Source organism: Crocodylus siamensis, chromosome 6 (genome assembly GCF_052110815.1).
Source record: "Crocodylus siamensis isolate JL-2025a chromosome 6, ASM5211081v1, whole genome shotgun sequence".
NCBI classification, from domain to species: domain Eukaryota; kingdom Metazoa; phylum Chordata; order Crocodylia; family Crocodylidae; genus Crocodylus; species Crocodylus siamensis.
The window spans coordinates 14262829-14323939 of NC_143400.1; the positions used below are offsets into that span (position 1 = coordinate 14262829).

The following is a 61111-nucleotide window of genomic DNA, read 5'->3' on the forward strand; positions in this document are numbered from 1 at the left end:
TGTGGCTACATGTCTGGCAGCCCCCTTGGGAGCTCCTCTCTGGCTTTTCTGGGAGCAGCTCTGCTTCCCCACCAAGCCAAAGGCCCCTCTACGGCCCTCCTTTGCAGCACAGGGCTCCTCTTCTTTCCATATTCACATCTAAGCAGAGCCAAACATATCCAGGGGAGAGAAACTGGGCTTGTGCAACTGGTCTGTGCCCAGCGCATGATTCTAACTGCCCTGCGTGAACTGGTGCTCACTATCACTGTGACCATTTTTCACTAGGGAGGGCAGGATTCGGCATGTTCCTGCCAACCGTTTGCAAACTGAAGAGCCGATCACTTCTCAGCTGCCCACAGGTGGATGCATCTTACAAGCGGTCTCTGCCGTCGCCTTCTGCCCTGGAAGTGGCTGCACAATATCTGCACAAAGCGCTTCCAGCTCCTACCTCGCACATGGCTGCATGGCAACTCTTGTGCCCAGCTGCATCCCAGCACCTGGGGAGCCACCCTTGTGGAAACCCACCCCAGAGCTGGCTGCATTTTAGCAGTGGGTATCCCACCCAGAGCTGGCTGCATTTTAGCAGAGGGTGGACCGATCCTTTTAGGCTGCAGTTTTAGGGTAATGTGGGCTGCTTTGCAGAACTGCAATACCTCTGGCACGTCAAAAAAAAAGCACTCCCATGAGAAAGCCACCTCCAAAATCTCCTTGCCTGCACCCAGCTGTGCCTCTTTCTGGCCCTGTGTGGACACAGCTGCCTGTTAATTCTCAGCTTCGCTGTGGGAGCAGAGGGGACCGCCTGGCGTTGAGCTCTGGAGAAAGGCAGCCTAGCGCTGCTCAACGACCTGTCTCAAATGGAAGCTGCGGTGTCCAATGCGAGTGACTCAGGTGATGGATTTGGGCTGATGGGAAGTGGCCGAGGGGCGGCGAAGGAGCAGGTGGGCTGCGCAAGCCCCCTCTGACTCACGGCTCCGGGGGTCACCGTGGGTTCACTTCTCCAGGGCTGAGGGTGCCATGCACTTTCACAGGAGGGGAGGACCATCTTCCAGAGCTGAAAGGGAAACCCAGGTGTCCTGGATTGCTTAACCCACTGCACCCTTCTTCCCTCCCGTAACTGGATGCGGATCCCAGGCGTCCAAGCTGCCTGCCCCTTCCAGGAACCACTACCCACCTCTCTTGCATAGCTCAGGGGTTGGCTTCAAGGGTGCTTTGGTCCCAATTGGGCCCATGGTGCTTGGCAAAACCCCCACACCTGCTGGACAACATGACAGTGGTTAATGGGGGGAGGTCATGGGCTGTGTCCACGCCTCCATGCTTTAATTCAGGGCATGACATACAGTAATTTATAAGCTGCCTGATGGAGTCGCTCATCTGCTAATGGAGCCCAGCCCCGGCTGATTCTTCCCTCCCCCATTAAAAGCCTATGCCAACGGGGTTGTGGATGGCAGACCACCCCATGCCCATCGTCCTGCCCCTTTCCAAAGAGCTGAGGCCAGCCCCCACCAAGACCTGAGCCTGGAGGGGGCTGAATTTGGAGGAGCTGTGGGAAAATATCAACTTAGAGCAGCTACAGGGCTGCTCTAACTTGCCTCAGCCTCCCTGGGCCCTGGGATCAGCACAGCCCAGGCTCTGGAGGTGGGGTGAAGTGGGGTTAGCCCCAGGAGAGGGGCTTCTCCTGCAGCCCCTCCAGTGCCACCCAGGTCCAGGGAGCCTTTGGACAACACTGGACTAAAGCAGCTGGCTGCTTTTGCGCTCCCTCCCCCAGTCACCCCCAGCAGGTAAAACCCTTTGCTCTGCCCAGCTCCAGCCGGAAGCTGGGGTCTTTGCTTCTCCCGTACAGGGCAATAAATCCTGGCCTCATATATAAGCCACCTGGTGCGCGGGTGCCACGTTCATCTGGTTCCTTAATGTCAGGCTTGTAAATTAGCTCCAGGCTGCTGGGCGACCTTGAAGGAGGCTCAGCGGGGAGCTCCAGTGCTAGCAGGGTGGTGGTGGTGGGGGGGGGGGGGGGGCGTGATTGGGTGAAGCAGGCAGGGGAGGGAGCACCTGGGCCCAGCTGGTCGCGGCCCCAAGGCGTGCCTCGGTTTCCCTCAGTGACGCCAGCCTGCTCTGCAATGAGCCTGTTGCTGTTTGAACCCCAGTCTTGGCTCCCAAGTCATAGGGTTGTGGTCCAGGCTGGCAGGTTGGGGAATCAGCGCCATCCCCAGCTGATCACCCAAACCAACCCCTTGGTACGTGGCAACAGGGTCGGGGGGTTGGAAACTTTGCTCTCCTGGGCTGGGGCAGGCGAATGCTGAAGGAGCTGTGGGCCCTGCCTTAGCTTGCTGGCCAGAACCAGGGCGCTCGTGCTGCCTGAGAAGCAGGGCATGGATGGATCCAAGCCCTAATCCTGATGGATACTCCCTAGACCTGATCCTGGCAGGGCTCTAGCCCCTGCCTGAGGTCTGGGTCTGCAGCAGCGAATGCCAGTCAGACCCTGGGGACAGGGATCCACATTGTAAGACCCACATGCCTGGGCTCCGATTGCAGCTGCTCACTCCCTCTAGGGCCTGACGGAGCCCCTCTGCATGCCCAGGGGGGACCAGGACACCCCCAGGTGCCGGAGACACAGAGTAGGAGATGGGAAAGGGCAGAGGAAAGCATCTTCCGTGCTCAGCTCACAAAGGGTTAAGCACCAGGGCTTCGCCCCCGCCTTTCACATAGCATCTAGTTACTGACCGCAAAGTTACCCCCGCTGCGGCTGCCCCAGCAACACCCCCAACCCCTCTGGCAACACCCCGCTCCCCACGGGGCACTGACGCCCGATCCCTGCGCTCACAGTGAAAGGCAGCCCTGGGAGAGGGGTTGTGCGTTGTGCATTGGCCTGGGGGTGCTGTGTATCTGTGGGGGGGTGCACCTGCTAGTGTAAAGATGTTATGTACAGTGTCCCTGGGGCGAGGTGCAGCGCACCTGCCAGTGTGCATCTGCACAGGAGTGTTGTGCATTGCATGGAGGGGTGTTGTGTGTCTGGGTGGGTGGGTGTGTGGTGCGCTAGGCAGCATGTATCTGTGTAAGGGTGTTGTGTGTGTGTCTGCCAGTGTGTGTCTGTGTAAAGGTGTTGTGCATGGTATGTTCGGGTGGGTGTGCAGTAAATCTGCTGGTGTGTGTCTGCATGGTGGTGTTGTGGGTCTGGGTGGGTGGGTGTGTGGTGCACTGGGCAGTGTGTATCTGTGGAAGGGTGTGAAAGGGTGTTGTGTGTCTGGGGGGTGGATGTTTGTCTGCCAGTATGTGTCTTGTGGAAAGGGGTTGTGCATTGTTTGTCTGGGTGGGTGTGCAGTAAACCTCCCGGTGTGTGTAGACATGGTGGTGCTGTGCATCTGAGTGTGTGTGCGGTGCACTGGGCAGCGTGTATCTGTGGAAAGGTGTTGTGTGCAATGGTGTTGTGTGTCTGGGGGGGGGTGCCTGTTGGTGTGTGCCTCTATAACGGTGTATTGTGTGTCTGGGGGTGCATGCAAGACACCTGTCAGTTTGTGTCTGCATGGTAGTGTTGTGCAGAAGCTGTTGTGTGTCTGGGTGGCTGTGTGGTGCACTGGGCAGTGTGCATCTATGTAAGGGTGTTGTGTCTGGGTGGGTGGGTGGTACACCACCCACTGTGTGAGGATGTTTGATGTGTGGAGGGGTGTTGTGTGTCTGTGCATGCACTATACCCATTGATATGTGAGTAGGCAGTTGTGTGTGTGCCCCTGGGGTGGCTGCATGTGCTATGAGCCTCTCTTAATAGATGTGTCATGTGCGTGACTGCAGACAGGGGATGTGTATGTCTAGGGAGGTGGGACATGCACGAAGAAGAGGGGTTGGGCAGACGTTGTGTGCCCAAGAACACGTAGATGATCTGGGGCAGGCGGGGGGAGGTGTTGTGGGTGGAAGTGCTGTATATTTGAGCCTGTGCGTGTTGTGCGTTAGTCGAGGGCATTGTCCAGGCAATCAGGTCTTTTGAGGGTACATTGTGAACACAACTGTTGCGTGCATGATTTTGGGGCATGGGTATTAGGCGTGTAAGTGGGACGTATGGGGGCTATCTTGTGTGCTCGTGTGGGTGTGTTGTGAATGGGTATGACACATGTGTGAGTGGGGGGTGGGAGTGGTGTGTGTCCGGATAGACACGATGCTTTGCACCCACTGGTGCCATGTGTCCATGGGATACTGGGGAGTGCATGAGAGCGCAGCAGGGGAAGCCAGGTGTTCCCACCAGTGCGTTGCTCTGCCCTGTTAATACCTGTGAGCCTGGCTGGACATGGGGCATCAACACAGACCTTCAAGGCAGCTTCCACGAGTAAAATCCTCACCATCGAGGATGCAAAGCTGCACCCATCAGGCCAAGGCCAGATGCCACAACCCCCAGTGAGCAGCGAAGAAAAGAGTTGCAGTCACCAGGTCCCCAAGGAAGAGGATCATTCAGGTCCTTTGCCAACAGATCTTGGTCCCAGGGTGAAAATATTGCAAGGTCAATGTCCTGGGAGCAGGGCTGTGTGTCTGTGGTTTCCAAAGCTAGAGGTTAGGGTGTGATCCTGTCCCAGAAGCTGAGTCCAGAGCAGGTCTGGATTGCACGCTAATATAACACCCCTTGAAAGTGCCAGGTGAAGACACTGAGGGTCCTCCGCCCCGTGTGTCGCAGGTTATCTGGATCTGGTCTCCCGGGACTCCTATGGGCAGCATTTTCCACCTATGCAGACACCCAGCTGATCACAACCCAAGCCGTCTCCATCAACTCTGGCTGTGGGCCCAGTGGGAGACTTTCAGGGAATTTTATTTTTAAACTCCCCCAAACTTTGCCCCGTGAATGCCAGGCCCCTCCCGCCTCCGCCGGGTACCTCTGGGCAATGCCGTCACCGCATTTCTTTCCAGAGGGCGGCTTTCCATTTCGGAGCTCACAGATGGCAACGTTAATTATCCTCCCTGGCGCGCCGGAGCTCCCAAAATAAACTGAGGGGCCAGCACTGAGAGAGCGGCGCAGCCCAAGGTTGGAAGGAGGCATCGCTCCTCACACCATCACATGCATCGCCCCATGCGACCAGTGCTGGCCTGCAACGTGAGCAACACACAACAGCCCCACTCTCGCACCCAGGATCCACCAGGTTCAGAGGTACTTGCCACTCCTGGTCAGCAACGAACTGATCTCTACGCCTTGAATTCCCTCTTGAGCATCCGGAGGAGGGGAGATAACAATCTTGTTAGGGAATCTTGCCATATTATTTTTAATTTTTTTTTTTACTGACATATAAATTTATATTTAACAGATTTTACTGACAGGCAATTTTCACTTTTTTTTTTTCTCAATTTCACTGACAGTCAGTAAATTCGCTGGCAGATGGCATGGAGTCACTGTGCCCAAATGAGGAACAAGGAGAAACCAGCCAGGATTGACCACTGCTAGGATCCAGGCAGAAGGCCGCTGACTCCAAAACGTCAGCTTCATCGATCCGCTGTGCTGTGTTCCCATGGCCGACGGGTTTTTGGATCGTCTCCAAAGTGTCTAAAATTAGAAATATCCCCAACACCCTCCAGGCCTCTCTTTCTTTCATGCCCGTAGGAGAAATGTTCCATCAGTGTTGTTGATTTACGTGTGCATGAGCGAGTGGGTGTTGTGTGTGTGTGTGTGCTGATGTAGCCGCGATGGTCCAGGAAATATGTGAGTGGCAAGGATTTTGGGGGGAGATATCTTTTCTTGGACCAATTGCATGGGTACGTGTGTGTGTATGTGTGTGTGTGAGAGTGTATGTGTTAAGAGGGTGAATAGGAATCATGTGGGCATTGCAAGTGCGTTTTGGGAGAAGGAGTGCCATGGGTATGCCTGGGTGTGGCTCTGTTGTGCATACATGTGTGTTATGTGTGCAACGTCTTTGTGTACACCCATGGCTCATGCATTAGTGGAAGGCTTTTGGGGAGTGCTTTGTGCAGGGGAGAGGGAGCTTGCACCTGAGCAGGAGAGGCAGGGGGTGTCACTGGCACTGATGCGGGTGATGGTGTTCATGTGTGGGGGTGTTGTTGGTGGGTGGGAGTGTGGGTGACGGGATACAGCAGGTGGGTAGCGGGATACGGCATGCAAGTAGGGGGGGGCAGGGGTTGTGGTGCTAAGGATCTGATGTGTTGGGTGTATCAGTGTCTGTGCATGGTACAAATTGTGCGTGTGTGTGTGTGAGGCCAGAGCTGAGGTGCGCCGTGCAGAAAACCCCCCAAGGACCAGCCAAGTTGCCAGGTGGGTCTTCCAACACATGTTCATCCCAGGGTCACTAAGGCCCCCCACAGCAAGAGAGGGCCCTGTCCCTGCCCCTGGAGCTCCAGCCTAGGTGGAGAAGCTCCAGGTTGGCTCCTGGCTATTTAGGAGTCTGAAGCCCTGGCTTGAATCTCTGTGTCGGGACCAAATCTGTGCCTGGATCCACTGAGCTGAAGGGCAGGAGGGACCATGGGAGAAGCCAGATGGCCTGCCTGGCGCAGACCCAACCGTCCCACCCCGTGCTCCCAGCATTGAGCCGATAACTTGTGTCCCATGATAACGCCTTGATGCTTGCATCAGCAGAAGGTGCATGCAAACACACATGCACATACACACACACACCCATGCACACCCCCATCCAGGGTGGGGACCAGGTCAGGCTCTCCGTAGGCTGACTCCATCACGCATACACATGAACGCCAGCCCCAGCCAGGACAGGGACCCCATGTCCCCACCCCAGGCTTGGCCTAGGCTAACTACATCCCCCACAATGCACCATGGCAGCAGCTAGAGCATCATGGGAATTCTCTGCCATGGTGCATGATGGGAGATGGAGTGTGGCTAGGGGGAGACTGGGTGGAGGGTGGCAGGAAAAAACTGAAAGCTGCCATGCCCTCAGCAGTATTTCCACCTAAACCTGTTGGGTTTTGGCTGAGGGGAAAAAAACCAGGATGTTCCCAGGGAAATTAACACTTTCCAGACTCAGAACGCCGCATTTCCTGGGGAAGAGCAGAAATCCCCTGCAGAAAAAGGGTGCTTGTACCCGAAAGTTTGCAAAGAAAATTTTTTTCCTACTATTTAGTTTGTTTAATAAAAGATATCCCATTTACCCAAAGAACCTTGTCTGCTCCCTGCAGTGTTTTTATTTATTAAAAGAGTCAATTTTTCACCCTCTGTGTTGCAGAGAAAAGCCTGAAAGCATGGCCCCGAACGGCTGCGGCCCCAGCAGACAAATCACAACACCCCAGAGTTTTTGCTCAAGAAAACAATCTCATTACATTTAACTCTGATCTCTTGATTTGGAGGCGGGGGAATAAAGATCCACTCTGCTGCAGAAGGGTGCAGAGGCCCCATCATGGATGGACCAGCCTTTGCTTTGGGTTTGATCCAGAAGGGGCCAGACACCCCCAGGGTGTCAGGTGCCTAAATCCCTTTGATATGGTGGGGTGCATTCTGGGGATCCCAGCCTAGGAGCTTTCCTGCTGATGGCACCAGAGCCCTCTGTACCCAGTGCAGGGGACAACTCAGCTCTGTGGCTCCTTTCCAGGGACTGCTGCACCTGAGCTCGTTATGCAAATTCAGCCAGGGGGTGAGATCACCTCCCTCCCCTGTAGCCCTTCCAGGAGCCCAGCTGTAGGGGCAAAAGTGTTGGGTGCTTTCTGGTTGTTGTGAGCCCATGGCTTTGCTATGGGAGGGTTAATCTTGTGCCAACAGAGTCCTGCTTTGGTGTTTTCTGAGTTGCACCGAGCAATGTAGACACTCATCTGTGTGTATGCAGCAGGAAGCCAAGCTGAAGGGGCCACATGAGACACCGAGAGCCACAGAAGGAGCAGGAGGCTTCAACATCTTACCTGGCAGGAATGGTGCAGAAAGCCTGGGGACGAGGGAAGGAGATGGCCCATGGAGCATGTTCTGCTTCCACTGCTGCCTGTTGGAGATGCTTGTTGGCTTGTTACTGCTCGAGGCATTGCTTGTTGCAGGGTAACATCAGATCCTTAGCTCTGGGAAATGCCTAGCTGCACACAAAGACTTGTTATTGTAGGGTCTCTTGGGGCTCCACACATGGGATCATTGCCCAAGGGCTGCTGCCAAACCCAAGGGGCCCCGAATCCAGATGTGACCCCAGCTGTTCCCCCTCCAACCTGGTATGGTGTCCCATTCAGGGTCCCTGTATTTGAGACTGTGACTCTGGCCTCATCCCTTCCATGCCTCAGTTTCCCCTTTCACTCTTGGCCCCTCTTAACCATGGCATTGATTAATCTACCAGGATCTGGTTCTGTGTGCTTGACCATGACTCTAGCCACATCCCTTCTGTACTTCAGTTTCCCCTCCCAGTCTCGGCCCCTCTTATCCATTTCATTGATTAATCTACCAGGGTGTGGTTCCCAGAGCACTGTGACACATCCTGTCCTGGAAAGTAGAGATGGGTTCAGAGAAGGGCTGTGGGGTTGGAGTATAAAATATGTCTTGGCAAAGGACTCCAGACTAGCTCACCCAGGAAAAGGCTGGGGCACGGGCCGTTAGATCAGAGGCTGCCACAGCAATTATGGTGTCCAGGCTTGTCTGTCTGCGGGTCTATGGATGCAGAAGGTTTTTGGGTGCAGAGATGAAGCTGTGACACCTGCTAATGAGAGATGAGGCTAGACAATCACCTGGATGGCAAGAAGTAAATCGTTAACACTCAGGGCAGCTGACCAGTGAGGATAACAATAGATTTTTCTCCTTCTCTGGCCATTTTTTAAAATTAAAATTGAGTGTGTCCCATGTTTCCCGCCCCCACTCCCAGATGCTCAGCTCCAGCTGTTGGAAGCAGGAGTCTGAATATTAAGCAGCCCGTGACCAGAGATGCTGCTTAGGGTCTGATTTGATCTTGGTCTTTGCAAATTTTTTGGGAGGGGAAAGATATCCCACGTGCTTCCGGCATCGCTGATCTACCTGCCTTAGAGTTGGGAAACTTTGTATGCATCAGTCCTGCCCGTCTGCTGTCTTCCAGGAATAAATGAGTGGTGAAATGACTACGTTAAAACCTGCAGCAACATTATGGGAAGTAAATGTCCATTCCGCACTACAATTCATTTAGAAAACCAGACGTGCTAATGGCTGTAAAGCAGCCTCAAATTGCTGTTGGAAACATTATGAAGTCTGTATTTATTGGGTACAGGGTTGATTTAAAACCTGCTGAGTTTCTGTGCTAATGACTGGAGTGAAACCTTCAGTAGCTTGGGAGGATTCAAGGACTTTCATGGAGTCGTATGGCATTGTTAATAATTATTATTAATTATAATTATTATTTCCTGCAACAAACAGAAGAGACTGGGGACAAAAGGACGTGAGATGATTAGTGTACTTTGAGGGGGGAATCAATCCATTTCTGAATTGTCTGTCGAACATCTCAAGAGCTGGGCTGATTTTGGAGGGGATGACAGTTTTTCTGCCTCACTCCTGGATTCAATAAGTTTGGAGGGTTTTTTTTCATTGTGAGCATCTTCCCAGCAACACTGAGGGTCCTGATTCTTATGAGCAGCTGATCCTGGAGGAAAGGTGCTGGATTAACAGTGCAGCCAGTCCCAAACTTTCCAAAATGGTGCATTGGGCTTGCAAAAATCCTGAGATTTTTTTTTTTTAAAGCAAATCATGAGATCTTTTGTCTCTTGCTGCATTGGTTATTATTGGACCTGGAAGCCTACGCTGTTGAGTGACCAGGAGTCGGGACACCTGAGGTCCATTTCCAGATTTACACTGTTAATGGTTTCCATGCCTCAGTTTCTCCATCAGTATAGTGAGGGTGATAGCACTGGTATTATTTGCAGGATGGTGGTGAAGCGTTTGGATCTTGGGAAAGACGTCTTCCCTGTTAGAGCAGGGAGGCAAGGAATAGATACCCAGGGATGTTGTGGACTCTCCATCACCCACTACTGGAGGGGTTCAAGAGGTTGAACAGCCACCAGCTGGGACAATATAGGTGTAGCAAAGCCTATGTTCTACTATGGGGATAGTCCAGACTTGGCTGGTTGCCTGTGGCAAGCTCGGGTGTGATGTGTCAGGGTTGACGGCAGCTTTACGAAGAGTTTTAGATGATGGATTGTAGAGGATGGTTTGGACAGGGCTGGTCCTGCCTCGGGCAGAGGGCTGCACTAGCTGTGACCTCTAGAGAGCCCATCCAGCCCCCTTCTGTGATATAAATACAACATGCAAAGACACGGACTTGGGCAACGCTGAGAACATACAGTCAAAGCACCTTGTTGGTGCTCGGTACAGGACCCAGGGGGGATTTGTACATCCTCCGCATCCAGCTTGAACCCTGGTGTGTTCCCCGTTTCATATCCAGAACCAGCTGACTCCAGATCCTGAAGCAGAGCTGCCCTTCTTCCCCTTCCCAGTTCCCCAGCCGAGTGCTGGGGATGAATAATGCCGCCTTCCTGCGGGCGTTTTATCACCTGAGCAATTGCAAGGCATCAAATGGAGGCTTTTTAAGCTCCCTGAAATTGCACGTGTTTATTTGATGGGTATTTTTTCCCTTCTCTCTCTCTCTATCCTTCTCTTCCTTTCTGATGTCCTGAAGACGTGCTAATTATGAGCGCGGGTTACTCTATTATCGCTTGGCGCCGAGAGCCAGCTCCATAAAAGCCTGACAGGGACCATTAGGACGAAGGGAAGCAAAGTTTTTTGCGTGAGCTGACAAGCCACGGGGAGAGGTTGGTTGCTTTTAGATGCAAATTGAGGAGACACTGGGGAGCTGACAATTCAACCAGCCCCAGGTGGATAGCAGAAGATGGCAATTTTATACTTTCTCTGGACATATTATCAACTATTAAGAAGAAAAAAAACAAACCCCGAATGCATTTGGATGTGCGCTAAAGGAATAATAATAATAAAAAGCCCCTTCTACTTTACTAATAGGCACTTGAATATTTAAAAGTGGCTTTTTTATCTCTTAATTCCCCCGCCCCCACACTTGGCTCTCTGTTTTGTTTGCAAGGCAAAACTCTCCGTTCCACCGACTTTGATGGAACTGACTTTGATGGAAATGTGATCGCTTTGCCTGACACATGAGCTAAAGGAACTTCTTGTGTCTAAAGATGGGGGTTCATCTTTTTGTTATAAAGACTCGTTAGCCACTTTTGGCCCTTGCTGGAGGTCTCTCTACCCGAGCTCAGATCAACACAGCTAACAAGAGGACCTCTCGAGGTCCCTTCCCCACTTGTCTATGATAACTCCTGGGTAGGCTACAGTAGGCCTTAAGCTGCTTAGCAGTGATATGGGATAGCATTTGCTGAACCGAAGTTGGAGTAAGAGAAGAAGAGGCAAAGGAAGTGATTAGGCCAGAGGATGTTGCAAGAGGTGAGCCATTTTAGATAGCATGAGGAAGATGGATCGAAAAGAACTAGGGTCAAGGCTAGAAGGTTGCCTTGAGTGCATTTAGTGGTCTGATGCCAGACAAGGCTAATGTTAGATAAGATATCGCTTACATAAGGCATAAGAAGAAGCAGATGAATTTTGATTAGAGTAGCACCTATTAGGAAAGTTATTATAATATATCATATAAAATACTATAGCTAGATATAGTGTGTGTGCATAGCTAGATATAGCGTGTCTGTAGATGGGTAAGATATAGTGTGGGTGGATAGATATAGTGTGTATAGATGTGTAGATAGATACTGTGCGTAGATAGATAGATATAGCGTGAGGATGGATGGATAGGCAGACAGATATGGTATGTGCGTGTGGATGGATAGATGGATGAATGGATGGATTAATAGATACAGTGCGAGGATGGATGGATGGACCGACAGATATAGAAAGTGTGTGGATGGATGGATAGATATATAGATAGAAAGCTATTGTGTGAGGATGGGTAGATATATAGACAGATATAGTGTGTGTGTGTTTTGATGTATGGATAGGAATAATGCGTGTGTGCATGGATGGATGGATGGATAGATATAGTGTGAGGATGGATGGATAGGCAGATATAGTGTGTGTGCATGTATAGGTAGAAATAGTGCGTGTGATATAGATTTTACCTTATTTAGGAAGCTTTCTGATACTTTAGCCAAGCCACAGAGTATAAAATCAGGGTTCATCTTGGAATCTTCTCTCTCAAACTTCCAACTACAGGTCTTGCCGAACAGCCCATCTGTAGATGAACTAAGACACAAGTCTCATTTGAAATCTAAGAGACAAGTCCTTTACCCTACCAGGCTGGGCCACCTGTTAGAGCCTTTTTTTTTTTTTTAAAGCCAACGAATCTTAATCTGATTGGCTATCAGAAATGTTATGCATTTAGGTAAATGTGCACTTTATAAATGTTTAACCCAGTGACCCTCTCAAGGGTGCCATGAGATCCTCTCAAGGATGCCCCACAAGGTTAGCACGGTCAGTCAGGCGTGCAAATGTGATTCACAAAATACACTTGGAGATTTCAAAGAGGAGTCCATAGGGTTCAAAGTATTCAGACCTGTTGTGGCCTTTCTGAGTTTTTTTGCAACAGAAGACATGTTGTATTTTTCCATAGTCAAAAATCAAGGGAAAACTACAAGCTGGCATTTTCTGAGGGGTGCCTTGAGTCTAAAAAAGACTGAGAACCACTGGTTTCATCAAGTGCTCAACGTGCCTTACTCGTTCTGCTCAGTTAATAGCCAATTTAATAGTGAAATAAAGAAACACTATAAAATCCATCAACCTTTCTGGTTGTGAGTACTTAGTTTTGGTGGGACGGGCTCTTCCTTGTTTCTTGGACTAGATCCGAGCGCTGGCAGCAGGAAGGAGAGGGACAACTAATTTTACGGGACAGGTCCCTTGAGGGACTAGGTGCAAACTTCCCAGCACTGAGACTCTCTGGGTGTGATGCTCATTGATACCAGGATCCTTCTGCATGGCCAAGAAACATCAAGGCAACTTCCAACAAGCGTCAAGAAGTTCTAACTTCCCTGCGTAGTGAGCCCTTTTCTCATTTATTTCTCTCCCACTTTCTTACAGATGATGATTGTGTTCAGGGATCAGATCTCTCTCTCCGCAGGCGATAACTTTTCGAGTGGCCTTTCCAGCTTGTCCTTGAATTCATTCCAGCCTGACTCTCTCTCTCTCTCTCTCTTCCTGTTGATCTGAGGAACGTACATAATTCAAGCCCTTGAATGTTTGTTTAAAATTATTCCCCCCTCCCTTGGCCATTATTTATAGAAGGGTCAAATGAAGCTGGGCCCATGTCCTTTGGTTTGAAAAGGCCATTTTTGACTTTTCTCTAATGGGCTTTTAAAAACCTGTAATAAAATATCGTCAGCTCCTGAACGTCTCCCTCCTCTTTCTCTCATACTCGCACACTCACACCTCTGTCTTGGGTTTCAAGGAAAACTGTGTCTTTGCTCCTGCTGCTCCACTGGGAAAGAGATGAAGAAGGAAGGGATGGAGCAGGTTTCTATCTCACCTGTTATAGAGTCATAGAAATTCAGGCTGGAGGGGACCTCAGATGGTCACATTAGTCCAACCCCCTGCTCAAAGCAGGACCAGCCCCAACCACATCATCCCGCCAAGGCTTTGTTTAGCCAGGTCTTAAATACCTCCCAGGATGGAGACTCCCACCTCTCCGGGGGCTTGTTGCAGTGCTTCACCACCCTCCTAGTGGTGACCCTCCTAAACTCAACTTTGCTTGCTGCAGCTTGAGCCCATTGCTCCATGTTCTGTCATCTGCCCCCACTGAAAACAATCCAGCGCCATCCTCTTTGGAGCCCCCCCTGCAGGGAGTTGAAGGCTGCTATTAAATCCCTACCTCAGTCTTCGCTTCTCCAGACTAAATTAGCCCAGTCCTCCCAGCCTCTCCTCACAAGTCATGTCCCCTAGCTCCCAAACCATTTTTGTTGCCCTCCACTGGTCTCTCTCCAACTTGCCCACATCCTCTCTGTAGTGGGGGGCCCAAAACTGGACACAGGACTCCAGCCGTGGCATGGCCCAGTGCTGAATAGAGGGGAAGAATTGCTGCCCTCAGTCTACCAGTACAGCCCATTTCGTCATTAGCCTTCTTGGCAGCAAGGGCACCCTGTTGTTCTACCAGACTGGATTGCCGGAGGGTTCAGTCAAGCCCCTTTTCTGTCCCTGGCACAAGGCAGTGCCCGCTGCTTCCCACAAAACGGGCAATGAACAGCCTGCCTGCAAAGGCCATTGCTTCCTGACCTCTTCTGGGAGGTGCTGCCCTGAAGCATGAGGGCTAGTGGCCTTTCCACCCCTCCTGAGGTCCTAGCAAATCCCTGCACGTTCTCAGATGCTGGTGGGGAGAGAGATGAAGGTGGCAGGGCCATGCCAGCCAGCCCAGGCTGCCCCCAGGTTTACCCCCAGGGGTAAGATCTTTTGCCCTTTTGGCCAGGACTGGGAAGCTGGGAGCTGTGCTGTGACCCTGCATTTGCTTAGCAGCGTGCGAAGGGCGAGGAAGGCACTGGGCACAGTTGGGCCTGGTACACCTGGGTTCTTGCCCCTGATCTTGCGGTGACCTGGGGCAAAAACCCTTTCGTGCCTCAGTTATCCCCTTCAACCTTTTGGCCAGGCCAGGGGTGGCTGAGGAGGGCTTGCTGATACAGGGAGACCGACTAGCCCTACCTTTATGGGATGCAGTTTCCACAGGCAGAGATGACTTGAGGCAGAAATCCCGGCATGTGGGGGCCCCAGTGGCGATTGGGATGGTTGAAAGCTCATGGATGGAGGCAGGACAGGGCTGAGGTCTGGAGAAGGGCAGGGGCTCAGTTGAGGTCTGGCAGGAGGAAAAACCCAGGCATCTTGGGTCCCATCCTACAGGATCAGCCTGGCCATCGCTGGGGGGTCTCCGAGCTCCGGACGGGGACACATGATGCTGTGGGGATGAGGGGCAGGAGGGGATCCCAGGGCTGTGGGCTTTGGAGCGGGTCTTGCCTCACCAGCACCGGATGGCTGGAGGACTGGGGTCAAAGCCTGAGAGTGCCGATCGGTGCTAGCAGCTGGGCGAGGGCAGGGGCTCGGCTAGATGGACCCCAGCACCCTCCCACCTGGCTTCTCCATGATGCTGTGCACTGGCACCCAGTGCCAGTGCCCCTGGGGCCCTGGGCAGGATGGCTAGTGAGCAGCCAGATGGAGGGGGCAGGGCCATGCAGCCATGTCTGTCTGCCCTGGGCTCTATCCTGAGCTCTGCTGCGGTAAAATCCATTGCCCCTCCAGCTGGGACTGGGAGCAGGGCTGTGCTTAGTAGCAAAGGAGGCACTGAACTGAGCCTCGGGACACCTGGGTTCTAGCCACTGGTCTGCCGGCATCCTCAAGCAAACCACTGCGTGCCTCAGTTTCCCCTCCAGCCTTGGTGTCTATCAAGCCTGTCTCTTTCAGGATACAGCCGGTCTTTTTGTGTCTCCGCAAATCCGGCCCCTGATGCCTGCTGCTGCCCCCTGGCTGCTATGGCCACTTTGATCTCCCCATATCATTATCATGGTCACTGTGACGTGGCTAAAAGGGATGTGGAATTAAAGGGTGGGACTGGTTGCCACCAGATGTGGTGGAAGCTGAGCGTGTAGCCATATTCACAAAGGGGCTGGACCTATTCTTGCAGGAAAGGGGCATTAGGAGCTAGCACAGGAGCAAGGGGCATGGCCTGTGAATCCGAACTCCCCGGGGCAAACCCTGCTCAGACCAGGTCACCCTCCCTTCCAGCCTCCACTCTCTGCTGCCTTGTGACACTGGAGCCCAGGCAAGATAGACCTAGGGTCTGACCCAGTCCGTGGCAGCTCTTCCATCACTCACATGTGTTACCTGTAGTACACGGCACTGCCGGTATGGGACAGCCGTGGCACAGCCGTGGTGTTTTTGCCCCTGCTGTGGACATGCAGGGCCAATGGATCTGGATGTGCAGCAGGAACAACCCCTAAGTCCCCTAGATGCTGGGTCCCGGGAGCTGGGGCCAGGCTCAGCGGAGCATGACGCCCCCCCATATCGCTGCACCCAGAGCCCAAGCCCACCCGCCACAACACGGAGGCACATAAGAGGCTTCACTGCCAACCGCGTTCCCCCCCCACCCCCCCGGTCCCATCCAGACGCCCCCCACCAGTCGTCGCCGGGCCCGTTCTCCGGCCCATCTGTCCGCTCCCGGCGCAGACAGCCCGGCGTGCCGAGCCCCGGGGCGTTCCAGCGCGAAGAAGGAAACCTGGACCCAGTTCAACAATCGTCATTTTAATGATAACGCCAACGAGGGGGAGCAGAGGGGGGCTTTGTTTCCCCCTGCAAAATCCACGAGTCACAGCCACGGCTCTTCACAAATAGTAAGGGAGGGCCTTAAAAAAGAGGGTGGGGGGGGAGGGATATACACATTCATTTCAACAGAAGTCGCATAGAATAGAGGTTTATTTTATTTTATAAATAGTCCACGCTCCCGGGGCCGTGTCCATCCCAGCCCCCTCTCCCCCTTCCCCTCCCCCCCCACAGGCAACGACTGGTTTATTGAGGGGGGAGTCTCTTCTCTCCAGTCCAGACCCTCCCCCTTTTTTTGATGGACACCCCAAAAACAAACAAACAAAAAAAGAAGAAATCAACTTTGTCCCATGATCAAGGCCACTCGGGTAACGAGTTCTCTGTTCTCAGCTGCCAACCATGCAGTTGGCGGGAGAGACGGGGGATGGAGGAGCTGGAGCTGGTGCCCACTCCCCGCGGGGGTCTCAGCTGCACGGAGAAGGGGGTGTCGGATGCGGCGGCTGCGTGGGGAGGGGGAGAGGGGAACAGATGCTTGGGCACACAGAGCAAACAGAAGCGAAGGATGCAGGCGGCGGCAGGGTTTCCACGCGACGGGGATCTGGGCAGGCCGAGGGGGTTATGCCAGCCCCTTGGAGCCAGACAGGGGGGTCCTTTAAGACTCAGCACCCCTCCTCTCCAGCATCAGTTCTGCTCCCCGGAGGCCGTGCCCCAGGCACTGTCCGGCTGTGAGTCCTCCAACCGCCGGCCAGGGCATCAGTGTCCCCTCCTGCCCCAGGCCGGAGGGAACGGCTATCAAGAAGGGGCCGGGGCTCCCCTTCACTGCATGGGGATGTACGGCCAGTTGAAGCTGGAGCCGGAGAGCAGCATGTCCCGGATGAGGGTCTCGATGGGGGTCTTGCCCACGAGGCGGACGAAGAAGAGCTGCTCGATGACAGGAGCCGAGACGATGCGCAGGGAGGGCAGGCGCAGCAGCAGGCGGCCGAAGCGGCTGGGCTGGCTCGGGTACTGGATGCGGACGTACTCCTCCAGCGCGCACTGTGACTTCTCCTGGACGCTCTCCACGTGGCCCAGGTCCGAGAGCCCCATGGCATCTGCGGGGACAGCACAGCAGAGCGGGGTGAGGGGACGCGACCTTGTGCAGGGGGATCACTGGGGCTGCACGAGGAGATGGGAGACTGTCCCCGAAGGCCCCCCCAGCTACGAAATCGTGTTCCTGCCTGGCACCAGGAAGAGGACCCAGGAGTCCTGCCGGTACCTCTCGCCCTCCTTCCCCAGCCACTGACCCACGTGCTGGGTGGCAGGAAAAGACCGCAGGAGTCCTGCCTCTCTACTCTAACCACTGGACTGTACTCCCGCCTGGTGCCAGGAAAAGACCCTGGGAGTCCTGACTCCTCCCTGCCCTGCTCCCTCATCCTTCTCTAGCCACTGAACCATGTGCTGGTTTACTAGGAAAATGTACCCAGGAGTCCTGACTCCCTGCTCTAACCACTGGATCACACTCCTTACCTGGTACTAGAAGAAGAACCCAGTTGTCCTGGCTCCCAGCCTCCCACTCTGACTATAGGCCGGGTGCCAGCAACAGAGCCCAGGTGTCCTGGCTCCTCTGCCTCCCTATTTCAGCTTCCTTTTGATCGGGGAAGAGGTTTGCTTCATGCTAGACGCAGTCGTTCCTGACCTCGGCCACCTCTGTGCCTGGCAGGGTCATTTGGCCTTTCCATGGGAGTCTGCCCTGCTGCTCGAGCTGCAGCTGGATAACCCTCCCCAGCCACAGCTGCAGCCCTCGGTCCCCACAGCATCGACCAGGGCTGGGGGGCATCCCCGGATGAGGTTTCTCCTGCGTTGTTCTGGGGGAACCTGATGTTTTGGCCCCTGTTTCTTTTCCAGGAGATCCCCCCAAAATCAGCTGAGCTGAGAAATCCCTGTTTCAAACCTGACTGCATCTCACCCCTCTGTTTCTCTGCAGCTGGCTACGTGGGGGGCTGCTCTCCTCCTGCCCTTCTGCAGGGGCTTCCTGTGCTGAGACCACCCTGCCACTAGCAGTGGCCACCTCGTGGGGAGTGGAGGCATTTGGCTGGTTGATCCAAGAGGTGTTACACCGACACCGACAAGGCAGGGCTGTTACACCAACACTTAGCCCCAGGCTCAAAGAATGGGCCTGGCGTGGCTGGCTCCTATACCCATACAGCAGGCTGGGTCACTGAGGGGGCTGGGACATGGCAAGGAGAATCAGCTCCGTTCTCTCTATTTCAACTCGTTCCTACAGGTTCTCCCACAGGAAATCGGACCCCGCTCTGCAGGACTTTGCCAATTAAACAAACTGGAGCAAGGACAAAGAAGGGGAACTGGAGCATGGGGCAGTGCCTTGGGTGCTCCCCATGCGGGACTGGGGCTCCCTAGCACCAGGCACTGTACGGGGCAGCTCTGGAGGACTCCCAGCTGTGGGGGATGGCAGCGCAGCTCAATGGAGGCTTGATTGCAGTCATGCCCAGGACATCCCCAGATGTCCCCTCTTATAACACCAGATCTGCCCTTCCCCGTCCAGCTCCTTCCAGCACTTCCCCGTTCCCAGGATCTTTCTGTGCCTTCGTGACGTCTTTGGGAGGTGTCTTTGCTCCCCTGGGGCAGCCACCGCCGGGTCCCCAAATGCTCTGAGCCTGCCCCTCCCCCAGCTGTGAGCCAGGCTTAAAACCCCTGGGATTCAAAAATAATAATACCGTATTTTCCTGCCTACAACGTGCTCTAGAATAAGGCACGGACCTGGGTTTTGAAAGGCAGCACGAAGACAATCTCTCTCCTTGTAGTAACTGAGGAGCAGCAGCCAGGGAGCTCAGCCTGCCCCATGTTTGGGTCCCTGTGACCGAAACATGGGGCTCTTCCCCAATCCTGTGCTCTCCCCCAGCCAAAGCTGAAGTGGCAGAAATTGCCTTCACCGTATTTACCAGCCTATAACATGCAGCCCAGTTTATAGCAGCTGGGTTGGGGGTGGGGGAGTGCATGCTATATGTGAGAGAGTACAGTAATAATACAGTTGGGGTTCCTGCTCCTTTGCCTTCTAGATTTGGAGCTGGCATGGGATGGCCACATACTGCAAAGGCCTGAGGGGGCCTAAAAACCAGGACGCCTGGGTTCTGATCCCATATTCTCCTGGAATAATAGAAATCATTCTCCCCTGCTGTGCCTCAGTTTCCCTGCATTTAAAGGTGAGGCCAACATGCAAGTGGCCCCTTTTACACCCAAATTGTGGGAGTCAAGCACTGCAGGTGACATATTAGTCCCTGCAGGTCTCTCTGCTCTTTACCCAGGGGTCCTGGGGCCGGGGGGTGTCTGGGCTCTGCTCAAACAAGCTGCTTTGTAGCCACGATGCTGGGGATGAATCATGAGATCCTGTTGGAGAATCGGACCAGAACAGCCCTATCAGTCATTCGGCCAGGCCTGGCCTCTCCTGACCCATGCCAGCTTCCTGTCCCTAATCAGAGCAGGGGACTTCGACCTGAACAGAGGTTAAGGAGAGTGGCTCACAGGGGTACCTTAATACCCTGCCAAGTCTCTACCCACCTGCTCCATCACACCAGACCCCTGCCAGCCAGAACAGCCCTGGGGCCCTTTCACTCTACAAACGGGTCTTTAATTAACACAAATGATGACCCAAGAAGCAGGGCGAGGGCTGGACGAGGCACCTCCGTGGCACTGTCTGCGGCGCATCCTGGTACCTATGTTCCCCCTAGTGCTCTCAGCCAGCAGTTTCCACCGAGAACAAAGCAGGCTGTGGGCATTTCCTGATGCCTAAGAGACTCTGGGTTTCTGAGACAGGGAAAGGATGAAAAGAAATTTTAATTTCAGGCCCAGACACTGCTCACAGCCTAATCCATGGAGACAAGGCTTTGAACTCTGGGCCTGCTTCGGTTTTACACTGTGGCTGTATAGCTCAGCGATGCTCAACCAGGGTGCCATGGGACCCTTGTAAGGGTGTCGTGCACTGCTAGCACGGTGAGGTGTGCTAGCACCTACAACGAACCTCGAGACAACCCCAGAGATTTTCAGTAGGAATTCAGAGCGTCAAACCCCACTGTACTTTGCAACAGAGGAATCACTCTTATTCTTCTGGAGTCAAAAAACGAGTGGAAAACTAAGAGCTGGGATCTTCTGAGAGGGGACGTGGGTCTGAAAAAGCTGCGAGCTATCCATCTAGGGCGCTTGTACATGACACTATCAACTAGCCTACGTATTCCTGAGTGCACCCTGTAAAAAACGGCCAGAAATTAGCATACCATCAAGATGTCTTAAAACAATTAATTTGGGGTTCTTTATTTTCCCTGCCCTTTCGGCATCCTGTTTTCATGGATTTTTTTTGCTGGTGCCCAAAGAGCTAAGATTTAAAAAAAATAAGAATAAAAAGCTGCATTTCTAATGGTCTCCTTAAACAACCAGGGTCTGGAGGGTTAGAATAAATGACAGCAATGTTGAGAGTCATCATCAGATCCCCAGATTTGCTCTGCTGCGCTGTTGTTTTAATTTGGGGATTGAACAGTTAAGATGGAAAAAGGAGCAGCTTCAGGAAAATCCAGTGCTGGATGGAATATTTGCTGATACTTAATAAAATCCTCTTGTGAGACTAAAAATTTGCGGGGGGTAAGTGTGAACCAGCAATAGAGAAATTTTCATATTTTGTTTTTTGGGGGATTATTGCCAGTTTTACTAACGAGGCTTGTTCTGTGGCTGGACTGAAAATCTTGACAAGCAAAATGGCATAGAAGATGAGAGGTTAATTAGCTCCTTTTTTATATATAAAACTTTCTTCTGCCATTTGCCAGTTCAATGGGTTGGGATTTTCCAGCGGAAAGGACAAAAAACAACCAGTTCTGCCTCCTTCACCCCTTCCCCCCCCAAATCATACGTAATGACATTGTTCTTGAAAAGTACAAAACAAACGTCACTGGAAAGGGCTAGCAACGTTTTTCTCGATGACCTCTTTTAGCCGGATTTGTATCGGGCTTTAACAAAATCTGTTGATCATCCAGATCTGGGGGTTTCGTTTTAGTCGTATTTTGTTAAGTCTTTAATTTTTATTAAAATGCTTCTTCAAAATAAATTGAAAAAAAATGGACTTGATTTTAAATATCTGGAAAGAAAGCAATGGACTTGGAGTTTTCTGGTGATGCTAATATATTTTGTTTGCTTGGTCACGTCGAAGTACCCTACCTTTACTGCGCAAAATCGACAATGCAGATTGTAGCAATGGTTTTGAGTTGGATTTGTAGCATTTTGAGGCTGGGGCTGTGAGCTTGCACTCAGGCGCTGGACAGACACATGGTGAGAGAGAATCGTTGCCTCCAGGACCATATAGTTTTTTCACATGCAACTAACCTAGCAAAATGGTGATTTTTGGTGCCGTTTTGTAACGTGCATCTAAATAATACACACTGTGTACAAGAGCCCTATATGAGCCACACAAGGCACCGGAGATTTGTTCAGGGTAACAACAAGTAAGTAGCTGAGCTGGGACATCTTGCCTGGTCTCCTGAGCTATAACCCACTCCTTTACCCCACAGAAGGCTTGTGCCTCTCAGCAATGATGTTACATCCTTGGAGAAGCCAAGAGAAGGCTTGTCCACACTGGTAAATTATCCTGGTCTGATTACCCCACTATAGCCTTAATTTGATATAATTTGTGGCTCTTAATTTGTTTACAGAAATAGGCTCTATTTAATGTAGCCTAAATTCCCACCGAAACATGCTGTTACAAAGGTTTACCGTATACAGCTCATACTATCTATATCTATAGCTGTATCTCTTATATAGATATAGCTATATAAGGTATATCTATAGATGTATCTATATAAGATATACCTATATATGTGTTATCTATATAGAAATACAGTATACAGCTTGTACTATAAACATCTATATCTATATACCTTATATAGTTTTATCTATATAAGGTATATCTATATCTGTATTATCTGTATAGATATACCCTATATAGCTTGTACTATGTGCATCTATATCTATATCAATATAGATATATATACAGTATAAACTGTATAAGGTAAACCTTTATAACCTATATAAACCTTTATATGTATATTTAAATACAGTGTAACTTTTCTGTGCAAAAGTCTTCATTGTAGCCTACACTGAGATAAATTACTCAGTAAAGAGCGCAATTAGCAAGTTTGCCAATTTGTCTGATGTCTCGTACTCCTGCCTCTCTCTCGAGTGCGAAATGAAGTCTGATTCTCTTTTTCCCACCTGTGTGGTCAAGAGCTGAGGAAAGGGGCTGGGAGAATAATCTATTTTTTTGTTTCATCAAACAAAACTAAAATGGCAAAAGTTTTTTTTTTCTTTCCTTTTCTTTTTAGATCACTTGGGAATAAAAACATTTCCATTTTCTGGATGAACTGAAAAAGAAAAGTCGTTATGAATTGAATCAACACCCCCGCAATATATAAATAATTGAATAAATAAATAAATGCTTTTGTTAATTTTTAATGGGCTTCCCCCCCATTTTTTAACCTTATTTTTAAGATGAATGGTGAAGCTTTTCGGGTTTTTTTTAGTACAAATGTTGTTTTTGAAATAGCAAAATAAAATGTGCTATTTAAAAATGCTGAAAAGAAGCCTTTGGGCTTTTGTGAAATTATTTTTTTTTTATCCAAAGGTAATTGATTAATAATGTTATCCTTCAAAACTATATACTTTTGGCAAATAAAATATTCACCTCTCTCTCATATAAATATATATTCTCTATCTAGCTACACACACACACACACACACACACACACACACACACGTAGATTATATATATCTACATACATATACATACTAGATAGGTGGTATCTACATACACACACATATGCGTGTATAGATTATTATAATCTGTGTGTGTGTATGTAGATAGATTTTATATATATACACACACAGATAGATTATATTAATCTATCTACATACACGTGTGTATGTAGATATGTATAAAATCTATCTACACACACACACAGATTATAATAACCTATACGCGCATACATGTGTGTATGTAGATACCACCTATCTAGTAGGTGTATGTATGTAGATATATATAATCTACACAGACACACACATACATATTTATATTACACACGCATACACACACATGCAGCTCTGTGAAAAAATTCCTTTAGCCCTGACGAGCTCAGGTATAACGAGTAAGCCCTAAAACAAAGTGGTCTGTTTTTAACAGTGTTTTTGTTACGTTCGTATGGCTTTTAATATTCCTATTCCTTTTAATAATACTTTGGCAATAGATAAACCTGGCAAGAAGTATGGTGGGAGAAATCTACCTGACGGGGGCTGTGGATTTATACTTCTTTTAGTGCAGGGAATTTCACTTGAGAGAGTCCCTCCTTGAAGAGTCAAAGAGTATTTGTACACAGCACGTTTTTGGTGCTCAGTTGGGTAGAAATGTTTCCCTTGGAAGTCAGGCATTTGATTAAGAGTGTGTGTGTGTGTGTGTGTGTGTGTGTGTGTGTGTGTGTGTGTGTGTGTGTGTGTGTGTGTGTGTGTGTGTGTAACTAAGAAGGTTTGTCTAAATGTTCTGATCTTCCACTAAAAACATCAAAACTTTGCAGAGAAACCCCCATAGTTTCCGTAATCGGCTCCAGCTGAAATGCCACTAAATTATCCAACCCCTGCAGAAATCCTTCATCCCAATCACCACCACCCTTAAAACGCACAATCCAAGCACTGCTTCTTCTTCCAGATCAGTTTTCCCGCTCGCTGTGGGAAATGGAAGAGTCCTTCTGCTCAGAAATCGATTTTCCTGCCTTGTTCTTTCGCAGCCGGGGCTTGTTAACCTCCCACCAGACATGCCGCAGTGCCTGTTTTCCCCTAACCTGGGTCTATTCACTGATATTTTTGCAGGAAATCAGCAGTGTAGAGGGGTGATTCTTCAGCAGGCTAGTCCCATACACATGCCGTAGGCCAGGGTACCACCCAGACACAGGTACCTCTGCTGGCCTATGCCCGTCTAAGCCAACACCACCGCTCTGACTACATCAAGTGAAACAATGGGATTAAAAAAACTCCCTCCCAGTGCTTTCTTCGAACACTTGATGAGACGGGATGGGGATAGTTGCCTGTTTTTCACTGAAATAAAACAGTTGGGGAGTGGGGGGCGTTCTTTGTATTTTCCCCCATCTCTCTACAAAACAAGGAATGGAGAGAATGAGAATTCTCCCAAATGAAAAATAAAAAGGATCAAATATTTTCCCTTCTTTTTTGATTTACTGGAAAATCAGGTACCTTTCTGGAAATTGTGGGATGCAGTTTACAGTTAGGCATGTGAATGGATGCTTTAATGCCTTAAAGTGCTGGGCGATTCTTGGAGGGGTGCAGCCCAGCTCTTATCTGGCCCTCTGTGGGGCTCAGGGGGCCAGAAAAGAGCTTGGGAAGACAGGGGATCCTCAACAGATCAACCCAGAGATCCACTGCAGCACTGGTGGTGCCCCTGGGATCCCTTGCAATGGGAAATGTCTCTACCTGTCTTGGCAAGGAGCATGCCACCCACTCCCGCCCCATCAGGACTGTGGGGTCACTGGGATCAGAGGTCTCCAGGCTCTTTTGGGGATGTGGAATCGCTGGATCCCTGCTCTGTTTCCAGCCTCTGTTTTGAAGCTGCTGGGGGAGGGGGGAAGGCCAGGCTCCTTCCCCGTCCCCTGACCCTCCTGACCTGCCCCACAGGACCCAGGAGCTTGGCCCGACCTCCCAGTGGCCTCAGGGCCAGACTGGGCCATTGGGGGGGGAGGGAACACCTGCCTGTAGCTCCGCCCCCAGCCCCACCCCTTGGCATGATTCACCTGCAGAGCAACAACCTCAACCAAGAGCCACCAATGAGAAACAGGCCTGCCTTAGCCCTGCCCCCGGCCTGACACACGGGGTATGAGGGAAGCAATGATTTGCACCAAGAGCCACCAATGAAAGAAAGACCCACGCTAGCTCTGCCCCTTGGCTTGACTCACTTGATGTGAGCAAAGCAATGACCTCAACCAAAAACCAGCAATGAGGGACGGACCTACTTTAGCCCCGCCCCCTGGCCCAACTCACTTGCTATGAGCAAAGCAATGACCTCAAACAAAAGCCACTAATGGGGGATGGGCCTACTTTAGCCCCACCCCCCAGTCCAACTAACTTGACATGAGCAAAACAATGACCTCAACCAAAAGCCACCAATGAGGGACAGCCCTGCTTTAGTCCCACTCCTCGGCCTGACTCACCTGCCCTACACAAAGCAATGGCCTCACCCAGGAGCCACCAATAAGGTGCAGGCCCCCCCTCACTCTGCCCCCCACACCCCGCCTCACCTGGCGTGAAGAGGGCAATGGCCTTTAGGCAGGAGTACTCGGCAGAGTCGACGTGCAGGGCTTTGAGCTTCTCCACCTGCTCCTGGAAGACCCGGATGTGGTCCATGAAGGCCACCACCCGGTCGGCCGACATGGGTGAGGCGTGGAGGCCGGCGGCTGCCAGGAGCGGGGCCACATGGAGGGGCATGGAGCACTGGGCGGCGTTGAGGACGAAAAGCTCACTCCAAGTCATGCGCAGCAGGGACACCTGGTCGGCGAGCTGGAAGTCGGGGAAGAAGGGGATGTTCTTGGCCCACTCGATGGCGCTGAAGAGGAGGCGGGCAGCCAGCTCACAGATGTTCTCGATGCCCATGATGTTGTTGGGCTGCAGGCACTGGGCCCCGTAGCGGGAGGTGGGGTAGGGCTCAGCCCGCAGCAGCAGGGAGATGAAGCCCGTCAGGTAGGAGTGGCCATTGTAGGGGTCCCCGTTGTTCAGCGGGTACTGGCCAGGGCTGTTTTGTGTATGAGCCATGCGGCCCCGCTGTACGGCTGGTCCAGGGAGGAGAGGAGAGAGAGAGAGACACACACACATACAGGATCAGGCCAAAAGAAAGCATGGAGTCATGGGAGGGGGTGTGTGCTGGGGGCGGGGCTAAGGCAGGGCTGTCTCCCAATTGGTGGGCCCACCCAGGAGGTTGCCCCCTTATGGATGGAGCTGGGACTTCTACCTTAAGCAATGTCAGGCTCCAAGGGATGCTCTTGTGGCATCAGCCCTCCTACCAATGCACCTTTCTGACACTACCGGGACCCCTCCAGAAAGAACTGGGCTGGGGAAGGATCAGCTCATGGGCATGCCTGGGTCTAGAAGAACTAAAGTCAAGAGAGACCGAGGTCCTTGGTTTTAATATGGTGCTGGAGATGTGTAATGCAGAGAAACAGGACCCAGATCTAAGAAGGACTTTTAAAGCATCAGGAAATTGTGCTTGTGCAAACAGGCATGCAGTTGCAGTGCATGACAGGGCAAAAAATGTGGTGTGTACATATGCTCCCAGCCTTCAGGAAAAGAAAGCATAGGAATGAGAGCAAGGGAAAGAAGGAACCAATGGGGCAGGTGGATTGGTGACCACGGTGTGATGGCATTGGCATGATCAGGGCTCTGAGATTCTCCACCTCTAGGCAAAGCTGCCAGTAACCAATGGAGAGAGAGAGGGAATGGATGAAGAAACAGCCTCTGGAGAAAGTCATCCTACCCCCAGCCTCGGAAACACCTCATTCCAGAGACTTCTGCAGGGTGGAATATTTTTTGTGGACTAAAAACTAGTTTCTGTGCTGGTGAGAAATAGTAATTTCACGGTACCGTCTTGTTTTGCATAGTTGCATTCATTTCACCCAACTGCTTGTTTGCAGGCAGGGGGGAAATGGGCACCCAGTGCAAAAGAAGAAGAAATCAAAGGTCTTGTTGCAGGGTTTTTTTAAACCAAAACATTTCAGTCTTTCCATTCAAAGCAGCTTCTCTCCATGAAACATCTTCAGGGAGGAGGGAAATGAAATCATTTAAAAATAAAAGTGCTAAATGCATATAGAAAGGTGGTTTGGGCAGGGCTGATCCTGCATTGGGCTAGATAACCTGTGGAGATCCCTCCCAGCCCCACTGCTGTATGACTCTATGTCGGTCTGGATTCAATGAAACATTTTAGACTTAACCTAAAATGGGTTTTCTTTCCTCTCAATTTTTCAGTCGCCAAAAATACAGGAATGTTTCAGGGTTGGTTCAGTTGGAAACACATGGAGTGGGTTTTTTCTCCCCATTTGTGTTTTATTTTGAATCACTGGCAAACTGACAAACCTGGCCCAGAAGCAGGGTAGACACGCACCTTCTAGGCTAACTGAACAGGAGGTGGAGTTTTCATGAGCTCGATGTCGCTTCATCAGGTCACTGCACCTAACAGGCCCTGGACACAGCTTCTCCTTTTGAAAGCTCAAAGCATGCTCAGCTCCTGGGAGCTTCTGGTATCCAGAACATAATGTTACTTAGAGAAGCCAGTCTGCATGGTCCAGTTAGAAACGGCCAGACTAGTTTAGACCTAGCATCCCACCCCGAGCAATGGGCAGCTGCTATGTATGATGCTGGCATTGAGCATCCATGGGCTAACTTCTTCCCGACAGTCATTCTCCTCCTGATCGCCCCCAGCCCTCCTGATTTGAGCTGTCTGGAGGGTTCAGTTTGCATTTCAGGACTTCTGTATTTGCTGGCCACTATTAGGCCTTGCAAGAAGCCACAGTGGGTTAGAAACAGAGCCAGGATGCCCTGATTCCCCGTGGCCCCAGGACCTTTGCAGGTGATGGGGGAGCAGACTCCACTCATCCTCGATCCCCTCAAACCTGTGACATTAGAATAAATGACTCCCCCTTGCCTTAAGGTGCTCTAACACACTGCTTTGGGGGTGGTTTGTGGGCCTGATCCTTTCTTTTGACCAAGAAAGTTTTGCAAGGGCAAGGTCTCCCTGACATTACTGCTCATTGGACAGCCAGTGGGTAGGCTGAGTTTGCTGGGGGTCAGACTCTGGTCCAGATCCCAGTACAGTTTGCCTACAGCCCCCAGCACGTAGGCAAATTGCTTGTGCATTGTGGGCACAGCGTGGAGCCCCTGACCGTGGGAACCCATCCTGTGCCCGCACCTGAAGCTGCGGTTCCCACAGAGCTGTCACTCCAGGAGCGTTGGGGCACAGGTGCCCGGTGCCAGCCAGCCTGAGGGCATGTGCAGGGCAGTCTCTCCCCATCCAATACAGGAGTATCCACCCCGGTCTCCCCTGCCTTATACCCTTTTCTCTCCTGCCACCCTGGGACCACATCTCAGCCTCGTGGCATCTCACTTGGGGTCTTTGCTGAGCTAAGGATTGGCTCCCCTTCGACACAGAGGGTTAGACAGGGTTGGAGTGGGAAGGGAAAGGGACTTCAGGAGCTGGTTGGTTTCTTGGGAAGAGAGGAAGAAAAGGGGCCAAAAAAGGGGCCTAATCCAGTCCTCAGTCCCTGGAGCAAATCCCCATTAGCTGTGGATGGGTCTCTGGTCTCCTGAGCAGGGGCTGAAACCCTGGGGGCTTGCTCCATTCCTGCACCGGCGGCTCTCGGGGCCAGGCACTGACGTGCGTTTGTCCAGAGCCCCAGATACAGCTGACCAGAAGCCACGCTGAGCTGGGGAGGGGATCTCAGGCACCCGGGGGCTCAGTCTAGACACGGCTCCTTCCAATTCAGCTGTCACCTTGTACCCTGTAGTAAGGTTTGGTCCGTCCACCACATCCTTCACCCAAGCTGCTCTAAAGGCCCGAGACCCTCCACATGAGCAGGTCTTTGGACCCGGCCACAACTGACAAACATCCGCCCAACGTCGTGGTGAAACAGGAGGGGGGTGACGGCACCATCCTCCAGCCCCCATATTCGGGGGGGCCAAGGAGGGGTTTTGTGGGTTCGATCCTACAGCCACGGCTTCTGCAAGCGCGACCACAAGGGGTCTCACAGCCTTGCCAGAATCAAGGCCCCAGGACATGACCTGTTCCCTGTCTACTTTCCTTCCCCCTCCCCTGCTCTGCTAAAACGCTTCCTCTCGGTCTGCCAGAGTTAGACAAATCAGCCAAGGCATTTCTGAGCTGGTGAGGCCAAAGGCTTGGGGCAGGACAGGGATGGAGATTAGGGAGCGGGGGGAAAGCATGGGGGAAACAGATTTTTCAAAAGGACTCATCAGCTGGCAGCTCCTATTGTTCTCCTCGAGAGGAAAAGGCTCTGCAGAATCAGGCCGCTTGCTTTCAGCGCCTAAAGGGGAGCCGAGAGGTCCGTCAGTCTTGCAGAGGCTGGAAGGCTCTGGGCTCCCGCAAGATGAGAGCCTGTACAGAACAGATCCAGCCTCTTGCACAGATCATGTGGGGGGCATGAGCCCTGGGGGTCTGGCTTGGGGCACTCGTTAACAAAGACTTAATTGTGAATAAGTCCCACCCGACCCCTGTCTCTTCACGGGTGGCACCGACCTCTTCTGCACTGTAACATCTTTCCTTTGCGTCCTAATCGGACCCGGTGCTTCAATGCCCCCCACTGGGACCAGTTTCCTCAGGAATTTGGGCAGGTGTCTGTCCTTGCTCCATGCCCAGATCTGCACTCAAGGTGGGGCACTGAGTCCCCCATCTGCTGAAGAGTATGAAGAACTGAGATGCTGTGGGGTGCTGGATGACGGGGGTAGGAAGATATCCAGAAGCTCTGATGAAAACTGGGATCCTATTGTGCCTATTCTGTCTGTGTCCTGCTAGGAGTGAGATCTGCACGCCGCCATCTCTACCAGCTAAGATACAGCCTGCCGGACCCAGCTGGGTTTCACTAGGTGCCGTCAGAGAGGCCACCGTGTTTGTTTTCTCCCACCTTTGGGTGTAGGAGAATTAGATCCCTGAGTTGAGACCGTGGAAGAGCTCCCTCTTGCCCTGCCCCTTGCACAATCATTCGCACTAGTGCAAGACCCCAACCTCACCTACACAAGATATAGGTAAATCAGGAGAATCAGACCAGTGGTTCTCAACCTATTTAGACTCCGCACCCCCCTTTGAGAAGGCCAGCTGTCAGTTTTCACTGTGGCACCCTTAAAAGGATCTCATTGCGCCCCAGGGTGCTGTGAATCCCAGGTGAGAATCACCGCTGTTAGCCTGGGGGAAGGGGGAGGGAACCATTTATCTGTGCAAGTGCTGGGGGGTCAGGAATGCAGCCGGGAGCCAGGAGGGCCATGAACGACTTGCTCAAAGCAGACCCTGCCGGAGCGGGGAATATTTTGTTCATTGGAAAACACAAACTATAACTGACTGGATGACTGGCAAAGGTGGGGCCAACAAGCCAAAGACTGCAAGGCAAAATCCTCCCAGAACCCAAAATGCCTCAATAGTTCCAGCATTGCATTGGACCAGGTTCTGGGTTTTCACTTCCAAACCGCACTGGACCGAGATGCAGCCCTACGTGTATTTTCAGCCAACGTGAAGGTAATGCCAGGAATTCAAGCCAGGCTATACAGGCTTTTCCCTTTACACCAAAGCAAGATTCCAGGGGTGGTGGGTGGGTGGCAATAAACCCTTTTCCCTTCTCTGTTTTCATTTTCATTTGTTTGGCGGGGACAGTAGGAATCAGTCGTCCCCCAGCTCCAATTGAGACAGATCTCTGAGAGAGAGATGGCAAAGGGAATTAGCAACCTCGGTGGTCACGGCGTTGGTGGGGAGGTGGCATGGAGGGACGGTGGCCAGCTGTCTTGCCCAGAGGTTAGGTTTCTGAGCAATAAAGATACCGAGGTGGTTTTGCAGCTGGGAATACACGGGGTTAATCAACACTAGTTCTAGCCAGTAAGGAAGACGGCATGAAATGCTGAACCCTGCTTCTATCCCAATGCGGGGGACAAGCAACATGGGCAAGGGACTTGATTCTCTGCTCAGCCCTGAGCTTTGACCAGCAGCTTGAGCCAAAGTGGTGATCCCACCAAAGTAGAAACGGGGAACCTGACTGCCATGTCCGTCAAGGTATTTTCCACGCAGGAAAATTTTTCCCGCTAGGGCTTTACGCTCCGTCTGGTTCCCAGCACTGAGATCCCAGCTACTACCTCATTATACCAGCAGCCCTGTCTGCCAGTTGTTTTGCTCTAGGAGAGGTTGTGCAGAGCTGGTTTATCATAGAAATCCTAGAGCGCTTGTACACACAACGTTTTTTGCCCTTTCTTGCACTAGAGAAGTCAGGATGGGACTTCCAGAGGTCACATCCAGTCCAAACCCCTGCCTGAGGCAGGATCAGTCCTAGCCAAGCCATCCTCACTGGGGCCAGGCTCATAGATGCTGCAGATACAACATCTATGCACAGATGCACAGGCCCAGTTCGGTTATGACAATGGTTGTATGCAGCAAAGCCTGTTCACTGGCACTCGGGGGTCAGCTTCTCCCTTTTGGAACGATATAAATTAGATTGAATAAAAGCCCGTCTTAGCAGAATACAAGCATGCCAACAGGGTTATCTGGGATAGCGCTGTTGGTTTCAATCAGTGGTGCTCAACCTTTTTAGGTTTGTAGGACAGATCCAGCACAGGGACATTCCCCTCCAGCCTGACTTGATCCAGCCATGGGGTGTCCTGACCCTGCCCACACAAGGTCATGTCATCAGGCTGGCAGGTCTGGAGACTGGCAGCAGAGGAGTGGCAATGAATGCTGCCGTCACCCCCCGACACTAAATTTCTGGACCCCGAGGCCTGATGATGCAGGTCTAGATCTAGCCTGCAAGCTGGAGGTATTATGATTGTGCAGATCCGGTGATGCCGTTAAAGGGATCTCGCGCCTCTTGAGAATCACTGAGTGAAACCCTTTCTTCCATGCTACACACCTCATCTTTGACAGGTAGCCAGGAGCAGATAAATATTAATTTTCTGATTTTTTTAGGGGCCCTGCAGGCCACATAGAATGGCCTGGCAGGCCGAATCTGGCCTGTGGGCTGCATTTTGCCCGCCCCTGCCTTATAGCCTATGCACTATCATCCAAATACTCCTAGTGCAGATGGGAGCTATAGGAAGAAGCCTGGGTTTTCTGCCGATGTGGCTTTTTCCCATCCTCATGAGCAAAACAGGCTGGACTGGTCCAAACATGGTTTCTCTGGTATCATGGCCCTGATCCTGGGGATTTCTGCTGGTATGGTTGTATCCATTCAGGGCTCACTTGTGGTCTCCCCCAACCCACAGAGCGGTGCTGATCTAGTTTCAAAGTAGCCCAGCAAGCCTGCAGTGAGTGGGGTTATGATGCTAACACTCGTGAAACCTAAAGGGAAGGTGAAATTCTAGGATAAAGCCCCTCTTTACCCCATAACAGCATCTACACTAGGGTCTGTGCCAGTTTGGCTGCACTGAGAAGGAAAATCACACTCTGAAGTGGCACTGGAGTTATGGCAGGACAAAACCTGCATGTGTCCACGTGGGTTATCCCAGAACAACGCCTTTCAGGTGTTCACATGAAGGCGTTACCTACACCAAGATAACCAGAGCAGTGCAACAGGCAGGCCCTTCCTATAGACAAGCCAAAAGGCCACTTGGGTGTTGGGAAAGCGGCTTTGAATGGGCACAAATCTCAGCCGTTGCAAAGGCCCATTGTAAATGAAGACGGGGCTGATTTGCCCCCAGCTTTGCCCGGGGCCCATAGAGGATCGGGCAACGGGAGAGTCTTGCAGTGGGATATAAGACCCGACCTTCCAGTCTGTATCCAGCAAAGGTTTTTCATGGGAAATCGTCCCCCACCTGGGCTGCAGGGGGGCGAGATCCTGCCTGTGTCACCAAGACCATGGGTCTGGGGGCTCTATAGGGGTAAGTGAGAGCCCACCACATCCTAATCGGCAGTGTGGTGGGGACTGCTGGAGACAGGGCTGGGTGCAAGGCTGTGGGGGAGGCCTTTACCTGGGGCTGGAGAGACTGGAGCCGAACGCCCGAGCTAGCACAGACCCGCTCTCCGTGAGTGAAACAACACCATTTACTACCTCTAAGTCTCCCCCCCCAGGCTCAGGGGCAGGGATAGTTTTCCATCACGAGCTTTCCCGGCTCAGACAGGGCCCCGGTCTCAAGAACGTACCCCGAACTTCCACCTTGAAAGCCGACGACTCTCTCTAAAAGACGGACCCTGGTGTGATAGGGGAAACTGAGGCACAGACTGGGCATTACCCCCCCGGGGTGGGGGGGCGGTCACCGATCCAACCAGCAACATGACCCGCGTGCCTCTCTCAGGCCAACGATGGTGCTAACGATGCTGTCTTGGAACGCGCCTTTCCGCGAGTTAAAGCCGCCTCCCTAATGCTGTGAAATGAGACGGGGAACAACGCAGCGAGGCCTTGGCCTTGTTTTTCACGTCCCCGAGGTGGGGGGGAGAAGAAAATCTGTGTATGCAGCAAAAATCCCTTCCCCAGCAGAGATTCTCTGCAGCCAACCCCTCCGGGCCCCCAGCTCGTTGTTACTAAGGTACTGAACGCCGTTGAAATTGGATGGAATAGAGGATTCACACTATAGACAAGGCATGGAATTAGTGGTGTCGAGACAATATGGAATCATAATCGGCTGCAAACAACCCGAGTCTTTCCTCCTGCTTCACTGTAAATGGCTCTGGGCTCCTGCCACACGCAGTGCAGTCGGGTGACACTGTGCACGGCTCCCCCAAAAGCTTGGTAGGGGGGAAAGTAGGGCTTTGTTTAAGGGAAACACAAGTGATTCTCCATCCCCAGCTCCTCGTGCGAGTCACTCTGCTCCCATCAATGGGATTGCTCAGGCTGGGGCGAACAAAGCACTGCAGTGACTTTCCCAGGGCAAGCTGCAGCCTGGGAAGTTTGGGTCACCTGGATGCAAAGACCCCTGGTGCTAGGACGGGTGGAGGGGTGTCTTCTGATCCCTGCTAAGCAGACACATAGACATTGCCTTGTAAATTCTCGATCTGCAAGATCCAGCGGAACCGATCGCAGCCAAAGCGTGTTGATTTTGCTGGCGCAATGACAGGATTTTCTGCTGCCCCTCCATGTACAGGACTCCCCCACCCCACCCAACCTCCTTACTGAAGTCTCACTAATTGGGGATTTTATAAATAGTCCCCCGTGTACACATCCATGCGCACTTCTACATGGAGCAGAACCGCAGCTGGTGTCACTTGTTCATGCACCACTGAAACGGTAGGGCTGGGGCCCCACACACCGGCTGATCTGCATACACATGTGTATGTGTATGCCTATGTGGGTATGTGTGTGGGGGGGGGTGTATGTGTGAGTGTGGGCATGGGGGGGGTGTATACATATATACTATATACATATGTGTATGTGTGTGTGTGTGGATATATGCATGTATGCAGATATGGGGATATATATGTGTGTGTGGGTGTGGGAAAAAATGTGTATGTGTGTGGGTATATATGTGTGTGTGTACGTGTGTGGTTATATATGTGTGCATGTGGGTGTATGGATATATGTGTGTATGTATGTGTGTGGGAGGTGTTTGCGTAGGTGTGGGCATGGTTATATATATGTGTACGTGTATGGGTATATATGTGTGTGTGTTTATGTGATTGTATATATATATGTGTGGGTGGGTATTTATGTGTGTGCATATGTAGGTATATATGTACACACACACACACACACGGATGTACATATATATATGTGCTTATGCGGCTATAGATGCCAAAACCCCTGGGACTTGCCATCTCAAAGCAGTTCCAGGCAGCTTACAAGCACTAAAAATTTAAGCCAGTGGATTTCAATCTTTTTTCAGTTGCAGACCCCCCCCAAAAAATTTTGAATGGAGGTGCAGACCCATCTGAATTTTAACTATGGGTATTCACATGCTTTGGGTTGATCACAGTCATCTTTCGCAGACCCCTTAGACATAGCCTGCGGCCCCCAGGGGTCCACAAACCACAGGTTGAAAACTACCGATTTAAGCCTAACGTCCTTCCTGTGGGGTTGATTAGACCCAGTGCTTGCCACAGCCAAACTCGTACAAGTTCAATTTCTGGTCTCATTAGCCATCTACTTTCCGCAAGTCCAAAAGTCTCCTCAAGCGCATTTGTTTGGAGCAACGCTTCAACCAGCTAACCCATCACCTACAGCTAACCCATCACCTAACAGGCCCAAGCTGCAAGCCACTGGCTGAGAAAATGCACACTTTAAAAATAAATAAGGAGAGAGAATAAATATACGGTTGCCTGCAATAGCAAAGACTAGACTCAATAACCCAGCAGGGACAAATCTGGGGACCAATTAGGAGAAGGCCAGATCCTGATCCTGGTCCCCAGCCTAAATTTGAAGCAACTGCCTCGACTTGAAAAGATTTATGCTGCCTCTGAGCTCAGAATCAGTGCTGATGCCCTGTGTAATGCGATGGGCCGGGGGGGGAAGGGGGGAGATTTTATTTTGGCTTTTGAGAACAAAAACAGCATTGTATCTCTGCTTAGATCACAAAATTTCCATCAGGAGGAAGGTGCCTTCCTTCTTTGTCAGCGAAATACCGTGTAAATTTAGGGGAATACAGCGACTATTAGTAATAATAGCACGCAGACAGATCTGGGAACTGAAAAAGATATGTGATCTCCATTAAAAAAAAAAAAAAGGATTCTGCTACTTCTCTTCCAGGCCTTGAGGGTGCTGCTGCTAATGTCTGGCAATTGGTAACCAAATAGCGGTTATCACAAAAACATGGATTTTTATATCGCCTGCGGTAATCGCTTTATTATTTAGAAAATAGGTGGCTTTCTGAGAATCAAAGGTTTATATGGACTGTGTCTAATTACAGGAAACAAACCCAAACAAGCGAACTTGAAAAATAAATAGACGCCGACCGCAAGGTGATTAAAAGTGATTTAGGAGCCAACCTTTCAAAACAGCGTGGTTTCCATTGCAATAGTTTAAGCAAGCTATCCGGATTTTCCCAAAGGCTTCTCCGTGGGAGATGCAAGTTGCCGAGTGCTTTGCAAACTCCAGCGGCTCCAGGACTTAGGCCAGGAAGAACGGCCGGCTTTTGGCTGCCTTCTCAGGGCAGTGATAACCGATTTCACTTTTGATTCAAATAAGTTTCACTTTCTGGCCCTCGCTCCCGGAGAAATCCAGGGCAGACTATTTATTTGGTGGAAGAATGGAGCCCTCTCCTCACTGGTATTAAATACAAAAAAAATTAATCCCATTAAAGCATTTGATTTTTGGGGAGGGGGGGAAAAAAACTTTTCCCTCTGACACACTCTTTTGTTTTTCTGTATAAAATCTAAAGAAGGGGCCTATTAGTCTAATAAAAGATATCACGTTTCCCTAAAGAGCCTTGTCTGCCTATGTCCTTAGAACAACGCGGCTACAACCAACACCCCTGAAACAAGGGGCCCAACTTTATCTGACATCCTCCCTCAAAGGAAAAGGGGAGTTAGCAGTAGATTATTGTATCGGCTTGGTAGTGTTAATGTCCGTAAAAACAGTCTAGGATGATGGATGCTTTAGAAAGCAGCTTAGTAATACCTCCACAAACTAAGCGCCCTGATGGCAAATCCTTTCGACTGGGCAGTTAAACGACAGAGTAGCAGCAGCGAGCTGGCTAGCAGATTACTTGCCGCCTTTCCACGGGAAGGGACAAAGGTGCTTCAGTGGAGGACGGGGATTTCTCCTGATCGTTAGAATAACTAACAAAAGCCCATGTCTGCGGGGGATGCTGCGAAACGGGTCAGGGGAATGAACGTATTTCAAGATCGGGCAGTATCGTTAAGACCCCGAGCGCCTTCACGCCTACAAAACAACACGGATGCAACTCAAAAGCAGAATCAAGTGGTTTGAAAGTTCGGGAAAGCAACAAATACTCTGGATCCTTTTGGCTTCCTCTCTCTTTTCCCACGTCACGTCTTGAAAGCGAGATTACCCTTCAGACTAGGCTGGCAGAAAGATATCTGCAACTAAACTTCCCTCAAATATTCCTGATCCAAGATAATGGGAAGCAATTAGAAACATCCCCTGGAAAGAAAATTGTTCACAGTAAAGTTTGTCCTTCTTTCATACACTCAGGAATTTTTCCACGGGAGACTTTTTGTAAATTATATTTGAAGATTCAGGTGTTTGGGGGGGGTCCCTCCATGAGTGGGATTTTGTGGACGGCGACTATCATTTCCAGGACCCAATCCCCATCGCTACTAAACGGCTGGGAATTAAAATAACATTTCAAAACCTTTTCTTGGCAGTTTCAACCATGTCTGTGTTCTGCCCAGGAGAAGGGGAATCATTCAAACCATATTTCATAGATTCATAGATGTAGGGTCAGAAGGGATCTAAGTAGATCTTCAGTTTGAAGCCCTTTGAATAAAATTCTAGATAGATAGACAGATAGATAGATAGATAGATATCTCCTAAATCTAAACTGCTGGGAAGAAATGATATAATATTTGATTCTAAAATCAGAACAAACTCAAGAGATACGGTAAATCAATAGGTCTTGTCCTAGAGTAGAATCTAACTCGCTAGGACAAATATTTACCCAGAAAAAAAATCCCAGGTTAAATCGACATTAAAAAAAAAAAAAAGAGAGAATACATGGAGGAGGACTGTTTGGAATCTGTCAGCACAAATGTTGCTTCAGATTTTGAAGAAGCGCTAAAAAAAGTATCCTCTCTGTGCATGTCTGATCTGAGAATCCACTGATGTAGCTCATCCTGCGTGATGAAGATGTGTTTCTCAATGAATGGGGGACAACAGGTTTTTTTTTTGGTGAAGGGCAAGACTCTGGTGGCGCTGACTTCAGTGCTAAGACATCAGCTTTAACCCAGCAGCCCGACGAGACACAGATCTGGGGTTCACGAACTGGCTCCTTTTAAATGAGGCATAGATCTTGTCCAAGTCGAAGAAGGCGTAAATCTGCATCGTGCTCATTTGACCTCCCCGGAGCCATTCGGCAGCAGAAGATCTGGTTACTGGAAGGGGCGTGTGTCAAATTATGCTACAAAGACGGTTGCTAATTGCAGCTGTTTCATCAATTTCACGTTCACGACTAATCGGTTAAGATAGCAGCTTCCAGATGTGAGTACGGCCCTATGCAACTGCCTAACCTGCTTCAGGACGAGCAGAGTAAGGAGCTCTGCGGTGGGGAAAGAAAGAGATGTAAAGCAGTCCCCCCTTCCCAACTTCCTTCTCTTCAAGTCAGGCCCAGGATCAGAGCAGGATTAAGCAGCAGATCTGACAGGGGGCTTGAATAAAGGAACGAATGCACACAACTGAAGGCAAACAATGAAGGAAGGAAATAGACTGAACCGCACGGCTTGATCTGCTATAAATAAGGATTTTACCCTGCTGAGACTAATGGTGACAAATAAACTTGCCAGAAGCTTACCTCCATCTCGCCAGCATGGGATAATATATATATATTTACAATTAGCCTGGTAAGAACGGCTAATGCCCTCCAGATCCGTTACTAAGATCCAGAGGAGTCAGCATTTCATGAAAAGAAGATTAAAGCCACAAACGCATTACGGCATCCGACTGGCTGGACGTTTCACTAGAAAGACAAGGCAGAGTTTTCAAGGAGAAACGCCCCTGCTCAGGGAATTAACTTGCCTCGGGTTTTTTTTCCCTAGGTATGTTTCCAAAGGGACATAGATGAGATCAGATCTTTGCCACTCGATATAACTTGCTCCGTCCCTGAGAGAATGACAGCTTTTTCTGATATAAATCCCATGGCATGATTTTTAATGTACCGGTAACTGTATTTCCACTTCTGTATCATCACCACTTGGGACTGTTAGCAGTGCAGACTGTGCTACACACTGGGGTGCTTTGCCCACCGGGACTTCATGAAAGAAGAAGGGTGTTTGTGGCTGAAAGTGTGCACAGAACAAATTTTCCAACTATTTAGTTGATCTAATAAAAGATACCACATTTACTCAAAGAACCTGGTCTACCTGACTTCCTGAAAGAGACCCAGAATCCCAACCAGCGAGCCCCTGGCCCATGTCTCAGTCCTCCCTGCACCCAAATGGACAGCTGACGGCAGGGAAACATTTCTCAAGGGAGCGGGGAGCTGGGAAAAGGGGCTGTGAAAACTGCAAGCTGTGATTACGTTGCAGTTCGCACTCAGTCTATTCATATAACAGTGCGTGTTATCTCCCCGGCTAAACCTAACCTGATTTTAAACCTGGTGATACAAGGAGGGTAAATCCTGTAAAATTCGTGCCAGCCCTTCGGCAGATTCCTGTTACCAAGTGTTAGATTATTACTATTATATTATTACTATTATAGTTCGGCCCATCTCACCCCAAGCACCTTCTATATGAGAAGAGCGGGGGGGAAACAACCCTTCCCAACTCAGCAGAGAGCTTTCCCTATAACCTGAACCCTGTTTTAAATCCAAAAAAGAAACCAGAATATCACTGGTCCAAAAGATCGACTGCAGTCAGGTTAAATATGGAACAGGGTTATTACGTGGTCTAACAGAGACAGGATACTTTGGAGGTTTGGGGGGGTTTATGGATCTTGCTTTTTCTTGTGTTAAAAGCAAGATACAAAAAAGTCAACCGGGGGTATTTAGGGGGTGAAAATGGCAGCTGTGGGGAATCAACATGCAAGGAGTTTGAAGGGGGAGTGAGGACGAGTTTGGACCTGGTGAGGGAGAGAAGGAAAAAAACCAAAAAGAAACCAGCAAATTCGAGGGGTGACTGTGCGGATCTGAACGGTGCATGAAAGCGCTGGGCCGGCGGGGTAATATCGGCCTGCCGCGCCGCTGCACGGCTAACCCTGGATTGAAAAAACCAGCCCGCTACCAACCTGCCTCAGCGGAAGGGGATCAGCAAGTAGAAAAGAGATGAGTCAGGAGCCCACCCCCGTGCCCCAGCACACCCTGACATGTCTGTAGCCTGCAGGCTTTCCGCTGCTCCTGATCTCCCCTAAGAGGTGGGATTTGGGACTCCCTCGGCTATGGGGCAATGCACGGGGCGTGCGGGGGGTGAGGCTGAGAACGCACCGTGTCCCTACCACCACCTGCCACTAGCCACCGGGTCTCTGGCCTGGTCCGGGGGCAGCGGGGCAGGGAGAGGACCCTCAGGGCGGGAGATGCTGTGGGCACAGGACTCGGTCGCCCTCGGTCCGGTCCGGAGTTGGGGAGAATAAAGAGCAGAGCTGGAAGGGAAGGAGGGAGGGAGAGAAGGAAAGAGAGAAAAGGACGAGAGGAGAGAGGAGAGAAAGGGAAATGAGCGGCTGGACCCAGGGGGTGAAGGGGAGAGAGAAAAGACACAGGGGAGAGAAGGGCCAGTGAGAGGGAGTGAGCAAGGAGAGGGAAGAGGAGGAAGAAGGGAAAGAACGAAAGCAGGCAGAGGAAGAGAAAGCCAGCAGCTCCCTCTGCCCTTCTCCTTCTCCGTCCTCTCCCCTGGGCGAGAAGAGAGGAAAAGTCCTCTCTGTGCTCTCCCCTTTGCTGCTTTTCCCCCTCCTGTTTTGCACTCGGACTTTCCAAGAGGGCGAGACCTGGGGGAAGGAAGGAAGGAGGAGTATGGGAAGGAAGGAGGAAGGAAAAGGCAGAAGAAGAAAGAAGTCGGGAAGGAGGAAGGAAAGATGAGGAGAAAAAGCAAGGAAGGAAGGAGGAAGTGAGGGAGCAAAGAAGGAAGAAAGAAGAAGAAGAAAGGACAAGGAGGGAATGAGGCAGGGAGGGAAGAAGAGGAGAAAGAAGGGAGGAGGACAGAAAAGGACTAGAGGAAAAGCCAGGAGGCGGGAGAAGAAAGGGAAGCAGGAGGAGTGGAGCCTGGCAGGAGGGCCCGGGCTCACCTTCGCGGCGCATGCCGACCTTGAGGCACTTCTTGAGGCGGCAGTACTGGCACTGGTTGCGGTGGTGCTGGTCCACGGGGCAGTCGCGGTTGCTGCGGCACGTGTAGCTCAGGTTGCGCCGCACCGAGCGCTTGAAGAAGCTCTTGCAGCCCTCGCACGTGAACTGCCCGTAGTGCTTCCCGCTGGACTTGTCCCCGCACACCATGCAGTCCACGCTGGGCGCCTTGTCCGCCGGCTCGGGGCCGGGCGCCGCCGGGCCGCCCTTGGGGCTGCCCGCGCGCGCCGCGCCCGCGCCCGCGCCCGCCGCCGGCTCCGGGGCGCAGGGCGGCGGCGGGGCCCCCGGCGGCCCCCCCGGGATCTGCTCCTGCCACGGGCTCACCACCATGGCCATGCTCCCCGCCAGGGCTCCGGCCCGGCGGCAAGGGACCCGGCGGGGCTGCGGCTCCGCGGCGCTCAGCGCGGGCCCTCAGCCGCTCCGCGGCCCCATCGCGCCGGGCGGCGGCTCCGCCGGGCTCGGCCGCGTCCCAGCGGCGCTCCGGGGCCTGCGGGCGGGGGAGGGAGGATCCGTCAGCCCGGCCGGCCCCGGCCCCGGCCCCGGCCCCGCCCGGGCACCTGCCTGTGCGTGCACGTGGGCCTGCGGGGGGCTGTGCGAGTGTGCATGTCTGCCCGCGTGTGAGCGTGCATGCCTGTGCGTGCGCGTGTAAGGGCGTGTGCGTGTGAGCGCCTGCGTGTACCTGATCTCACGAGGTCCCTTCCAGCCCTAAACTTCTGAGTCTGCATGCGTCCATGGGTGTGCGCGCGTGTGCATGTGCGTGCCTCGGTGCGTGTGCCCGAGTGTGTGCATGTGCGGGCCCGCATGTGCGTGTGTGTCTTGACTAGACCCCCCTCCCCCCCGCCATCCCGCCCGCTCTGCCTCTGGCCCCCCAGGCGGCTCCCCCCGCGCTCCGGGTCCCGCCGAGGACGAAGACACTGAAAGTGGCCGATCTCCGGCCGCGATCCCCCGGCCCCCAAACCAGCTTGCTGGGTTGCAGGAAGAAATCCCCCTTCTGCGGCGGGGGAAGCGGCCCCCAACTCACCCCGAGCCCCGTCCCTCGCGGCGGGCTCGCGGTCCCCCAGCCCGGCCCGGAGCGGCGGAGCGCCTGGCCCGCGTCCTTCCCCCCCGGCTCCGAGTATTCATCACCCGCGCGTTTCTCGGGATTTTCTTGTCTTCCCGCCCCCTCCCCCTCCCCGCCCCCTCCCCCCCCCGGGGCTGGGGCCGTGCGTGTGTCTGCGGCTCGGGCCCGCGGGGCAGGCGAGGCCCCGCGCCGGGCTCCCCCGGGCCCCGCGCCCCGGCCCGGGCAGGGGGGCTGCAGGGGTCGCGCCCCGGGTCCCCCCGCGGCTCCCCCGGATCACGTGGAGCGCGGCCGGCGCTGACAGCGGCCCGAACTCATTGACAAGGTGGCCATGGAGACACTTGCCTTATAAGGCCCGGCGGCCCATATAAGGGCTGCGGGGGTGTAGTCACTTTTAGAACGCTAGGAGCCCGCCCCCTCCAATCAGCGGGCTGCGGGGCGCTGATTGGGTGCGGCGCCGCCGGGGCCGGGAAGGGAGGCGTGGCTTGCGCTGGTCAATGGGTGCGGGACAAAGGGGCGCGCCGGCCGGCGGGGGAGGGGCGGCGCTCACCTGTTTCCGCGGCCGGGCCGGGGCTCGAGCCGGGATGGGCCCGGCCGGCTGCAGCGGACCGCGGGCTCCGGCGGCGGCAGCGGGGCAGACACAAGCGCGGGGGTCGGTGTCACGCGGCCGTCGGAGCCGCTGGGATGTGCGCGCGCCTGTGTAGGTATGCACACCTACACCTTCTCTGTATGTATATTGGAACCACTGACTATATATAATGGAGAATGTGTGTGTGCACGTGTGTGTGTGTGTCTGTATAGACCTACACTTCCGTAAGTATATTGGAACCATTGAAATATGTATCATGGAGAATATGTGTGTGTTCACGTGTGTGTGTATACACATCCACACTTCCGTATGTCTATTGGAACCATTGAAATTATATATATATATAATGGAGAATGTGTGTGTGTGTGCATATGTGCAAGTGTGTCTGTGTGTATACACACCTCCACCTCCACATGTATATTGGAACCATTGTAATATATATAATGGAGAATATGTGTGTGTGCACATGCGTGTGTGCACATGTGTGTATGCGTGCACATATTCTCCATTATATGTTTTCTAATGGTTCCAGTAAACAAATGGAGAAGGTGTAGGTGTGTATATGCAGATGCACACACCTTCCTATGTATATTGGAACCAGTGTGTGTGTGCATGTGTGTACACTTTCTCCATATGTATAGTGGAACCATTGGAATATATATAATGGAATCTATCTATCAATCACATTATATACCATACATAAAATAGTTTGTATAACCATTAATATTACTACAATACCATATTAATAGTCATACATTATACATTAGTATATACATTAGTGTGTATATTTGTATGTGTATATATCTGGAGAGAGAGAGTATATATGTGTTTGTGTGTGTGTGTAGTGTCCCCAAAAACAGATGGCTTAGCTGAGAAATTACTATCATCACCATCATTACCATTGTCATCACCACTGTTGCCGGTAGTAATACTAATCTGCCACCTGAATTCCACTGTTCCTTTTACATCCACAAACCCAGAAGGAAGATATCACTACAGCCCTGCCCCTAGAGACAGAGGACTGTTTCTTTCTGGGTGTCTTGACAAGATCTTCCAATACTTTTACCCACAGGATTATTCCCAGCCTGTCCTAATACGTGTTTAATGCCTGGGATGGTAGAAATTCTGTTTAATTGATGGCACTGAAGGCAAGATTATGAAAAATAAGAGTTCACAGGGATACTGGAGAAGTCCTACTGTTAGATTGGGTTGGATATATGGCATAACATGACATGATATGATGTGACACGGCTCATATTTTTAGATTTTTTTTTTTTAAGGGAAAGAGGAGCAAAAGGCAACATAAAGACATGATTCAAAAATCAAACCATGCACTGGGAAAATATATATATACAATTAATAAAAACCTAGAACTATCAAAAACGTATATACACAATTAATAAAACCAAGAACTATTCCAACTGTGCTACTGTGCCTGAACCAGTGGTATCCTTGACTGAAACCACAGGTTTAACACTCAGAGTAGGACAAGCAATGCCACGCTGGAAGCAAAAGCCTTGAGGCTGGCTCCACATTTTGCAAAGGTGGCAGGCGATGGAGGTGTGAGATGTTATTAACTAAGGAAACGAATTCAAGCTAATCAATCGTTAAGGCGCCGGGAAAGGTTGACCACATGCTTCCTAAAACAAAAATAAGCTAAAACCCATTGTTCAGCTGCCGTGAATCTCTCTCCGCAGCCTGTCAAGATGTGACAACTTGGAGTGAAAAAAAAAAAATTCAAGTGAGATTTTAAGTGTCTTTCTTGAAGCCACACATCACACAAAAGGGAAACACCCTTCCTTCTTTCCAGGACGATACTCACAGCCTGCCTTCAAAGGCATCTAAACGGATAGGCAAGTCTCTCTTCCCCAGGCAAACAGGGAGTTAAATTTGGGGTTTAATGCATGGGAGAATTTGTGGCCCTCCAAAATCTCACCCTCAGGAACTAGCCTGACCACATGGGACTCAGGAAAGAACTGGGGTGAAACAATCATTTTTCTCCAAAATCATGGTGATTGAGTTGCTACAGGTCAGACGGGCGCTGTTTTCAACGCCACGTGGCTGGAAGGGGAAGGGTGGAGATGGGGGGCAAAGACACAAGAGATAAACTCCCGAGAGCTAAGGAAGAAAGAGGGAATGAAACATATTTGTTCACCAAATGGTGCAGCTGTAAGAGTAGGGGCTTCTAGAGGTAATGGGAGATGCACCCATTTCTCTTCCTTGGTAAGTAGTAAGCAGAGGTCACAATACATCACACCAAGGCTCTTTGCACTCCACTCGGGTCTGTTGTGTTCATTGTTTCTAGGGTTGTGTTCCTATGGGAAGGGCCAGAAGAGGGGGGTGTTATATATGGGCCACTGTGAGCAGTGGAAGAAATGCATCATTGTTGATATTATGATGCAGATTCTTTGAGAGAAGCTTTTGCAAGCAGTCAAAGTGTTCGTCCTCACTCTCTGTCTCTTTCTGTCTCCACTCTCATATATTTGCTGGAGTTGGTTCTTGAGCAGAGTCACTTTTGGGGAACTGGATGGCATCCTTTGGCCTGGGTTTCCCAAGAGAAGGGCTTACCAGTATGTCATTGTGACCATCCCTGTTCCAGGACTGTAAAGCAATTGATGTGCACTATGAAAATTCCTAGCCTTTAGATTACTGATTTCTCTTCCAGTGAGAAACCAGCCAGCAAGGCCCCCACATGTGGTGCTTTTCAGTAGAAGGGGGACAGTTTTTAGCTACATGGAGCAGGAATCACTCATTGTAATCATGACCATTTAGCCACCCGACCTGCCTGATAAAATGAGTCATTTCTTGCTTCTTGCTCTGAAGCCATTGATCGTAGGATCATAGGAAAGTCGGGCTAGAAGAGACTTCACAAATCATCCAGTCCAGCCCTGTGCTCAAGGCGGGAGCAGCTGTAATGAAACCATCCTAGCCATGTGTCTGTCTAACCTGCTCTTAGGCAGACAAGGTAACTTGGGTACATCCAGTATCTTTTATTAGACCAACTCAAGCAGTTGAAAAAAATCCTTCTTTGCAAGCTTTTGGATACAAATACCCTTCATCAGGCTGAGGAAGCATCTGCAGATGGTCTGTGCTCTTCCTGGATGACATGGTAAAGCAGCCAGAGGCCAGTACATACACAACTGGCTCTTAAAACTTCCAAGTTTGGAGATTTTATGGCTTCTCTAGACAGCCTGTTCCAACACTCAAGCACCCTCGTGGTCAGAAAGTTCCTTCTTGTCTCCAACCTACATTTCCTCTGCTGCAGCTTGAAGCTGTTGCTCCTAGTCCTGTCCCCTGTGGCCGCAGAGAAAAGACCATCTCCATCTTCTCTGTCTGTTATCTATAATAACAAACACCATCTGGGACAGGCCGTTGAACTAGGTGGGCTGATCCTATTTAATCTCGTTAACCATGATGCCGGACATGATGGTGATGGGCACATTGGAAATGCCTATGTAATAGGTTTTCTTTTTCAAATGGAAACATGCTGAAAAAGATCTGAACTGATCTCCAGGATTAAACGCCGTGGCGTGTACAGGCGCCCCATACCAATGCTACTCTGGTAACATTGCTACCAGAGGTATTATTAGGGCGTTGGTACTCTGGTATTATTACACAGGGGCACAGCAGAAACCAGCATCCATGCAAGATTTCTGGCTGGCTTAAGAGGTTTCAAACAGATTTCCCAGGGCTGCAAGGCAGCTTCTGCTCCCCATCAGACCCTTCCTGCTCCCTGCTGACCCTTGTGCCTGAAATGGAAATGCTATCCCTTTAACTTAGAGCTGCCCCTCACCTTCCCCTTTTCAGCTGTAAATCACAGTGCGGAGCTCTCGTTTCGGTGCAGAGCCCGGATACAACGCATACGTGATCCCAGGTCACGGGAAATCCAGGAGTCTCTCCTGGTAAACGAGCCACATTCCTAGTGCTGGGAAAAGGAACTCGGAGTTGGCAGTCCAGCCAATGTACGCGGATAATACACACATATGGCTTGGTATATATTTAGCTCTGCTTTAAATGTCTTGATTGCATCTCCAAGCGGCTGATAATTATACGGGTTGTGTCCATAGTTACTGGAAACTCTTTGCATCAAGGTTCTGCAGGCCAGATTTGTCGTTGCCTTGCACTGTTTGACATCCAGGCCCAACGGTTCCCCCCATCCCCAGCCCACACATATGTGGATGAAGTCATGTGGGGCAGGGTTGAGAGAGATCATGTCTAAGACCCTCTACAGAAAGGGGCATCATTCGGCCGTCTGCTAGAAGCACTGATTAAATGCCCAGATTCACACCTGGGCTCAAGTGAACGTGCTGAGATGATGGATTCTGTGGGGCCAAGTGGGTCATTTCTTGGACTTCCTTCATGGATGAGCCTCTCAACCTGGCCGCTTTCTGCAACTCCTCCCTGGTTTCTATGGGGTTCAGGTTTCCAGGAAGGCAGGACTGCCCCAGTTCTTTGATCTGATCTGTATCTTCTCTCATTTCTTGGGGGCTTTATATCCATCCGGGGTTGGAGGAGGGAGGGGGGGTGTCTGCCTTGCCTGGATCCAATTGCAGCGAGTGGGGTCACTGCTATGTACAGAACATGTCACGTAAACACTTCTGTTCCCATTGGCTTCTTCCAGATCTTTAGAGGAAACAAACCCAGCCTGGATCTAAGGGCACTTGTACACGATGTCTCCTGCTTCTCTGGGCCCAAACATCCCGACCTGCAAAACTCACCCCGACACACTTACATCAGTTTACCCTAAGAAATTTGTGCAGCCCTTTAAGAAAGCAAGAGACTGGCTAGAACTCGCTAGCCAGCGATGTCTCTAAGATACACACACATCTCAGACCCTTTTAAGCTATGTGGTTGGTCAAAGGAGGCAGTAAATAAGCTGTTTCCTATAATTGCTCATAAAACCCTTCACTTGAAATTTCATTATTCATTCCCAGCGGGGCCAAGGGTCCGCCAGGCCCATAAATTCGCGTTGGGTTCCCTTTTAGGAAAAATTCATTACCTTTTACCTCGAGACGGGACAAAATCCATGTATTGAGGTCACAGCGTCCAAGAGCTTCTGGGTGATTTATGAAGTTGGGAGGGGTGAAGGGGGATCTCCACTTTCTGGATTATTCACTCTCTCAAGTGGGACTTGGATTTTGAGTTAATTTGGGGAGGAGAGGAACTTGAGACTTTGCAAAAGCTGAGTTTTTTTCCACTGCCTTTCTAATTCTGCTTATTAGGACTACTCTCTCCCCATCCCATTCTCCTTTCCAAAGGGCAGGCTTTTCCAGAGATCCCCGGGTTCACTTTCAAAGTGTTTCCCAGCATTTTCAAATAACTTTCTCCTGAAAAATTACCGACTTCATCTGATGGTGAAAAGGAAACAGAATCTCTTCAGGCCCTGATTTGCAGCTCTGTTTAGGGCCATGTGGGTAACTGACCTTTCTATTCGCTGGCCCAGTCGTAAAAACACTGATCTGTAGATCAGCTGCAAATGGGAAATTTTGGGAGAATCCACATAAAAATGTGTCAGAAGTTGAACAAAACCAGCTGTTCCTCTTTCCCCTCCATTGTGCTCACAGCACCTCCCACCCCCTTAGAACTAAGCCTGGAAAATTAAAGCGATTGGTTCCAAAAATGTAAAGTTTTTGACATTTTCACTTTTTATTTTTTTTAATTTGGTCAAATTTGACCTTGTCTTAGCAGCTCAAATGGACCAGTATTTTAAATGAGTAACTTACTGGCTGGAAAATAATGAACCTCGCTGTTGTTCTGACCTCTTTCAAAAAGTTATCCTCACCCCTCCTTCCCGCAAAACACTGAATATGTAGTTAACTTTGCTTAAACCTATGACTACACTTAATTTTTTTAGTCATATACCACATTCACCCTTTCCCCACCCCCCTAAAATCAGCCATTAGAAATTGGGCTGCACGTCTTAAATGAGGGGACAGTTTGGTTAAAAGGAACAATTGTTTTTTTCTTCATTCCACTTTCCCCAAAATAAGGTGTGTGTCTTATTTGGGGGGAGTGTGCACGGCATGCACATAAATACAGTAGGTCATGTCCCAAGGAGGTTATATTTCAGGGTTTTTTTAAGTTTTCCTCAAGGCTTTGGGTGTTGGCTGAGTCCAGGCTGGGCTGTGCCCGTGCTCCTACTGGGATTTAAACCTGGAGGTTCCTGGCTAGAGAGTCTTGCCTGGAGACAGACAAAGGTTTAAATCCACAGAGCTGCACATGAAGTGCAGAAACTTCCCTGTGCACGTGAGCAGGTGCAGGACGAGTGCCTTGTGCCATTGCAGCACAAGAAAGGGCAAAAAGCGTGGTGTGTACAAACACCCTATGAGGTCAGCACATGTAGGATCTCGTCACAATTAAAAGGGAATCCTTGCTTTGTTCCCCTTCCTTGTAAATTATGCTGGAGGGAATCGCTCAAGTGACTTAGCCCCTCTGGTGGGACAGGGGTTTGCAGAAGATCCCTGCCCTTCATGAAAGCATTTAGCTAAGAGGCAGGGCTTGCCATAGAGTTGTTCCTCGCAGGCAGAGAATGGCAAAGTCCATTCTGGGAACTAAAAGATGGGGCTATTTTGTAATGTGTATTTAAACAACACACATCATGTGCAAGTGCCCTTATTTAGGGCCTGGATTACAGAAAGGATCATAGAGAAGCAGGGCTGGGTGGGACATCCAGAGGTTACGTGGAGTCCAGCCCCGTGCCAGAGGCAGGATCAGCCCTGTCCAAACCATCTCAGACCAACCATAATCGGACCTCTTAGTAAAGTGACCATCAACCCGGACACAGCACCAGACGTCACACCTGAACCTGTTCTGGGGAAAGCAGGGGGACCGGAGCCGCCGGCGTCCTGCGTTTATTAAACTAAAGACTGTTAATATACACTTAGATCCCAGATAGAGGCCATGCCCCTGCTACAGAGGAAGGCAAAACCACCCCCAATCTGAGCAGGGGGTAAAATTCCTTCCTGACCCCAAATGTAGCATCAGTTTGACCCTGAGCGGAGGGGCAAGACCCTCTAGCCAGGACCCTGTGGGGCCGGTCCCAGCAGGAGCACTGGCACAGCTCAGCCTAGGCTGCAGCCAGAACCCAGGGCCTTAAAACCCCCCTGACACATGCAGCTAAAAGGAGGCAGGGGTTCAGCCAGCAAAGCCCAGAAGCCTGGGACATCCCCATAGCAGAGCACAGGCATCCCTCTGCCTAGACCATGCCCAACCAGCCTCTCCTTGCACCCCTCCAGTGATGGAGAGTCCGCAGCTTCTCTGGGTCTTCATCCCCTCCCTGCTCCAACAGGAAAGAAGTTTTTCCTGAGATCCAGCGGAAACCTCTGCTTCGCTGCCACTTCCAGCCATGGATCCGTGCCCTCGTCTGCAGCTAGAGAGGGAAGATGCTTTCTCTGTTCTTTATAGCAGCCCTTCAGGTACTTGCCGACTGCTCTCATGTCCCCTCTTAAGCACTTTTTCCGCCAGCTGAGCGCTCCTAGCGCCTCCGAGGCCTGTCAGAGCAGCGAGGGGAGATGCCTGATTAGTTTTTCCGGGGTCTAACCCAGGCAGGCGTACCATGTCGCAGCTGTTGTGCTCACGGTTTATAGAGGCATTCAGCAAGCAGCATATGTATTTCCCGCTGTGGTTTTGCAGGAGAATCTATTACCTCGGCCTTGCTAAGCTGAGGGAAAGAGCGGCGGCGAACAGGCTGGGTCTGTTTCAAAAGCCAGCGCGCAACGAATCCGGCTGCATTATTTCTGACGGCAAACAGCACCATGTCTGATCTCGGCGAACGCGGCTCATTCCGAGACCGCGCGGGCCGCGAGGGCGATGGCAAGGCCTAACAGGCGTGAGGGGGCTGCCAAATGGGAAACGCAAATGTATTCAGGGCAGGCAGGGCCTCGCGGGACTCATAGGGCGCTTGTACACGTTCACAGTGCAGGAGAAAATTGATAGCCCCATGGGGGCGGGCGAGTGGGGGGAAGACGGGACTAGACCCCCATCCTGGGGGGATGCTTGTGGGTGTGGGGGGCCCAGCGGACTCACAGCCCAGGTGAAGATGCCAGGTGTAGACAAGGGCACCCTTGAGGTGCTCTCTGCTGCGTGGGGCTTCCAGGACTGGTCCCTGGTAAACGGCAGAGACTACAGCTGGAGCTTGAGCTGCGTGGGTCCTGGATTTCATCCTAGAAGGCCACCCTGCTTCACGTGCCACTCCAGCATCACCCGCTCTCTGCCCTGATGCTGTCTAGATGCAGCCCGGCAGGGTTCAAGCCCCACAGCTCAGAGGTGGGGACAGATTTGAGGTGGAAAGTTCTGGGCAGGAGAGCAAGGGAGAGAACCCAGGTGCCCTGAGGTCTCCTGCTAATGCCCCAGCCACTCAGCTCCATCCCCACTATTCCCGGGGAACGCATCACAGCCTGGGAAGGGCTGGGCCTGCTTCCCCCCCTCCACCACCAATGGGCCAACTCTGAGCTAGCAAAGCCAACCACGCCATTTCCACCGCTGTTTTCCCCTCTCTGCCGTGGCTGTGCACTGCATTAGATCCAAAGAGCTGGGCTGAGACCTGCCCCCGCCCAGCTCTGCACCTGGGTTCAAGGTGAGAGAAGCAACGTCCAGCCAGATCCTCTTGCTGGAGAGGTGCCCGAATCCCCTCCGCCCCGCTCCAGCCCCTCCACTGCCAAACCCACAGGCATGTGAGACTTCTCAGCCCCCCCAACCCAGTTATAAATAGACACCCCCCCCACTCCTGCCTGAGCGGCGCTGTCGGATGTGTGGGCTGATGGATGGGGCATGTTGTGCCCTGTATTTTAATGCCCGGAAGATTGCTGGTTGGGGAGACAGCGGGGCAGGGCACGGACCCCCTCTGCAGCCAGCTGCCCCCATGACCTGCCTGGCGACAGAGCGCCGGTGGAAGAAAAACAAACCCTTGGCTTGTTCCCCAAAAAACAGGGGGCCGTGCCTGACAGCAGCCACCGGCGACGAGTGTTGGGAGAGGGAGGGCAGTGTCATGGCAGGGTCAGGCCCAGGCAGAAGAATGGGATCGGTTATAATTTACAGCCCTGGCCGACACCACGGGTGAGCCTTCGGCTGGTGCGGGCGGCAGGGAGGGCCGTTTCCAGGGGTCCCGAGGAGCAGGATAAACCCAGGGGGCAATTGTATTTACCGCCGGCAGGTCTGGCCACAGGCCAAGGCAGCACAGGGAAGAGGTACCATTGCAACCGCACCCAGGCACTCGGATCCGCCTCCCCAGGGCTGATCCAGGTGCTGGCAGAGGGAGCTGCCCACTGAAATATGGGGAAACCGAGGCATGGAAAGGGAGCCATGACATAGCCCCCTGGGCATGGAGAGGAGGAGGGATGGTGGGACGCAGAGGGACTTGGGATTGGACCCCAGCAACCCAGAACCTGGTTTCACTGGGATCGTGTTCACGTTTCCCCCTCATTGGGAGTAGAGGGACAGGTTGAAAGCCTGGGCATCGCAGTAACTGGGATCCCTGCCCTAAATAGGAAGCATTTGCAAAAAAACCCAGCTGTAAGCCAGGTTTCCACTCAGCTCAAGCTTCAGCTGCAGTCTGTGCTGTTTACCAGGGACCACCCTGGGGAGCCCCCTGCATGAGACAGCGTTGCCCAGCGGTCAAAGAGTGTCCTGCCTATCACCAGATCGTCAGGCAGGGCGAAGTGGGGAGCTGGTGGGTATGATCCAAAGTGGATCAAGGAATAGCTCTTGTGGTTTTTGGATCCCCACCTTTTCCCTTAAAAATCCACAGATTTAGGGCCAGATCCTGGCAGGAGCGAGGGGCCCTGGAAGAGAGGGAGGGCTAGTTTGGGGATCTGTGCTGCGGTGTCACCAGAACGTGGGGTATGCACAGCCCCGGGAATCCAGTCCCTGCTACCAATCAGCTGCATGACCTTGGTCACCTCCCTCCCTCTGTCCCCCTCTCAGCTCCTGCTTGTAAAGTGAGGGCGGCTGGGCTGCAGATCCTCCCTGCCCCGGCCTGAGCCAGCCCCGATCCCTGCCATGTGTCACCCCCCTCAGCCCATTCCCGGGACACCAATGCAGAGGCAGACTCTGGTTAGCCTTTGCTTCACCCCAGCCGGGAGGCCTCTCCCAGCTGAGAGACTCCTGCCAGAGCCACCGGCGCCCAGAGCTGGGCCGCGGCTCCAACTTCCCAGGGCCGCGCGGCCGGCGGGGTCGAGCCAGGGAGAGTCGCCGATCCCAGAGAGGTGCCAAAGCAAACAAGAGAGGCCGGCGTCCGGGGCCGGTGGAACACGGGGTCACGCCGGGAACAGATCAATCCCGCCTGTGACGCGGGCCCCGGCCACGCTTGGAGGCTCATAATTAACTCCCCGGCTGATGAGGAAACAGGCAGGGCAGGCGTTAGCGCCGGGAGCCGAGCTCCCTCCAATGCAGGCCCGCCAGTGCCACCAGTGACGCGGCCGGCTGGGCCAGGCTGGGAGGCGAGAGCAGCTGGGGTCACCTCCAGAGGCCTGTGTCGGTCCCATCCAACCCGGGCAGCCAGGCCCTTCTCAGAGCCCCCCAGCCTGGCCACGTGTGCAGCGCCCGTGCCCCTTGCACCCCCCAAGATAGCATGAGAGGGTGCAGGGATTAACCCCTTGTTGACAGGAGTTTCCCCGCAGCCCTCCCCCACCAGCGCCCCATCCACTCCCAGCCGCAGTCCCCTCTCCCTCCAGCCCCATCCTTTTCAGCTGTGCCCCCCCCGCCCCGCCCAGTGCATGATCTGTGCCCCCCGCAGGAGACTTCTCCTCCTCGTTAGCCCTGGAACAAGGGCCTGCCTTGTTCCCCCCTCCTCTCTCCTCCAGCCCTCCCCAGAGGTCAGAGCCCGCGGTGCCCTTTGCTGACATGCTTGGCCAGGCCCAGAGCATTCCTCTGACCTGCATTCCTAGGACAGCAGAGCCCCCCCAGCGCCGCAGCCCCTCGCCTCACTGCCGATCTTTTCCCTCCCACACCTGAAGGCAATGTCACGCAGGCCCGTCCTCCTGCCTCGCAGATCCAGGCAGTGCCCTGGAGCCAAGCCTGATCTCTGCGGAGACCTCCGCGGAGGGGCAGCGTGATCTCCCAGGGAAATCTGCTTGCTTGGAAGCCAGGCCGTGGGGTTTCCAAGCCTGGGTTTGGCCGGCACAGGGATAGAGGGTTTGCAGCTTGCCGTAGCACCTGCTCGCCACCCTGAGTATGCCTCAGTTTCCCTAGGGATGGTTGTAGTGGGTTGCTAGCCCATGCTGCATGGGGTGGGGGGGTTCTGCCCCAGGCTATACCAATGCTCCTGCTGGGACTTAGCTGGCTTAGAGGGTCCTTGTTGCAGGGTCTTACCCCCTGCCCAGAGTCAGCCCAATCACCGTATTGGGGATCAGGAAGCAATCTGACCCCCACCCCTGGTTGGGTCTAGGTGGGGCTTTGGTTTACTCTGCAGCAGGGGATGTGGGCCTCTGCCTGAATGCATTTAAAGAAGGACAAGGTGGACAGACCGCCTTCTGGTCTGGTCCTGCGCTGAGCGGGGAGGACGGGACCGGATGTGAGCTCCGCAAAGCCCTGCTCTAGGACTTCATCCTGCCTTGGTCCTGCTGCGCAGACAGGCTGCTGGTCTCTGCCTCTGTTGCTGGAGCCTGCCTTTAACACAGGGGTGAACCCTCTAGCGGTGCCCACTGTGTTCATGGGTTGGAAAAGCAGCCACAGGGGCTGCAGGGCAGCCGTGGGGCTTGTGTGTAGGAGACAGCGAGTGGGTTCCTTGTTGCAGGGGGGGCGAGGGGTAGAGAGCACCGTGCAAATGAGGACATGCTCATCTGTGTGTGCATGTGCACACTCAGGGGAGCACACAAGTGCACAGACCTACGTGCACATGAACTCACACCTAACTCGTTATAACTCATCCCAGTCAGGCATCGGCTGGATGCTCCCCACCCTGAGCGGGGCTTCCAGCCACCTGGCCCGTCATCCCCCCGGCAGGCTAATCGCGGCTGGCGTGTGCACTCAGGAGGACCCTAATCGCCCCTGGCAGGGCCTGCAGCTCAGACCTGCAGCCCCTAGGGCGGGGGCTGCATGCTGGGGTGGGGGAGACCTGTAGCAGTATACTCCAAGCCCTACCTGGCTTCCCCCCACCCTTCTGGCATCCTTCATGCCCCATGGACTCCCTCTGGGATGGGGATTATAGCTCTGGGTTTGTACAGCACCGAGCACCCAAGGCTGCCAGGCACTACTTCAATTTACAGCCACAGCCATGAATGAAGAATCAGGTCCCACGCGGCGCTAAGGCAGCAGGGGCTTGCTCGGTGCCCTGCTGGGCTTTCATTTCCAGGCCACCCACAGCCCCTGATGGACCCCAGGCCCCATGAGAGCTGGGGGCTCCCAGCCGCATGGCCAGGCTGGCTCTATCAGGCCACCCCAGACCCCTCTCCCTGAAATGTTTGGGCTACAGATGAGACCCATAGCCCCAGCCCCTCCACTGCCTTTCTGGATGACAATTGCCCCAGGGGTGGAAGGGGAGGGGGCAGATCCAGGGCGCATGTCCCTGCCCCCATGGTGGCTTGTTAAGGGGGGGGGGGGGGGGGGGGTTAGTTCCTGTCCCAGGCCTGACATTCGCCCCCTGTTCTCCAGCGGGGAAGGGGGTCGCAGGGGCTGTTGTCAGCTCGCATTACCTATTCCCCCGAGGATCAGACGCCTAATTTGAGGTGGTAACGAAGCGCCTGCCATGATCCCCAGGCGGGGAGGGCTGCGTGGCCTCCAGTTGGTTAAGCACTTAATGAACATTTGTAGCACATATGGCAACACGATATTAACCCCGCGTGACCCATGCCCCCCCCACCCCTCACCAGAGCAAACACTGCAGCTATTCAGCAGCCCTGGGCTGCCCCCCACCCCCTGCTCCCGGGGTCACCCGGTCCCTGTCGCTTTGATACTTTCTGGCAGGCGAGATGATTTCAGAGGAGGGTTTTAGCAGCCGCCTGACCCCCCGACCCAGAGCTGTTCGCCCCCTTGGCTGGCGGGGGGTGGGGGGGTGGGGGAGGGTTAAAGAAGGGGTCAGCTAGTGGTCAGGTTTTCCTTAAAACAGGCCTGTGGCTTGGCCCCTTTAAGAGCTGGGGCGTGGGGGAAGTGGGTGCACTTGTGTGCATGTGCAAAGACATACATGTGGGTGTGTTCCTGCATGTGTGCAGGAGTGTATGTGTGTATACAGGCATGTATGCATGTGCTTGTGGGCACGTGAGCTTGCATGCATCAGTATGCAGGTATGTATGTGTGTAAGCATATGGGTGCACACAGGTGTGTGCGTGTGCACGTGTGCATAGCTGGGTGCATGCATGTGCAGGTGCATGTTAAGGTGTCCCTGCGTGCGTGCATGTGGGCACATGCGTGTGTGTGTCTGGGAAGCCGAAAAGGGAACAGCCATAGTCTGGATGTGTGCTTCCCTTGTATGGTGAAGGTCAGGACTCCTGGGTTAAGGCCTTGGCTACGTAAGGGAGCATGGTCAGACCTGGCAGACCAGGACTGGTGCAGGATGTGGTTGTTCAAGCAGGGGATGGAGAGGCAGGACACCAGGGGCCTGTGTCACACTGCTTGTGATGTCAGACCATCTCATCCGTGTCAGCTTCCCCTCCACCAAGGCTGTTGGCAGACACCAGGCCTAGCACAGTCAGCTGGGGAGCAGAGCCAGCTTCTCTGCTCCTTCCCAGCTGGGCACCTACTCCAGACCTGGGTGCCCCCATGCCCCCCCATTGCACCCATCTGGCCCCCAGGGCCTCCGCTGGCAGCTCAAACCATGCTGGCTCAGGGGCCTGGTAGCCCCCTATTTCCAGTGGCTCACCCATCCATCCATCCATGCAACAGAGCATCCATCCATCCATGTATCCATGCATGCATGCGTGCAGCAGAGCTTCCTTCTTTCCGTCCTTCCATCCAACAGCGATTCGGTGCATCCTCCCATCCCTCCTTCCATCCCCCTGCAGCTGCATCAGGGGAGCCCAGTACATCCAGCTCCCCCCACCACCCAGGAAGGCTCTACATCCCCTGGGAAAGACCAGGTTTGGGGGCAGGTCACATTCCAGGCTGCCCCTGGGACCTGGGATCAGAGAGCAGCTCCCTGCCCCATCCAGACATTCCCAGGCCTCTCAGCATCCACAGCATCCCTGGGGTGAGCCCTACCTGATGCTCCCACATGGGGCAAGCTAATGGGCTTTCCAGCCCCGGGGGCTGGGAGGTCGAGGCGCAGGGTCGGGGAAAGCCGTCGCCCTCCAGCATGCTCCATGCAGAGGCTGGGCAATGGGAAGAGACCGCTTGCAGGGAGATTGCCTTGGTCCTGGGCCCAAGGGAAGTTGGAGGGGTCTCCATCCAGGTTGGACGAGTGGGTTCAGACAGGGCCAGGCCTGCAGGAGCAGGCAGCTGGACTGGATGGACCCGATGTTGCTGTGATCCTGAACTCCGCGGAGGGCTCCCACGGTGCAAGGCGCTGTACAAACCCCCAGCCTGAACCCTGCAATATGCTGGGATGGCGATGGTGCTTGTTGCCACAGGATATGATAGCGTGGCTATGCCAATGTTGTCATGAGTGATGCCATCATGGCAACGGTGCTGGTGTTGCCATGGGATACAGTGGCGTTGCCGTGGGGTATGCCCACGTGGCCACAACACTGGTATTGCCATGGGATACAGCAGCACGGTGATGTCACCTACATTGCCATAGGATGCACCATATGGCGACACCCATTTTAAGGGTAGCAAAAACCTGGTCGCCACCAACCTGGCTCTGCTGCCTCATTGCTCCATGCCAGTGCCCACCCAGTGCCCACTTGGCCTGGCCGAGCTGGGGACATCCTCCTCCCCATGTCAGACCCACCTAGAGAAAGCAGCTTATTCCCCTGTCGACCCTCAAGCACCCCCATCCCACCCCCACGGCCCTGCTGGCATCCACTGGCAGGCAGGTGAGGCCTGACAAACTCGTGACAGGTCATAAAGGAGGATATGGGGCCCATAGGATGGGCTTGGCCCTGGTCCTGGATCCAGACCAGGTTGTTCCTCCCCTGGGTTGAGGTGGGAGATGGCAGCTGCCCCAGCGCTGTCTGGCTCATGATTACATGGCTGGGATCCTGGTCCTCAGCCTCACGTCGTCCAGGTACTGGGGGGCCTGGGTGTGATGGGACCCTTGGTCGAGGGGTGTTGGGAGCAGGGAGCTGAGTGTGACCTGCCCCAGGCCCCCCGCACCTCCCAGCCTCCAGTGCCTGCCAGGCCGCTGACGCCTGGCTGCACCGCCCCATCCCCGCCTGGGCTGGAGGGACGTGCCCAGGGGCACCCAGCAAATCGGTGGCAGAGAACCCTGGAGTTCTGCGGCCCAGCCCAGCCTCCCATCCCTTTCCCAGGGGCAGGGGGTGCAGAGCCGGCTCCCAGTCCCGGACTACGGTTGGGATGATGGAGTCAAACTGGTGGCGTGTGGCTCCCCCTAGTGGACAAAGGAGAGATGGCTGCCTGCTCCCACGCTCCCAGCCGCTAGGGAGGCCTGAAAACTACAACTCCCAGCAGGCACCGGGCAGAGCCCCGCAGGGGAAGCCTGGCCAGTGGGTGCAAGGCCTCCTGGGAGTTGTAGTTCCCCGTCCCCTCCGGCTCCCAAAGTGCAATGGAAAGGGACTACATTTCCCAGGACGCACAGCGCGGCGGGCAGGGGGCAGGGACGCGCTTGCGCAGAGCAGGACAGTGCTCTGGAGGAACCGGGACTGCGGGAGCTGCTGCCTGAAGCTCAGGTAAGGCGGGTTGCACCCCCCACCCTGTCCCGCATGCACCAGCGCCCCCGTGTGCCCCCAAGCTCTGCCCGGGGTGCTGGCGGGTCCTGCGCCAGGCTGCAGGGCAGGGGCTGGTTCCCATGTGTCCCCGCGCTGGCCCCCCTCCAGTTTGTCCACGTCCTTCGTGAAGAGCCGGGTACGTAAAACGGGCGGGAGTGATGGTCGCAGCTTCCAGAAGGTTTCAAGGGAGCAGAGAGCCCCGGCTGGTGCCCATGGCCCCTCCAGGAAGCCGGTGGATGCCACCCACGAAGCTGCCTGGAGACGTGCCTGGGTGAGGGTGGGGAGAGCGGCCCCGCCACTGCCAGGGCCCCCCCGGCCGCAGCCCAGGCTGGGGGTCGTGGCTGGGCCAGGCCAGTAACCCTGGAGGGCCCTGCCCCTCTGCCTAGGCTCAGCCTGCTACTGTGTTGGGGGCAGGAAGGGATTTTACCCCCTGGGCAAACTGGCATAGACTGGGGGAGGGGGTTTGCCTTTCTCTGTAGCCTCTGCCTTAGACTGCATTTGACACCCCTGGCAGTGGCAGGACCCTGCCAGCCCCTGTGCCCTGGCATCACCTGGGGCAGATTCAGGGGCTCTTTGTGCCACCGTGCCTTGTAGTTGTGCAGCGAGGTTGATGGTGTGATGCTAGGACTGGGTCAGAGGAGAATGTGTCTGGGAAAGGTTGCATTGTGGGGGTCAGGCTAGATCTGACCTCCGGTTGCATCCCATCCTGGACACGGCCCTGACTCCTCTCTGTTCTCTGTTGCAGCCCCTGGCGCTCGCCCCTTTTGGATGCTTCCGGCCCGGCTGCTCCCCCTGCTTCGTGCCCCCCTGCAGCTGCTCCCCCGCCTGGCCTCTTCCACCCCCATGGCTGGGGAGAAGCCGGTGGAGGCGTCCATCCGCTCCAAGCTGCAGCGGGAGCTGGAGCCCACCCATCTGGAGGTGCATAATGAGAGCCATCAGCACGCTGTGCCCCCTGGCGCCGAGACCCACTTCAAGGTGGTGATCGCCAGCTCCCGCTTCGCCGGCCTGCCCCTGCTGCAGCGCCACCGGCTAGTGAACGAGATCCTGCAAGCCGAGCTGGCTGGCCCTGTCCATGCCCTCTCCATCCATGCCAAGACCCCGGAGCAGTGGGACCAGAACGCCGGCGTGAGCCCCAGCCCTGCCTGCCTCGGCGGCTCCAGGCATGACCCGCACATGGCTGAGAAGCTGGGGAGCCAGGGATAGCCTGAGGGGGCAGCATCAGTGGGGAACAGATGCATGCAACAGAGGGGGTCGGTAATTGTATTATAGGCATTGCACTGCTATACGGTGTGATGCTTATTCTGTGCCCACAGCCCTGGCTGCATCACTGCCCTTGGGGCATTGGCAGCAGGGAGGGTGGGGGCACCTTTGGCAGGACAGTGACAGCCTTGTTCTTGGTAGCAGCTGACCTAGCTGCCAGAGCATGCATGCGGGTTTTTCATGGAGGGGTTGTGCCTGTGTCCCCCCTCACTGTGTTGAGCATCCCGGCAGAGCTGAGTCGTAGTAAGGACCGAGTGCCACGATGTCCTTCCAGCTCTCAGCGCCACGCGTTGAAATGGGGAGCGGTGGGGGGTCTTTGCACTGTGAATAAAGCCTGTGCTCCATCAAGCCATGGGGAACGTATCCATCATCATCTGTGGCTTTGGGTTTGATGGCTGGGAGAGTTGGACCTTACCTTGCGTTTTGGTGGATTATTCTTTCTATCTCCTCTTATGCAGCAGGGCACGGTCTCAGCTCCATGCACTCCCTGGTGATTTGAGCCTAATTTGCATCAAGTGAACTTTTCCACCCTGGGGAACCTATAACATCTTTTTATTCTGTGCAATATGAAGTTTCATTTCTACCTGGGAGAAGTGTTACAATTTGTGCATTCTCCTTTGCCTGAGGAAAAGCGAGCAAGCCCAAAAGCTTGCAAGTAAAGAAATTTTTTGCAGCTGTTTAGTCGGTCTAATAAAAGATATCACCTCTGCCAAGGGTTCTGTATATTTCCCCATGGTGACGGGGATTTCAGCTCAGGCCTGTCCCATCCTCCCCTTAGGATCCACGGGCCAGCAGGAGCTCCGGCTCCCTCTCCTGTCCCTGCCCAGACCCTGCAGGAAAGAGTCCATGTCCACCTTCCTTATCTACAAAGCAGAAAGTCCTTTCTGCTTTCTACTCCCAACCCCAGAGCCAGATGTGCTGCATGAGAAGGGGCCTGAATTATTACCCCCTTGCCCTTTGCAAAGCAGGAAAAAATCATGTTCCTTTTCATTATCCATGATTTCCCTTCTCCCCTCCTGCCTTTTTAAAAAACTTTTAATGTGTTAAGCTTGGACCGGCAGGACTCAGGAGAGAGACTGGTCAGTCACAGGCATGTATGTGTCTTTCATATGTGCACATCCACCCTGTGATGCTGGGAGGTGCCATCCACACCCAGGAATATTTCTAACCCCAGCAGCATTTTGCCTCTTTGCCCCCCCTAGACTGTGGGCCTGCTTCGATGCAACTCTGATCCTGCCCTGTGTCTGTCTCTGACATCTCTGCCTCCCTACCTTCTCTGGAAAAAGCAAAATCATAGAAATTAAGGGCTGGAAGGGACCCGAGTCCAACCCCCCTGCTCTGGGCAGTTATATTGCTGAGATCAAGTGATCCCAGCAAGATGTCTGTCCCGTCTCCTCTTGAATACTTTCAAGGTTGGGGCCTGCACTACCTCCTTGAGAAGTCTATTCCAGATTCGGGTTGCCCTTACCATAAAGAAGTTCTTCCTTGCATCCAACCTGAAACCGTCCTCTAACAGTTGATGGCCGTTGCTCCTTGCCTTCCCCGGGGTGCCCTGGTGAAATCTGGAGCTTCGGGGGTCTTGTAGCCGTGTTGGTCTAAGGACATGGGCAGACACGGTTCTTTGGGTAAATGTGATACCTTTT

The 61111-nt window shown here is 52.9% G+C and overlaps 2 protein-coding genes across 2 annotated transcripts; one reads left to right on the forward strand and one right to left on the reverse strand.

The window, feature by feature from the left end:
* Positions 1-16114: 16114 nt before the first annotated feature.
* On the reverse strand, positions 16115-41962 carry LOC149861192 (nuclear receptor subfamily 2 group F member 5-like). Its single transcript, XM_090052708.1, has 4 exons — positions 41826-41962; positions 40750-41291; positions 25480-26007; positions 16115-17238 (listed from the first exon to the last, which is right to left on the reverse strand). The coding sequence occupies exons 2-4, from the start codon at positions 41138-41140 to the stop codon at positions 16964-16966; spliced, it is 1194 nt and encodes a 397-aa protein (XP_089908834.1). The 5' UTR covers positions 41141-41291; positions 41826-41962; the 3' UTR covers positions 16115-16963.
* A 16113-nt stretch (positions 41963-58075) lies between these two features.
* Positions 58076-60177, forward strand: BOLA1 (bolA family member 1). Its single transcript, XM_090052854.1, has 2 exons — positions 58076-58169; positions 58954-60177. The coding sequence occupies exon 2, from the start codon at positions 58977-58979 to the stop codon at positions 59409-59411; it is 435 nt and encodes a 144-aa protein (XP_089908980.1). The 5' UTR covers positions 58076-58169; positions 58954-58976; the 3' UTR covers positions 59412-60177.
* Positions 60178-61111: the final 934 nt, after the last annotated feature.

Coding starts and splice junctions, on each gene's coding strand:
- BOLA1 (XM_090052854.1), top strand. CDS start 58,977: ATGCTTCCGGCCCGGCTGCTCCCCCTGCTTCGTGCCCCCCTGCAGCTG.
- LOC149861192 (XM_090052708.1), bottom strand. CDS start 41,140: ATGGCCATGGTGGTGAGCCCGTGGCAGGAGCAGATCCCGGGGGGGCCG. Junction 26,008..40,749: donor GGTCGGCATGCGCCGCGAAG/GTGAGCCCGGGC, acceptor TCCCTGGACCAG/CCGTACAGCGGGGCCGCATG. Junction 17,239..25,479: donor CATTGCCCTCTTCACGCCAG/GTGAGGCGGGGT, acceptor CTGTCCCCGCAG/ATGCCATGGGGCTCTCGGAC.